The sequence below is a fragment of the Pipistrellus kuhlii genome, unplaced genomic scaffold (genome assembly GCF_014108245.1).
Source record: "Pipistrellus kuhlii isolate mPipKuh1 unplaced genomic scaffold, mPipKuh1.p scaffold_m20_p_22, whole genome shotgun sequence".
In the NCBI taxonomy this organism is placed as follows: Eukaryota; Metazoa; Chordata; class Mammalia; order Chiroptera; family Vespertilionidae; genus Pipistrellus; species Pipistrellus kuhlii.
In genome coordinates, this window is record NW_023425521.1 from 4,699,147 (window position 1) to 4,769,408 (window position 70,262).

The 70,262-nt window shown below is 48.3% G+C and overlaps 2 protein-coding genes and 1 pseudogene across 19 annotated transcripts; 1 reads left to right on the forward strand and 2 right to left on the reverse strand.

The window, feature by feature from the left end:
• Window positions 1-9,478: 9,478 nt before the first annotated feature.
• Window positions 9,479-25,263, forward strand: ETV4 (ETS variant transcription factor 4). 16 transcript variants are annotated; one of them, XM_036451228.2, is made up of 13 exons: window positions 9,483-9,695; window positions 10,244-10,354; window positions 10,543-10,636; window positions 10,855-10,902; window positions 18,110-18,163; window positions 19,614-19,737; window positions 20,426-20,587; window positions 20,787-21,046; window positions 23,067-23,141; window positions 23,295-23,363; window positions 23,530-23,702; window positions 23,963-24,064; window positions 24,380-25,263. In XM_036451228.2, exons 2-13 carry the CDS (start codon window positions 10,295-10,297, stop codon window positions 24,602-24,604), a joined length of 1,446 nt encoding a protein of 481 aa, XP_036307121.1. In that variant the 5' UTR covers window positions 9,483-9,695; window positions 10,244-10,294; the 3' UTR covers window positions 24,605-25,263. The 16 variants fall into 16 exon arrangements, with proteins under 16 accessions (XP_045442186.1, XP_045442185.1, XP_045442179.1 ...); XM_036451225.2 differs by having other exon boundaries at window positions 9,484-9,695; window positions 19,611-19,737; XM_036451230.2 differs by having other exon boundaries at window positions 9,484-9,695; window positions 19,611-19,737; window positions 20,444-20,587.
• A 3,199-nt stretch (window positions 25,264-28,462) lies between these two features.
• On the reverse strand, window positions 28,463-55,073 carry DHX8 (DEAH-box helicase 8). Of its 3 annotated transcripts, XM_045586219.1 has the most exons (24): window positions 54,857-55,073; window positions 53,128-53,213; window positions 52,675-52,747; window positions 51,484-51,569; window positions 50,245-50,354; window positions 49,511-49,882; window positions 48,956-49,100; window positions 48,661-48,864; window positions 47,910-47,997; window positions 45,899-45,996; window positions 44,292-44,439; window positions 42,824-43,005; window positions 42,225-42,419; window positions 41,741-41,926; window positions 41,240-41,450; window positions 40,719-40,900; window positions 38,016-38,156; window positions 35,105-35,260; window positions 31,891-32,028; window positions 31,077-31,205; window positions 30,701-30,897; window positions 29,866-30,045; window positions 28,909-29,154; window positions 28,463-28,869 (listed from the first exon to the last, which is right to left on the reverse strand). In XM_045586219.1, the coding sequence occupies exons 1-23, from the start codon at window positions 55,002-55,004 to the stop codon at window positions 28,935-28,937; spliced, it is 3,675 nt and encodes a 1,224-aa protein (XP_045442175.1). In that variant the 5' UTR covers window positions 55,005-55,073; the 3' UTR covers window positions 28,463-28,869; window positions 28,909-28,934. The 3 variants fall into 3 exon arrangements, with proteins under 3 accessions (XP_045442175.1, XP_036307097.1, XP_036307098.1); XM_036451204.2 differs by having other exon boundaries at window positions 28,463-29,154; XM_036451205.2 differs by lacking the exon at window positions 53,128-53,213 and having other exon boundaries at window positions 28,463-29,154; window positions 54,857-54,995.
• Window positions 55,074-63,901: 8,828 nt separating this feature from the next.
• Window positions 63,902-64,035, reverse strand: LOC118726670 (annotated as a pseudogene).
• Between the last annotated feature and the right edge of the window lie 6,227 nt (window positions 64,036-70,262).

Sequence of the window (70,262 nt, forward strand, 5' to 3'; positions counted from 1 at the left end):
AACCCACAGGCGGGACCTGGAATCTCAGCGGAGAGCCAGCTCAGGTTCCATATGGGGGGGGGGGGGGGGAGTGAAGAGGGGATTCCCCGGCACCATGACCAGCCTGAGCCCTGGGAAATGCATTCAGAGCTCCAGGTGAGGGGGAGTGAAGAGGGGATTCCCCGGCACCATGACCAGCCTGAGCCCTGGGAAATGCATTCAGAGCTCCAGGTGAGCTCAGGCCTGGGTCCACCAGAGCCTCTTTCTCTCCCACTGGCCTGAAACTCCTCACTCAGCTGTGTGGACTTCAGGCCTGTGGCCGCAGAGCCATGCTTCCAAAGAGAACATTCCAAGGCAAATATCTCGGGGGTTTTGGCCTCCCCACAACCCCCTTTCATGACACCCCAGCGTCTTCCCCTAGCCTTTGGTCCTGATATTCCCTGAACCTGGAATCCCCTCCCCACAACCCCGCACCGAAACCCCACCCACCTCTGTGCCAGCCCCACTGCCACCTCCTCTGAGAAGTCTCCTCTGGTCCTCCCAGCGAGGTCTCTCTCCCCTTTGAACAACCCCCTCCCCCCTTTTTCATGATACCCTGGAGTCTTCGCCAGTCTACACAGCCCCATGACCAGATGGCGGGCTCCTCTGGGCCAGGGCAGGGACATGACCCATTGCTGAGGGACCTCAAGGACAAGCTTTGGCACAAAGTAGACTTTGGGAAACCCTCGCTGAGGCCGAATGGAAGCTGGGGAAACGGCGGACGCCGACAAAGAAGAGTTCTGACGGAAACCGGATCGAGTAGATTGGGTTGTTCCCTCTTTTTTATCCATCTTCCCAGGCCCCAGAAAGACATTTCCCACGGCATCCCAGCAGTCTTGGGCACAACCTTAGGGTCTCTTAGAAGGACTCCTCCTTCTATTATAAAAAAAATCACTGCAGCCTTCTGACTTCTTGGCAATGATCATTGTAACCTGTGTATATACGTATACACACACACACACAAGGACCCACAATCCTCCTTTCCTTGACAGTCACCTCCTGCCTTTTAACTGGAACCCCCACTTCTCTGGCAAACATGGGACCCTTTGCCCCTAGAAGCTTACACATACCAGCAGCCACCGCAGACTAAGCCTGGGGACCTCAATGCCATCTCCCATGGGATCCAAGCAAGCCCGGCCACCAACACCCAGTACGTGAGAGAGGCCACTGCCGCTGAGCTAGCACACCAGAACCATGGCCAGGCAGTCTCTGAGGCTTCCCTAAGAGGGCAGCATGCAGGTCTGGCTGAACAGAGCTTACCCCCACCTCCCCATCCACAGGGACCTGCTTTCTCCTCCCCCTGGCACCCATGCCTGACTCATCTCCCTGAGAGCAGTTCTCAGGTTACTGGGACTCAGCCCCTCCCCCCATGGGTGCCTTTGATCCTGCAGGGAGCCCAGCTCAGCCCAGGAGACCTGACCCCCCACCCAAACGTCAGCCTCACACATCGAGAGCAGGAGAGGCAGTGAAGCGAGGATGTGCAAGGAGAAGGGGATGGCCACAGAGACCGGCCCCGGTGTGCTCATACATACACAGAGAGAGATTTAAAGGAGGCGCATTCCACCCGGCTGGTGTGGCTCAGTGGTTGAGCACTGACCCATGCACCAAGAGGCCACCAGTTCTATTCCTGGTCAGGGCGCATGCCAAGGTTTCAGGCTTAATCCCCAGTAGAGGACGTGCAAGAGACAGGTGATCAATGTTTCTCTCTCATCGATGTTTCTACTTCTTCCTCTCCCTGCCTCTCTATCAACAAAAACATATTTTAAAAATAATAAAATAAAGGAGGCTCATTCCTGTTAACTCAGCATTGACAATAGACTATCGCCAGTTGCCTCACTGGTACAAGGTAACTGAAATGAAGAACCAAGGTAGATCTTAGCCCTGGCTGGGTAGCTCACTTGGTTACAGCTAGAACTTATTGTCCCAATAAGCCAAGGTTTTGGGTTCGATCCCTGGTCAGGGCACATACAAGAATCAACTAATAGCCGGAACCGGTTTGGCTCAGTGGTAGAGCGCCGATCTGCGGACTAAAAGGTCCCGGGTTCAATTCCAGTCAAGGGCATGTACATTGGTTGCGGGCACATCCCCAGAAGAGGGTTGCAAGAGGCAGCTGGTCGATGTTTCTCTCTCATCGACGTTTCTAGCTCTCTATCTCTTTCTCCTCCGCTCTATAAAAAAATCAATAAAATATATTTTAAAAAAAGAATCAACTAATAAATGCACAAATAAGTGGAACAAGTCAAAGACTCTCTCTCTCTCTCTCTCTCTCTCTCTCTCTCTCTCTCTCTCTCTCCCTCTCAAATCAATTTTAGAAAAAAGAACCAAGCTAGATCTTATTGGCCCCATTGCACAGATGAGTAAACTGAGGCTCAGGGCAATTAACTGACTCGTCCAGATCACAAAGTTATTCAGAGACACAAGCAGGATTTGAACCTGGGCCTGTCTATCTCGTGCCAGGTAACCCCAGTCAGACCAAGATTGTGCTCAGACCTCCACCAAAGTAGAGGCACCATTTAAAAACAAAGAAACAAAACTTTGGTATTGATCATCAGGAGGGAAATTTGTCTGGACTCCCTCTAATTTATTCTATGGTTTATATTGTCTTTATCTTTAAGATGAGGGAAGGGACACAACCATCCTAACAGTATGCAGAACAACTTCTAGAAGCTCCAGTCCAGCTGCATAAATTGCTTCTTGGCCCATACAGTGTGTTCTCTGGTTGTGCCAGGCTCTGTCAGGATGGAGTGTGTTGTGTGTGTGTGTGTGTGTGTGTGTGTGTGTGTGTGTGTGTGTTTGTGTGGTTTTTTTGCTTTTGTTATGTTCATGCCACAGTGCTCACAACTCCACATCATTTGTGTAAACAAAGGAGAAGGGACTGTGTGTGTGAGGTCTCTAATTGTTGTATATGTGTATATGGTCTATGTCACCAAGAATGCACAAGACCTCGAATAGCTTGGCTGCCTCTAGAAAGTTAAAATGAAATTATGTGAGAGATCATTATATGATGTCTGCATTTCATACCATGTGGTGGTCAGTCCTGCTCAAGATGTTCACCTTTCTCAAATTAAAAAACAAACAAACATTCCACAACATTCACAACCTTGTTTGAAGCAAAAGCAGCATGAAATGTGGATTCAATAGCTTCTGTTTTCAACACTGCAGGCATAGCTGGGAAGAGAGAAACAGCCGTCTGATTACTACCTTGTAGTAAAGGCAGAGAGAGAAACAGAGAACCAAGTACCATTTAAAATCTCACAAATGAGCTGGGACCGGTTTGGTTCAGTGGATAGAGCGTCAGCCTGCGGACTGAAAGGTCCCGGGTTCGATTCCAGTCAAGGGCATGTACCTTGGTTGCGGGCACATCCCCAGTGGGGGGTGTGCAGGAGGCAGCTGGTCGATGTTTCTAGCTCTCTATCCCTCTTCCTTCCTCTCTGTAAAAAATCAATAAAATATATTTAAAAAAAAAATCCAGCCTGGGAAGCCACAGTGGGTCAGAGGGAGGGAGGTGGATTTAAAAGTCATTGGGTACCAACCAGGGAGGTGGCCGAAGGGACTCCAGAGGCCAAACAGGAGTTTGCAGTGGGGGCTGGGAGCAAAGGGGGGATATTTAAAGAGAGGAGCAGACAGACCCTCTCCTGAGAGACACCAGTAAGTGTAAGCAGGGAAGACCCTGCCCTTCACACCACACTGGGACTTCCGGGGCCTTCCCCGGCCTGAGACTCAGTTTCTTTGTCTGTGAAAGGAAGGGTTTGGCCCAGAAAGATCTCCAGGTGTCTCCCAGCTCTAATATTCTCGGATTTGATGGCTGCAGCCTCTGCGAGCGTGCATAAAATAGATTGGTTTTAACAGTAGTAAAAACAAAACTGAAAATCAGATTTATCATTTTAATTAAATATACTTTACATTCTCAATTTCTAGGAGCAAAACGCTCCACCCCCGCCCCCATCAGTTTTCCCTTTGTGGGAGACGCTCATGTCTGATGTGCAATTTAAGAAAATGCCGACCCACCCCCCTAAGAAGGCACACGATGAACAAGCCCCGAACAGGCATCTCTGAACCGGAGCGTGGGGCTGGCAGACGGAAAAGAAGAACATGAAAAGGAAATGTCAGGGCGGGGAGGGTCAGGCGGGGTCAGGATGTCCGAGGGCTGGGGATCATGTGCTTTCATCTCTTCTCGGCTCTCAGAAGCCGCTGCCCCCGGAGCTGAGGGGAGCCCCGGAAAAGGAATTTGGAGGTGGTTTGGTCCCATCTTCTCTCCCTGCCCCCCCCCCCCCCCGCCCCTGGGTGACATAAGGCAAATTGCTCTCTGAACTTTAGAGTGCTCCTCTATAAAAAATTGGAACTAAAAATACCCACTTGGAGGAATGCTGGGAAAATATAATAAGACAACATTCTCTGCAGAGGCTCGGGAAGACAATCAAATGTAAAGCATTGCGTGCAAACACCATATTCTGGAAATTACAGTGGGGATCCAGCACGCCTGGTCCCCGCCTCTGGTTAGGTATGGAGTCTTCTCGGCATGGGTTCCCCCAAAGTCCTTCCCTTCCTGCCACTCTCCTCTCCCCCTCGGAGTCCCCACGGAGTGAAAAGAAAGCGTGTTCACCCCGGAGAAGAAGCGTCATTTCCTGGGCTCGGGGCTTCGTGGCCCCAGGTCGTAAATTAACACCTGTGGCTGTAAATTACCAGATAAATCTGGGCTGGGGTCGGCAGCAAGATAGATGAGACATAAATCCGCAGCAGCGGCTCCCCAGGGGAAGCCCTGGGCCTCGGGAGCAGTCAGGGCTGGGTGGGGGGAGGGAACAGACAGAGACAAAGGAGGAGAAAGAGTTTCTGTTTGAGGGGCTCAGAAATAAAACCAGGGATCCCTGGCCCCCACGCCCCCATCATCATTCCCTGAAGAAGGAAAAATGAGTCCAGGATGAGCCACGTTGCCAGGCGTCTGCCAGCTATGGGGTTCCCTGCCGCTGCCCAGCGAGCTGGGGCAGCCACCGGAGTGCCCATTATTCGTGATGACAAGAGCAAATATAGACACTGAGAGAGCCGAGGAGAGACTGAGTGGAATAAAGGGCGTTTAAATCTTTGAAGGGGGAAGCGGCCCTCCCCGGGCAGAGCCCCGCCCAGTGGGCGCTGGGGCCCTCATCACTCAAATCCGCACTTAATTAAAGAGGGGAGCATCCTGGACTCTGCCCAGCTGGCACCGATTCCATCCCAATCCTTCAGCCGGCTGACATTTGTCCGTTTGTCACTCTGACAGAAAGGGATGAAATTCAAAAAGAATAAACTCTGCTCTGGCCGGCGGGGCTGGGTTGGTTAGATTGCCAGTCAGGGGCACATGCCCAGGGTTGTGGGCTCCATCCCCCGTGGGCATTAGGTGGATGTTTTGTCCTCACATCCATGTTTCTCCCCCCCCCCTTCCTTTTTCTCTAAAAGTCAATTTTTTAAAAAATATATTTTATTCATTTTTACAGAGTGGAAGGGAGAGGGACAGAGAGTTAGAAACATTGATGAAAGAGAAACATCGACCAGCTGCCTCCTGCACACCCTCTACTGGGGATGTGCCCGCAACCAAGGTACATGCCCTTGACCAAATCGAACTCGGGACCCTTCAGTCCGCAGGTCGACTCTTTATCCACTGAGCCAAACCAGTTAGGGCTAAAAAATCATTTTAAAAGTCTTTTTAAAAGAAAGAACATCTTATTCCTGCAGCTTTCGGAGAGAGCCTGTCCTTGAGCCGGGCTGCTCTGTCCGGAAGCAGAGGGCTGACATCGGAACCACTGAGGGAGGAGACAGGACAGAAAGAATCCGCTTTGCACGTGGGGGAGTCCTGAGCTGCTTGTAGGCAGCAACTCTGAACAACTAAAGTCACCAGCACCCCCCAAAAAATAAAAGTCCCTTTCCTGGGGGCACCCTTGATCTCCTTGGCCTCACAGACTCTTTATTTATTTATTTTTTTAATATATTTTCGTGGATTTCAGAGAGGAAGGGAGAGATAGAAACATCAATGATGAGAGAGAATCATTGGTCGGCTGCCTCCTGCATGTCCCACACCAGGTGTCCAGCCAGCACCCCAAGCATATGCCCTGACCAGGGATTGAACTGCGACCTTCTGGTTCATAGATCAACGTTCAACCATTGAGCCACACTGGCCAGGCTCCAACCATTTGTAAGGTAATAATATTGACAAGATCTATGATCTTGCAAAGACATGGAGCAGTGGTTCTTCACAGCCCTGCTCTGTGGTGACCCCTGATGGACCCTCTCCTCAGCAAATGCACACACGCCCACGTGCACACACACATGCACAAGCAGTTGGTTTCAGGGACAACATATCCATTGGCCCTGGGTTCAGAACCCTGGCAGTTTGGAGGAAGCCACATGAAAGTGGGACTGTGAAACTCAGGACAAAAGGAAGTTCTGATTCACCAGCCCATGGGAAGACCCCATGTTCCTCCATCCCCACCGCCTGACCCTGCTCTCTGGTTCACTCCCCCTGGTGACCCGACCAGTCCGTCCGGGAGACACTCAAGGATCAGAGGACACCACTTAGCCATTTACCTCACCCATTGGCCTTACCACGCCGTCCCTGGGTGAGCCTCTGAGCCCCACCCTCTAAGCCTTGGGACTCTTGGCCCTTCCAGACATTCTGTCTTCCCTTCACAGTCAGGTTGTCCAGGTCACCCCGTCCCCAGCCGCTGCCCTATCTGGGGGCCTCAGGGGGGAACCTGCTTCTCTAAGGCACCCTGAGCCTCTCAGTCTGATCCTGGGGCCTCACCCAGCTTCTCCTCCCTTCACAGCCCCAGCTAGGCCTCAGGCTACCTTGGTCTGAACATCTGCATATCTAAGACCCACATTTACATTTTGTAACTTAGACTCCTGGGAAACTGGTCAGATAACAGTTCCAACATACCAGAGGGGAGGAAACCCCACCAAAGCTGGGATGGGAGGTGTCAGGTAGGCTGCTGTGTGCGTCCAGGAGGATACTGTGAGCATCCTTCATCCGGGTGTGTCTATGGGTGTGCTCTGGCCCAGGCTTGTCCTCCATCTGGTTTGTTGTGTCTTCTCTCTAAGAGCAGTCTTTGTGCCTGTGGGTCTGGTTGGGGTGTCCTCAGTCTACTGAGTGGACCCTTGGGGGACCTTTGAGGCCTCAGTTTCCTCATTTGTAAAATGGGGGCAACGCCTCACAGGACTGCTGTGAGGCCTGCGTGAGTTCACGCAGGTCCAGCCCTGGCAGCAGAGCACGGCTGAGTGGGAGTTGGTCATTGTAATGTGACGCCAACAGAAACCTCCAGCCCCTCTCTTCCTTCCTCTCCCCAGCTACCTCGAACCCTGGGAGAGGCGCAGATGGTCCCCCGGGAGAGCTCACGGTGATGAGCCTGGGTGTTGGTGAATTGGAGGCCAGCTGACAGCAGCGGCAGCAACAGTGGCACCTTTTCTTACTCTGAGCCTGAGCCAGAGCCAGAGGAGGAGGTCCCTGCATGGGGAGTGGGCATGAGCCAGGGGCCCCCCTCAGAAACAGCTGGGAACCCCTAAAAAAAAACCAACCTGAGTGCCCACTTTGGGACCCACCAGAATTTTCTTCATTGTCTTGGAGCCGTGTCAGAGCTGCCTTCGGGAAGAATCCTCTGTCCTCCTCCCCCACGTCTCCTGGCCCGGAGACGTTACAAACTCCTCCCCGAACTGGTTCCATCCAGCCCAGAGCTGGGATTTGCTTGAGCTTGTCTCTCCTCCTTTGGGCAGGGTGCCTGCTAAGTTACATTCGTCTTGCCTTTCTTGTCCCTATTTACCAAACACGTATCTCATGAGACCCCCTAAGCATGAAGCAGGCTGGGAGGAGAATTTCAGAGGCAAACGGACCTCCTTCGGGCCCCGGAGAAGTCTTCATCCTTAGGGACGACTAGACCATGAGGCAGAATAACAGGCAGCCCTGTCGGAGACCCAGGCAGGAATGTGGTGCGTCCTTAAGGGATTGATTTAGACTGCCTGGCAGGCTTCCTGGAGGAGGGGCAGCAGACACGAGCCTTAAAGAACATCTCAGCAGAGAAGAGAGGGACATTCATTTTCATTGGCCCAAGATGATCTCATGGAATGAGCCCTAAACCGGTGCTGGAGTTTCGGTGTTTCAGTCCCCGCTCTGACCCTGACCAGAGGAAAGAGCTCAACGTATCATTTCCTTCTCAGGACCTCCCGGTGCCTCCTCTGTAAAGTGGGCCGTTGGATTAGATGGATTTGAAAGCAGCCACTAGTGACCTGGGGATTGGCCAGTCTCTTGTGTGTATCACAAACAGGCAGCAAGCAAAACCCGGCTCTCCTCAAAGACGTGCATCCACGTTAGACCCAGAGAATTGTCTCTGGAAAAATAAAAAGGCCGGGCGGGGGGGGGGGGGGGTCATGTCCCGTGTGTCCCCCTGGCTGCAGCCTCAGCAGCCCAGCTCCCACGTGCTTGATTTGGGCACAGCTGTTTGCCTGGCACCCAGCATTGTGTCTGGCACCATAAATGTTTACTGAATAAAGAGAATAAATGAGGTGACAGAGATAATTGCCAGATTTTTTTGGCTGGAACAGGAATCAGTCCTACCCCCCCAGAACATCAGATTCCTTTGGGCTTTGGCTCCTTAATCCGCGTGTGTGTAAGAGGAAAGATGGCTGAGGGGAGCTGACCTTTCTGAGGTCCACGCTGGGGCCTCTGCCGCAATTACTAGAAAGTGGGTCACGCAACTGCTCTGCAGAGCACAGACCCTTGAGGAAGAGCCTGGATTACACGCCGGCTCACATTTACGGAGTGCCCACTGTGTATTAGTTGTTGTCACGGAGCTTTAGTTTATTTCATTGTGGCCTCAAAGGGCTGGCTGTACAGGAGGACGTGGGCGATGGGGAACCGTAAACCCCAGCAGCCGAGTGACCTCAGCCAAGTCACCGCCCCTCTCGGGGTGTCCATTTTCCATCTCCGCAAAATGGAGACAATAGAGCCACCTCGCCAGGTTATGGGGATGAAATGAGCACGTGGAAGAGGAGCGTTTCATAAGCGCTAATTATTACTGCTCCTCCGGGCACACAAGTCCGCTCACCTCCCCCCCAGGGCGCCTACGCAGACATGATCACACTCCCACGTCCATGCAGAGGCACAGGGACGCGGGCAGACGCCAGCGGAGGGGCTCGCCGAGCCTCAGACCCAGGGCCGCCGCCGAGCCCCTCGGAGGAGCCATCGAGTCCTCGGCGTCCCTCTTTCCCTCTCGGCTCTTTCTGAATGAACTCCGGCCGCGAGTTTATTTTTTTATGAATGAGAGCCCGGGCAGTGAATGAAGCCAGGAAGCAGCCCCTGCTTTCTGATTGGCCGCCGCGACTGGGAAACTCCGCCCCTCGACTTGGCCCTGCGAGTCTCCGGATTGGCGGACGCTCCCGGCCCTGGGGTTTCATTCACAAAAGTCAATGAAACAAAGGGAACGGGTTTGGGGGGGGAGGGGGCCAGGGGGAGAGAGCCTGGGCCGAGAGGCAAGGGAAATGCACCAATCGGCGGCTCCCCCGGGCACACAACTGTCCGCCGCGCCCGGAAAACTAGCTCGTGCGCTGGGGACCCGAGGCCCGGGCCGCCGCGCTCCGGCCTAGCCCCGCGGCCTCGCCGCCGCCCCGGAGCATGCCCAGGACCCCCCGCGTCTCCAGCACAGGAGCCCCGGCCTCAGGTGAGGCTGCGGGAGGAAGAGGGAGGGACTCTCTGCCCGCGATCCCCTGCCTCGCCTTCAACACACACACCCCCACGCTCTCACTGCCACCCCCACAGATTCCAGGGCGGCGGTGGGAGGGAGGCGCTGGGAATTCAGGGCTGGAGGGGGCGCGGGAGTTGTGGGCGTGCGGATGGTGCGCGCCCTGCCCGCTCCTCCGTGCGCGCGCGCGCGCACACACACACACACACACACACACACACACACACGCACACACGCACGTCTTATGTAACCGAGCCCGGGTAGAGCAGGGCTGCAGAAAGCAGCCGAAACCGCGAGCCCGGCCGGCTCCCGGGAGCAGGTGGGACCTCCTCTGGCGGGAGGGGAGTGGCGACGGCGCTCCGAGCTCGGCAAGCGAAACCCCACCAATCGCCCGAGTGAGTCGGAGAAGTTTTGCCCGTCGGACTCAGAGCCTGGGGACGGTCCCCTCTCCCCGTTGCCCTTACCTACCCACCCCGCCCCGCTGCTTTCCCTGGACGGTGTGCGAACGCAGCCCGCCCCCCTCCCAGGTCTCTGCCCCCGCGCGGGGCCCGGGCCTCGCAGCCGGAGGGAGCGGCCGGATGGAGCGGAGGATGAAAGGCGGATACTTGGACCAGCAAGTGCCCTACACCTTCTGCAGCGTGAGCGCCGCGCCCGCCTCCACGCCCGGGGGCCCCCGCCCTGCACCTCGCCCCGCAGCCCCTGCCCCAAGGCCCCAGGGGGTCGGTCCGGGGTTGCCCGGCCCCTGAATTACCCCGAGAACCCCGTCCCGCCGCCTAGACCAGCCGACCTCAGGGTGATGAAGGGGCATTCTTCTCCTTCCCCGTAGAAATCTCCCGGAAATGGGAGCTTGCGCGAAGCGCTGATGGTCCCGCAGGGGAAACTCATGGACCCCGGCTCCCTGCCGCCCCCCGACTCCGAAGGTAAAGAGCCGGAGAGAGCACCGCTCCCCTCCCGCCACACAGCCCTCCCCAAAGGGCCGATCCTGGAGCCCCCACCCTTTGTGCCAAAAAGACTCGCCCTCCTCCAAGGGACTCGGGTCACTCTTGGCCCCAAGGGGGGTCGCCGGGCTCGCTGGGGCTCCCCCTCTCTCACCATCACCTCCACCTCACCTTCTCCAATTCCATTATTCACCCCTCAGATCTCTTCCAGGATCTAAGTCACTTCCAGGAGACGTGGCTCGCTGAAGGTGAGTAGTCCTATGACCTTTCCCATTACTGAGGTGTGTGTGTGTATGGGGGGCGGGGGTGCTCTCAACCCCGCTATTCCAACCCAGCCCACTTCCTCTCTCGCTGGCCTCAGAAGCTCTCCAGTGCCCCCTCCCCAAGGCCCCTGCCTTTCTGGTCCCCAGCGCCCAGCATGGACACTTATATTGATATTTATTTTCTCTGCCCTGAGCAGGGCTTGTGTAACTAGGCCTGGGGATGAATCAGACCATTGTGTGGGGTATTTGCTTATTTGAATGGAACTTGGCTCCAGGCCCGTTTTCCTGGTTGAAATTTTCATTTGCAAAGTTTATTTGGCAGCGGCCGCCGGGCTGAGGTGTGTGTTGGGGCGTTGGGGGGAGGGGTGTGAGGGACAGGAAGATGAGGAGAAAGAGCAATTAATTTGTTACGTATCTTCAGGAGTTGCCAAAACATTGGTTTTTACCTAAATTCTTGCTTCCTCTGCTTCCCAATTCCCAGTTGCCAAACAACGTTCTGTCTGAGCCAAAAGAATAACAAACGTTTAAATTAATTATTTTTGCAGCGCTTTGTCAAAGAGGACTCTGAGGCCCCCCTTCCCCCTAATAGCCTTGATTGTAATTCTGATGGCAACGGCTCCTCCTTTCCCCTGAATCCCTCCTCCCCAGGCAGATTCCCCCACTTGTGTGTGGTGGGTAGCTGTAGCTGCAAGCTGGCAGAGGTGGGGTCAGGAGCTGGGCCTTGGCTCAGTGGGGAGCGTTCCGGGATCTCCTGGTTGGAGCCATTGGTGTGTTTTGGTGGGGCCTGAGGGTGTCACTGGTGGGGCTGCAGGCAGGAGGCCAATGGCGTTTAGTCTCTGAGGGGGAAGGGCCCATCTCAGGGTCCCTTATTTTAACTCTCTGGAAACCGAGAGACCTTTTCGAAGGCCTTTCTCTTCTTTAGAATCTCCCCAGCCCTCCGTCTGGGCATCCTTGGTGATTGTTTTAAAGCTCAAACCCTGCTCCTCCGGAACCCTCTATAAAGGCTTGGGGTAGGAAGGGAAGATTCCTGATTAGATCCTTGGAGTGAGACTACATCTGTCCTGACCAGTGTGGTATCCCCAAAAACACAGGTGTTACAGAATGACTACTTCGCATAGAGCAAGTGCTGGAAACACTTTGTGGAATTCGTGGCTCTCTGGGGGCTCTGGGGTACCGTGCACACCTTCCAGACTCAGCAAGCCCCGGGTGCCCAGCTGCGAGCTACAGGCAGAGCTATGCCCAGCCCGCCCAGCCTCCTCCCGAGGTCCCAGGGTTCCGGAGCTGTGCTGGCGCTGGGGAACGCAGAGGTGTCAGTTTCCACGTCTCTCAAAGACTTCCTTTCCCAGCGCCTGATCTCCGTCTGGCTCACCAGGCTCCTTGTCTGTCTGTCTGTCAGCTGAGGGGCCCAGCGCTCCCCGCAGTGGAGCTGAGATCTAGGAGTGGGCTCAGAGGCTGGCATGTGGGCAGCCGCTGGCCCACTGGTGCCCGGGGTGGAATGGGAAGGAGAGGAAAATGTTCTCATCATCGTCTCTCCACCTCGGAAGCCCCACCCCTTGGCGGAGGGGGTCCGGGGACTGTACGTGTGTCTCTCTGCGTGTGTCAGTGTGACGGTGAGCGTTGGCGCTTCATGCTGCTGTCCTGCAAGTGTCTGTGCATTTAAATCCAGTGGGTGGGGAGGTGGGGGTGGGGATCGTAGGACGGAGAGGTGGGGGGACGCGAGCGCTGGGATCTCCTTGGTTCCCTCTCCTTCCTTCTGAGGGAGCAGCTCAGGTTCCCAGCTGGCGATGGATGGCCAGGCCTGAGGGGGGGATGCTGAGGCCGCTTGCTCCTTCGCATTCTCTCTGTGGAGACAGATGCAGCTGCCGGGGCCCTGTCCCCCTGCTCCACCCCAGCACCACCCCAGCCTCCTCTCCTGCCTCTTCCCACCAGGTCAGTGGCCCCTGCCGCCCAGGGGGAGCTTTGGGGTGGCAGGGAGGGGCCAGCCCCTTTGGAAACCTGCCAGAAATGGGGCTGGAGTCCAACCGGCCTCCCTCAGCCTGAATTTTTCCTACAACCCCAATTTGGAAAGCAGCAGCAGGTCCTTGTAGTGTGTGGGGGGGGTGGGGGGGAGGGATTGGGGTTGCGAGGATTGTGAAACAGTCCATGGATGCCCAGGTTGGATCCAGGTCGATGTGATTGTGGGTTCAGAGTCTGTCCGGTCATCATTGGGGGTGAGTGTGAGTGGGGTTCTGTAGGGGCAGGCAGTTCAGCTGTCTTTGGGGCTGGGGTTTTTCTAGACAGAGCAAAGGGGGGTACAGTGAGTCCAAGAGGGCATTCTGGTTTCGGGGTGCCGGGATCTGTTGAGTTGCCGGAGAAAGGATCCGGCTGCTGTCCGGAAACGCAGGCTCAGAGGCTGAGCCCACGCCTCGCTGGTTATGGCAAAAGGTGTGTTGCTTTGGGTCCAGGGTTGCTTTCCCGGCTTGTGGGGGGCCTGGGTCGGTGTAAGGCACGCTGACTCCGGGCCATCGATGGCCTTTGTGTGGGTCCGCGGAGCCGAGGAGCTCTGCAGAGGAATTGCAGGGGGCCTAGAGCTCTCTGACACGGTCAAATGTTGGGGTGTGCCATACACAAAGGAATGTGGGTTTTTCTAGAAAGAGAATGATCCTTGCCTTTATGAGATTCTCAGAGGTGGGTCTCTGCTCCCTTTTTCCTAAGAATCACTGCTCTCAGCCCCCCCGCCGCCGAGGTCTCCAGTCCCCTTGCCCTTTGGTTTCCATTGTCTTTGTAAACCCAAAGGAGACCCTTTGTGGGGAGGGTGTGCATGGGGGTGGGGGCTTTTACTCTTGTGTTGCCGTGAAATAAAGGAATTGGGGGGGGGGGGGAGGGTGAATCCCTGGATATGCCCGTCAGAGCCTTAGCATGTCTGTGGGGAGAGATGGGGTTAATCCCATCCCCCAGTCTTTTAGCGACAATACCTCCTACATGTTTCTGGCTCCATCTCTTCTAGAAGGTTCCTGGGGACAGAGGTCTCCTCCACAGGCACAGAACTGGTTCCTTCCCGAACACAGGATGGGGGCAGGATAAGGGTGGGAGCTGAGGCCAGTGTTGACACAAAGGAGCAGAAGCTTTGGGGAGTGGCCCCCCGCCTCTCCACTAGGATTCCTTAAAAGGCCCCTTCCTCCTGTGATTGGACCCCGGGAGGGGAGATGGTGCTGGGGCTTACGTGATGCTGGTGAGAGGCTCATCTGAGGTGGAATTAGCTGCTTGGGAAGTCCCCAAGCCCCTCCTCTCCTACTAGCCCCAGCCTCCTGGTGGGAAGGATGTGCCCTAAAAATTCTCTCTTTGGGCATTTTGCTGGCTTGGCACATTTCCCATCCTTCAGCACCTGCCATGCCCTCAGGCAGATAACCGCGACCTTAGTGCCAGGGTGGGGTTGGGGGAAGACTGGCACACTGGCTTGGCAGCCAAAACTCAGCCAAGTTAACAAATAAATAAAGAATGGCATACACTCAGGACCAAACATGGTCACTAGAAATCTGCTCTCCAGGAAGGTGAGGTGCAGTGTTAAAAGTTACTGTTTCTATTTCTTTTTGTTGTTGTCAGTCCTCACCCCGGCATATTTTCCCACTGATTTTTTTAGAGAGAGTAGAAGGAAGGGGGAGAGACAGAGAGAGAAACATGGATGTATCAATTGATTGCCTCCCGGGTCGAGCCTGCAACCGAGGTACCTGCCCTTGACCGGAATCAAACCCGGGATCCTTCAGTCCACAGGCTGATGCTCTACCCACTGAGCCAGACCGGGCAGGGCCTCCTGTCCCTATTTCTATCTTTGTTAACAGTTTCTGAGCAACTGCGGCCCTGCCCCGCCCCTTTGGGAGAAGCCAGTGAAATAGGGAAGGGCCAGTCGGGGACTGGGCTTCATGCCACAGCCCGGTTGCCTCCACTGACTTCTCCTGGCCCCGGGAAGAGGATGGCACGGCCTCCTCTGGAGGGTGGTCTGTGTGCGGGGGTGGCCATCAGCCCCCGGGACTGCTGTGGAGCGGAGGTCTGGCCACGTCTTCAGGCCTGGGCAGAAGGGAGGGCAGGGCGAACCCTAGGGCTCTCGTGTGAGCTGGCACGTGACGTCAGTGGGAGATGCCCCAGCCGTCACCTCAGAGGAAAGCAGCAGCTAACGAAGCCCCAGAGGGGACTCAGGTGCGTCAGCCTCCCCTGGGGGGTCTGCACCCCCCGCCTCTGCCCGCAGGCCCCGCCTCGCGTACGCAGCAGGGAGGGAAATGCTGCTCATCCTGCTCCCGTTACCCCCGTCCAGTCCCCTGGGGCTGGGCCAGAGGACACGGCATGGATGAACGTGGGTCTGCACCAATCTTGCCCATGCTTAAGGCACTTGTTAAAAATAAAGCTGCCTATGCCGAATCCAGTTTGGCTCAGTGGGTAGAGCATCAGCCTGCGGACTGAAGGGTCCCAGGTTCGATTCCGGTCAAGGGCATGTACCTTGGTTGCGGGCGCATCCTTAGTGGGGGGTGTGCAGGAGGCAGCTGGTCGATGATTCTCTCTCATCGATGTTTCTAACTCTCTATCCCTCTCTCTTCTTCTCTGTGAAAAATCAATAAAATATATTTAAATTAAAAAATAAATAAAACTGCCTATGGAATGAGACTTGGGGGTGGCTTGGAATCCCTGTTTTAACAATGTGCCCAGACTCTTGATCCGGGCCAGTCAGGAAACGGTTGCTTTTGTGCCGGAGTGGGGCTTCCGGAAAGACATGTGCTCCCTGTGTGTGTGTGTGTTTGTTTTTGTCAAGGGATGTCGTGTCCTACTGACTTACTTGATCGCTTTAGAATTGTTTTACGTTGAGGTTTCATCAACTCTTTAGCTGCTGGTGGCTCCTGATTCTTAAACCCCCCTCTGCCCAATCTCTCTGTCAAGAAGTCATCTGCCTATAAACATCCATTTTAGGATCTAAACATCTATTTTAATAAAACTCTTGAGCTTTAAAGAGTGGTGTACACTCAAGACCAAACATGATATTTAAAGCAAGTTGGTGAAGAATTTCCCTGCCACCGCCTAACGTGTGCCACGTGAGAAGGGTTTTCCTGGAGGACCTGCCTCTAATGGTACCTGGTGGTGGAGAGAGGGGAGCCCTCAGGGTGAGGAAAGGCTGGTTGGCTGGTTGGTTGGCTGGTTGGTTAGGATCTCTTCCTTCTTGCTCCCAGGCCTACCATCCCGGCTCCCACCAGCCTGAGGACAGAAGTCATTCTATCTTTATTCACAGAGTTGACAAATAACGCATGGAGAGCCTATTGTGAGCCAGACCCCATTCCTGTGGCACTGGGGGATCAGATGAACAAGACAGATAAGCTGAAACCGGTTTGGCTCAGTGGGTAGAGCGTCAGCCTGTGGACTGAAAGGTTCCGGGTTTGATTCTGGCCAAGGGCATGTACCTTGGTTGCGGGGCACATCCCCAGTAGGGGAAGTGTGCAAGAGGCAGCTGATCGATGATTCTCTCTCATCGATGTTTCTAACTCTCTATCCCTCTCCCTTCCTCTCTGTAAAAAATCAATAAAATATATATATATATATATATATATATATATATATATATATATATATTTTTTTATTATTATTATTATTATTTTTTTAAGACAGATAAGCCCCATCCCCTCAGCAAGCTTGCCTTCCTGGTAGAAGAGACGGACAATAAATACGTGAACATAGTTAATAAGTTAAGGTTCCCATGCCTTGCTGGGGAAGAAATAAAATGGATGCGAGAAAGGAGTGGGAGGGAGACCTCTGGGCTGGGTGGTCAGAGAAGACCTCTGAGGAGGTGACAACGTGAACTAAAACTTTGGTGGCCAGAAAAAAAATAGGCAGACAAAGATCTGGGGAAGAGGGATCAAGCTGACGAGCTTTGAAAAGAGACCTGCACAGGCAGGTCAAAGAGGTAACGCATCAGACCATGAGGGGCCTTGGAGGCCGAGGGGAAGAGTTTGGGGTTCACACTTTAAGCGGGAGAGCGAAGGGATTTGACTTCTGTGGCCCTGACAGCTATGTGGAGAACACCTGACTAGCAGGTGAGAGTGGAATTTTGATTAGAGGCTGTGGCTGAAATCACCAAGGAAGATACTATGGAGCCTTCGCAAACGGGGTGTCTAGTTGTACAGGCGAGAACGAGTGAGGGTGTTCTCCAGCCGTCTCCTTGGACCCCCACCCTTACCAGCCATTCCTGATTCTGATCATCTTATCCATCAGCCTCTCCACGGTCTAACCTGAGAGCAGTCTCCTTGGGTACCAGCCCCTCACCTTTGAGCCCCTCTCTTCTTGGCCTATCAGGAAGTTGTTCTTGGTGTCTTCCTTTTCCCTTCCTGTTATAACCTAGTCTTGAGAGAGGGGCAAACCTGGGCAAAGACTCTGGAGTCAGGGGAGGTACTCAGCGGTAGACCCACCTGAAGGAGTTGGTGAGACCAGGATAAGGACTATGAATCAACCCAGATGTCCAGGTTGGAGGCCATGGGTGAGCTACTGTTCTAGTTTAGTTTTGCTGCCGAAATCCCAAACCCAGCGCCACCCACGCTGGCACACTGGGAATGCTCCTTGAGAACTTCCAAGCTTGGGAGCCCCTCTCTCTCCTAGCTGCACATCAAAGGGATGAGGCCCTGACCTCCCAGGGTCCCCAGCCTCTTCCCCTCCATTCTCATCCCTTTTTTTTAACCTGCCTCCAACCACCCTCTTTTCTCCGTTCCATCTCTTCCTGGGATCTAGAGTTCTAGATTTCACTTTGTAGGTTGTATACAATGCAGATTCCTGCCCAGAGTCAGAATCTCCCCTGTGATTCAAAGTCCACTCCTTGTCATGCCTGCCCATCCCAGAGGTGACTGCTGTTGCTTTGAGAGGGCTTTGTAAACTCTGAGGGGCAGGGCTGTCTTCACTGCGGAAACATGGAGGGAACAAAGACAAAGCATCTAGGAAAAGACTGGAATCTGCTCAGACAGGTTCTGAGAATCTGCAGCCTCTCCCCTCCAGGGTCTTAATGGAGCCAGAGATGGAGGGCGCTAGGACCTGGTGCAGAGTTGCCTTTATTTCTAGGAAGGCAGTTTTGGGGTGGGTGCTGATCTGCTGGGCTGCTTTAATGGTATCTCCCAGGGGCTGCCATCCAAGGCCCAACCCCCACCCCCTCAACCCCCAATCTAAACTTACCTTTGACCTCTCTTCGCAGCTCAGGTACCAGATAGTGATGAACAGTTTGTTCCTGATTTCCATTCAGAAAACTGTGAGTAGAGGGCCCTGGGTAGAGGGGATGGAGAGTGGGGAAGGACAGGAAATGAGTCACAGGAACAGAGAATCACAAAAGAGCAACTTGTTCTCTCCTAAAGAGAGGGGTGGAGGGCAGGGCTCCCCATTCTCGGGTTTGGACTCCAAGACCAAGGCAGTTGCTGGGACGCGAAGACCTTGGCTCCAATGGGGCTTTCTCCCTCTTAGCTGTGTGGCCTCGGAGCAGACACTTCATCTCTCTGGTCCTCCATCCCCTGGTTTCCGAAGTGGGCAGGCCTGGGCCAGTTCAGCAGGGTCCAGCTCAATCATTCCACGTTACTTTCATGCAACTTGGGAGCTATTTTGTGCCCCCCAACCCATTAGCAATGTTTGTAGACATTTTTGGTTGCCACACTGGAACTAGGTGCTACCGGCCCCTAGTGGGGAGAGTATGGTGGGATGCTACTAAATACCCTATACCTGTGGTCTGCAAACTGCGGCTCGCCAGCCACATGCAGCTCTTTGGCCCCTTGAGTGTGGCTCTTCCTCAAAATACCACGGCCTGGGCGAGTCTGTTTCGAAGAAGTGGCGTTAGAAGAAATTTAAGAAATTTGGCTCTCAAAAGAAATTTCTATCATTGTACTGTTGATATTTGGCTCTGTTGACTAATGAGTTTGCCGACCACTGCCCTATACAATGCTCAGGAGATACCCCCACCCCCACCCCCCAACAAAACAATATCTGGCCCAAATGTCAATAGTTCCTGCTATAATGTCAGATACTTAGCTCTCAATTGTTTCCCTCAATGAAATGAAACAGGGCACACATACCCGAAAACAGCAGATAACAGATGGGGCTGATAGTAGGCATTTGACCCGGCTGCAGTAGGACAGAGCCTCACACTCTGCCAGCTTGGACCCAACTTGTTGCTCCTCCGCCTGGTGGCTGGAGTTTGTGGACCCAGCAGGGGCCACAGGCCAGGCCCATGTTCACAGATAATTAGGAGTCTGTGTCTAGTGCTCGTCAGCTGACATGTGAGTGGCTCACATCCAGCCTCCACCAGAAAGAGAAAGATTCTTTACAGCCCCAAATAAGAAAGCATCCCTCTCCCTCGGAATTTTCCAGGGCGCTCAGGAAAACCACAGGCCCGAGATTCAAAGTGCTCGCCCCTACAAAGGTGTCTTTTTGGGGTGGGTTTTGGATTGCATGAAATGTTGAACTCGGGACCATTTCTTCGGTTAATATTAGACATTTTCCCGATGGGTAAAACTAGACATAACGTACAAGTAGCCAAACCGCTTAATGCTTAAACGTGTGTGACTATAGCTCTCTGGACACGGAGACCCAGAGCAGGGACCAGGCTGTGCCGGTCCCCCAGCCGGTCCTCGGAGAGCAGCTAGTGGAGGAAGCTCTCACTGCCTCTTCTGAGACACTCTGCCCGCTCTGCCCCCCTTCCGCCCCCACAGTAGCTTTCCACAGCCCCACCACCAGGATCAAGAAGGAGCCCCAGAGTCCCCGCACAGACCCGGCCCTGTCCTGCAGCAGGAAGCCGCCTCTCCCCTACCACCATGGCGAGCAGTGCCTTTACTCCAGGTGAGGGCCGCCCCGGCGACGGAGGAGGGAGGGGCACTCGAGAGCAGAGGCAGCGGTTGCAATGAAATGCACGTGAGCTGAAACCGGTTTGGTTCAGTGGTAGAGCGTCAGTCTGCGGACTGGAGGGTCCCGGGTTCGATTCCAGTCAGGGGCATGTGCATTGGTTGCGGGCACATCCCCGGTTGGGGGTGTGTGCAGGAGGCAGCTGGTCGATGTTTCTCTCTCATCGACGTTTCTAGCTCTCTGTCCCTCTCCCTTCCTCTCTGTAAAAATCAATAATAAATAAATAAATAAATAAATAAATAAATAAATGCACGTGAGAGGACAGAAAGGATTTCCGAGCTCCCAAAAGGGAGCGGTGCAGGGAGGGTATCGTCCGAGCAGTTAGGAGTGGGTCCCAGGGTTATGTGCGAAGGCTGGCCACGTTTGTTCCCACTGAAGAAGCCCAGTCAGTGGCTCTGGGCTGGGGGGCAGTGTGCTCAAGACCACACCCCGCGTCAGCATGTACAAAGGGTGGAAAAGTTCATTCGGGGCCTTGTCTGGCTCCTGCCATTCCTTTCCCGGCACCCTGTCCTCTTCCTTCTCCTATAACCCCGTGCCCTGACTTCTCTGGGGGTGGGTGAAGGGTTCGAAGATGCTCGCCTGGCTTTTCTGCCCCCCCTCACCCCTGTCTCCCCCTCAACTCCAGTGCCTATGACCCCCCTAGACAAATCGCCATCAAGTCCCCCGCCCCCGGTGCCCCCGGACAGCCGCCCCTGCCGCCCTATCCCCGGGCAGAACAACGGAGTTTCGTGAGATCCTCTGGCACCTCCCAGCCCCCCCCTGGCCATGGGTACCTCGGGGAGCATAGGTAAGGAGACCCCCCAGAATGGGAGCTGAGGGTCCTCCATCTGCCCTTTAGTGACCTGGTGTGGGGGAAGGGAGGGGGGGGGGATATTGACACCCACACCCACCCTGGAGCCCACTCTGCAAGCTTTGGGGGTGGCAGGCATGAGGAGGACTTCATCTAATGCTCTCCTCCTTCTCCATCCCCCCCTCCCCCGGTCCAGCTCCGCCTTCCAGCAGCCCTTGGATTTGTGCCACTCCTTCACCTCCTCTCAGGGAGGGGGCAGGGCCCCCCTCCCAACCCCCTACCAGCACCAGCTGTCGGAGCCCTGCCCACCCTACCCCCAGCAGAGCTTCAAGCAGGAATACCTTGACCCCCTGTACGAACAGCTGGCCATGGGCCAGGGTGGGGTCAATGGGCACAGGTACCCAGGGGCGGGGGTGGTGATCAAACAAGAGCAGACGGACTTCGCCTATGACTCGGGTAAGAGACATCTCAGGCGGGAGGGGGCGGGGTGAGCTTGCTGGGCGGGGTGGCATGTGATAACCCCCAGAACGTCTTTCCCCGAGTTCTTTACCTTCCTCTCTTTTTACTAGTTCGCAAAGCCAACCCATTCACTTCTTCATGGGATCGAAAGAATTGTCATTTTTTTCAGGCGGCAAGCTTATATTCAGATAAAAAAATACATGGGATGTAGGTCCTTACCCCTCAGGTAGCATGTGATGCAATAGGCAAGTTAAGCCATTTCTTTCTGTGTCTATTTAACAGGTGCCTGAGAGTTTAATTACCTGTAGAGTCCATAGTACTGGTGGAGGAGTATGAATTTGTGGATTTAGGGGATACAACGATTCATAGGTTGTTCTCAGTCCCAGGGATGCTTGACAATACGAAGGGAGCCCAGGGTGATTCATCAGTTGAGGGTTGACCCGTGAACCAGGAGGTCAGAGTTAAATTCTCAATTCGGGCTCGATCCCCAGTCTGAGATGTGCAGGAGGCAGCTGATCAATGGTTCTCTCTCATCATTGATGTTTCTCTCCCTCTCCTTTCCTCTCTTTAAAATCAATAAAAGCATATATATATATATATATATATATATATATATATTTTTTTTTTATTTTTTTTTTAATACGAAAGGATTTGAATGAAGAGAAACATGAACTTGAAACTAGCCAGGTTCCTAGTTCCCAGTTGGGACTCAGGGTTAATACAACCTGCTCAAGCCCGCCATCTTGGCCAGAGCTGGGTACCGGAAGTAGGGGCTGCTGTAAACTCTAGTTCCACCCTGTTTACCTGAGTGAGATGCACTCAGCCATATATTCATCAACAGCAGTAGTTTAAGGCCCCGAGTGCACAGGGATGGCCCTTCTCAGTGAGGAAGGGCCCAGAAAACCTTGGCTTGTTACACCGTTACTATCCCCAACTGAATTTCTATGCACACTTGCGTGAGGAAAATATCCAGCCATTAGAATAGGCTCAGAGCTGGCCAGAGCTTTCACATTTCCCCTTTTTCTGATGCACAACACAGTCTTTTAGGGGCAGGGGAACGAACCACAAAGCCCCAGGCTGCCTGAGTGAGGACCAGAAGGGCGCTCCTCTCCTCCACCGGGGCCTAAGCCTGAGCCACGCCTGGCAGGGAGATGCAGGAAAGCGGAGGGAGACGCTCTTGCCGCTGACCTTCAAAGGATGTAGACCGGAGGAGATCATGTTACTTGCCCTTGAACTCCCGCCCCTCCCCCTCCAGCTTCCTCTGAAAGGAGTCAGGAATTCCATTCACAAAATGGATGCATGAATGAGCCCACTCTCCCGCCTCCTCCCGGAGGTGTCAGGTTTCACCATCTCATTCATAGGTGGGAGTGGAGGGCCAAGGGGCTGGAACTTGAATGGGTGGCTTCACACCACCAACTCCTCCAGGTGGAGCGGGGATGTTTCCATCCTGTGGAATGGAATCCAACGGAGTGGAATGGGCTCTGCTGTCAGAGCTGTGGGGAGAAAACCCGGCCCAGTGCCCACTGCCTCTTCCTTAATTACAGATCCGTGCAGTCTCTCTCCCTCCCACCCACTCTCCTTTCCTCCATGGATTCCTCCCTCCCTCCCTCATATAGCACACTGGGCAGGGAATCTGACCTGCTGACCGGAGGTTAGCCATTCCAGGGGAGTCTTAGACATGGACACTGTACCCTTTCCCCGGAGGTTCATCGCTATCCCTCCCTCCTCCCCCCAAACTCACAGGAAACAGCTGCTCCCCGGAATCCTGGGCCTTGTGGAACAGCTTTACCCACCCCAGCTGCTGCCACCCCTGCCCTCTGGCTCAGCCCTCGAGCTGACGGGTTCCAGCCTCACACCCCCTCTGGGTGAACTTCCCCTGGGACCGGGGTAGGCAGGCAGGCAGCTGGGAACAGAGCCGGAAAGCAGGCTGGCAGGAAGTTCTTAAGTGCGTGTAGGCCTGCTGCCCCCACCTCCGCCCCAGCCACCGATAACATCACCCTTCTTCCTCTACCCCCAGATGTCCCTGGGTGTGCGTCAATGTACCTCCATGCAGAGGGTTTCCCCGGACCCTCTCCAGGGGACGGGACCATGGGTAAGGCAGCCCCCGCTCCCTGCCAAGTCCTCCAGGTTAAAAGGGGGTCCTGCCACGGGGGGAGGGTCTACAGACCAGGAATCCCTCTGGACACTCTGGGGTCTCGTCGGTGAACCCCCCCAGATCTGAGTGACCCCCACCTTCCTCCTCAAGGCTATGGCTATGAGAAACCTGTGCGACCATTCCCAGAGGATGTCTGTGTCGTCCCTGAGAAATTTGAAGGTCAGAGATGAGAGGGTCAGGTTTTTCTCGGTGCCCTCGGACTGTGTCACCTGGGAATCACTTGACATTTTCATGAGAAAGGGCCCGGAAAGGCCTCCGGGGAGAGAAGGTTGCCAGGGGGACCCAAAGGCGCAAGCCCTACACGCCCGTGCCCTGTGCTCCCCAGGAGACATCAAGCAGGAAGGGATGGGAGCATTCCGAGAGGGACCGCCCTACCAGCGCCGGGGTGCCTTGCAGCTGTGGCAGTTCCTGGTGGCCCTGCTGGATGACCCAACGAACGCTCACTTCATCGCCTGGACGGGCCGGGGGATGGAGTTCAAGCTGATCGAGCCTGAGGAGGTGGGCCTCTCCGATGTTCCCTCCCCTCCTTCCGACGGGTCTTGGGCCTGGCGATGAGAGAGCCTGGGAGCGGGTGGCATGGGTCTTCACCATCATCGTTGCCGAGTTCTTACCAAACCGGGGTCTCTGAGCCAGTGCTTATTTGCCTGACCCGCTCAGCATTGTGCACTGAAAACCTCCAGTGCTGTCTCTGACCTGCCGCTGACGTTTCCTCTGCTGAGCCAGCGTCGCCATCCCAAAATCCTCCTGTTTCCCCGCAGGTCGCCAGGCTCTGGGGCATCCAGAAGAACCGGCCCGCCATGAATTACGACAAACTGAGCCGCTCCCTCCGATACTATTACGAGAAAGGCATCATGCAGAAGGTCAAGGGCTAAGGGTCCGGGGACAAGAGGGTGGGGGCAGGGGGACAGAGGCGCCTTCTCGGGAGTTTGCAGGAGCAGATAGTGAGCCAGTCGGAAGGGACAAGAAATTGTGGACAATCCCCCCAAAAAAGTGCTAACCGTTAAGAAGTCCACATCATGGAGAGGTTGAGATCAGAGTTGAACCCCAGAAGGGAGCTGGCTGCTTAGAGGAAGGAGTATGGAGAGAAGTGAACTTCACACATCTGCCTAGGCCCCTTCCCCACCCCTGCACGGACCCGGAGACCGTTAGACGGACCCAGCCCTCTCTCCCCACAGGTGGCCGGAGAGCGCTACGTATACAAGTTTGTGTGCGAGCCTGAGGCCCTCTTCTCCCTGGCCTTCCCGGACAACCAGCGTCCAGCTCTCAAGGCCGAGTTTGACAGGCCGGTCAGTGAGGAAGACACAGTCCCTTTGTCCCACTTGGACGAGAGCCCCGCCTACCTCCCAGAGCTGGCTGGTCCCGCCCAGCCCTTTGGCCCTAAGGGTGGCTATTCCTACTAGCCCCGGGCGGCTGCTCCCTGGCCACCGGGGTGCTGTCCTGTGTACATAGAGATGAATCTGGTGTCGGGGAAACCCTCACTCTGAAACCCACAGATGTCTTGGAGCAGGTTCCCACTGGCCTATCCGCCGCCCTGGCCCAGACTCTGAGCTGTGCACCAGAGCCCATGGGAAGGACACGTGGAGACGCTGCAAGTGCAAGGTGGAGTCTCAGAAACTCCCGGGGGTCTCACCTCTGGCCTCTTCCTAGGTGCATCCTAAAGGCCCAAGCCCCGCCCCCGCCCCCATCGCAGAGAACAAGCGTTTGTTCTCTTCCGCGGGACCGAGAAGCGTCCCTACTGTATCCTGGTGGGGAGGACGCTCTGGGCTCCCCAGATCGCCCGCTGCAGGGAGGCAGAAGCCTGGATCTTGCACTCCACTCCAAGCTGTGGCCCTGGAGGGTCTTGCTTGTCAGTTCTTGGTGCTCTGTTGCCCAGAGGTGGGGGCGGGGGCGGGGGCGGGGGCGCTGGAGGAAGGAACCTGGGATGAGAGCAGGGATTGGGGCAGGGAGGCCTGGGTTCCTGCTCCGAGGGCCCTTTGCCTGTTCCTAGGCCCAGGCCTGGGCTATCACCTCCACCCCCACATCTGCCAGACCCTAATAAAGGCCCCCCTGCTTCTCCTGTCCTGTGTCCTCTTTGCTGCCAGGGGAGAAGGGCCCGGTTTAAAAGAGCTTGACCTTGAGGCAGAGGACCAGTTTGGGGTGTTTCCCTGACACAGTTACCAAATGATTCTTGGGAAAGGACAGTTCACCTTTTCCTCTGGAAAATGGGTTCATGGGCTCAGTGATCCTTTCCCCCTCCCAGGATTATTATGGGACGATCCCCAACTAATGTGCATAGCGCACTTTGTGATCTAGGCCAGTGCTTGGCCATCTCCCTGGGGGGGTAGGGCTCCTGGAGCGTGTTCAGGCAGGATTTGGCCTGTGGTTTGTGACCACAGTTGATCTGTGAACAGTGTGTTCCTCCTCCTGCCGTGGCTCCAGATTGCTGTTTCTGCTGAGGTTGGGGACAGAGTTTGGAGAGGGTCTGGAGAACGGGAAAAGACACCCAGACGAGGGTGAAGGGGCGCTGGAACAAGCCCTGGGTTCTGGCCAGTGTAGGAAAAGGACCCTAGAGCTTTGGGGGGAAGGTAAGTGGGAAACAGCAGGTTCTCCTTGCCCTGGAGCTGAGTTTTCGGAGGGGAGGAGGGGGGAGTGGGAAGGGAAAGGCTGAGAAAGCGGTGACACCTGGAGAAAGGAGTGTGACTATGAGTATGACCAAGGGGTTCTGGGGAGTAAGAGGGAGGCCGCTGTCCACCCAGGCCCTGTGCAAACAGCTTCCCAGGAGCCAGGCGCTCTCCAGTTAAATCCGAGCCATAGCCACGCTGAGGCTGGACTGCCCTGTCCTCCAGCGCCTGCCACACCTCACCTCAGTTCCTGCTCAGCACTAATGCTGACACCCAACAGTCCCCACAGGAAGGGATGCCTCTCAACCACCGCCTACAAATAAAAAGCAACATCTTATTCCTAGAAACAAAATATCAATGTACTGGTGTTTAAAATTTAGAGCAAGGAAAATAAAAATTTTAAGTAATATGTATATATATATATAATTTCATTCCATATTAAAGCCAGGATATCACAGCAAGGTGTAAAATTTGAATGGAAACAGGTCCTGAGCACCTGCACATGACACTGGGATTTAGATGAGAATCTGCATCACAGAAAACATCTCGCAGGCTGAGGCCTGTGACCTCTGGCCTCTAAAATGTTCATTAACAAGTCGCTCCCCACAACTCTGTTCACAGCTTTAAACTTGGAGGGGCACTGCTCCAGGGAGTCAGCTACAACACTCCCCACCCCCCTTCCCCCACCCCAACCCCAAGGAAATTCCTCAGGCCAAAGGAAAGAGCCAAAAAAATCGGGCTCCAGACTGGATGAAGGTGAACCGGGCCGAGAAGCCTGACCCAGCAGCAGAGCTTATACATGCCCCCTGGGGACAGTCCCCCCCACATACAAACACAGACTCAGCACATGTGCAGGCGCAGGAAACGCCTGAGCTGGGCTCCCGCAGGGGTGCAGTGAACAGTAGACTTTAATGGCCAAGAAGATTCCAGCTCCCTGCATGAGACCCACATCCTCTGCTGGGTTGTCACTCAACCTGGGGTAATATTGGTTCAAGAAGAGAAACAAGGGCCCCATTGTGAGGAAGCAGCAGGCGAGAGTCCTTCCGAACCGCTGGAAGCCCCCTTCTGAGCGGGCTGGGCAATGCGGCCGGCATGCCGTTTCCTGATGGGCAGTCAGGTCGGACCGCACCATGCTGTGACAGCAGAGACGTTACCCCAGCACCTAGGGGGGACGTTCAAGGACACCCACAGAGCTAGCTAGGGTCCTTCATTTTTCGTACCAAAACCCAGAAAGATGACCAGCCCTGTCTCTCACCGTGACCTGTTCAACATCCCCTCCTCAACCTGAGCTTAACCCAAAAGTCCATCTTCAGGGAATACGATCTCAGAGGTGCCAATGCCATCAGTGCTGGTCACTCACCCGGGACAGGTGGGCTGGCTCCTGAACTGGACCCGGGCTGGAATTAAGACTGGGGAGCCGGGTGCCCAGCCAATGCGGCTTTTCCATTTCCTGTCGGCCCCTGCATTCTTCTGCCCATAAGGCCTTCAGTGTTGGCACACAAACATCCCCTGCCCTTAATGACAGGCCTGAGCTTCCTGGGGAGTGCACTCGGACAGAATCAGAGGCTTGCGCTCAGCTCAAGAGGGGCCGGGACCTGTGGGCAGACTCCCTGGCCTGTACTCCTCTGCACTGGATTCTCTGAATTGTGTCTTCAGATTTGTCTGCGGCCCAATGACAGCCTACATTCCGTCATTTCCCACAAGGTTGCATAGTCTTGTAATGTCTGGCTACAATTTGATGGCAGTTCTAGTATTTACATAATTTCAGAACTTACTAGAATGAGGGAGGTGGTGCAGGCCACATACAAGGTGCCCAACTGCCTAGGAGCTTCTGAACAAGCTCCACATCCAGAACAGCTTGCCAGACATCCCACACCCACCTGGCAGCAAGGAAAAAAATCTGTTTTTCCTTCTCAGAAACGGTGAGAAGCCCTGGCCGGGTAGCTCAGTTATGATATGCCAAGATTGTGGATTCAGTCTCTGGTCAGGGCACATACAAGCAACCAACAAATGCATAAACAAGTGGAACAACAAATCAATGTTTCTGTCTCTCTCTACAAAAGAAATCAATAAATAAAAATTTAAAAATAACTGGCACTGGGAAGCGGTTATTCCACAACGAATGCTAAGAGCACACCACTCAGTGAGAGACTCGGAGCACAGACGCTGGGCAGCTCGAGCCGGCTCTGAGAGGTGTCACGCTGGTTCTCTGTTTGGGACAGGGGAGGGGAAGCTCTGACCATAAAAACCCTTTGGTAAAACCCATGGAGGACCTCGAGGAAAACTAAACAAAAGCTTTGTGATTACTCGCACGTTTCAAAAGGAGACGGGGCACGCTGCGCATGGTGAGGGTGGTGGGCGGCAGAGCCGGGGACAGCCTCTGCATTCAGTGTGCGGTGTCTGTGAGCACTCAGGCGCCAGGCCCGACAGCCTGTGCCGGGGAAGAGGGTGCTCGTGGGGCGGTCTGCAGCAGGGCTGGGACCGCGCGGTGCTAAGACAGGAGATGTGCGCTGTGCATCACTCTCAGCCTAAAGAGGCCCTGGGCTCTGGTTTCAGGGGACTCCCCACTGGTACACCAAAGCCCCAGAGACTACCCCCCACCCCGAGTCCAGGCCAATATCCTAACCTTTCAACTCAAAGAAATCTTCACAGAAACCATTTTTGTTTCCTTAAGAAAATAAATATTATCAGGTCAAGGGAAGGTACAGGGGCTGGAAAGGAGCAGGAAGTGGGGCCAACACTTTCAATGAGCTTCATGGCTCCCTCCTCCACACAGCACCCGCTGGGGCGTCAGGGTCCCCATCGTGTCCATCTGTCTGAGTCCAGGTGTCCGATGCCACAGCGCATTTCCCATCCCAGGGCTGCACGAGTCACGCCTTTCTAGGAGACGGTTCAGTGTGCCCCTGTGTTGGCTGTGAGCCCCAGGTGGCCCCAGTGAGTTGGGGTAGTGTGGGCGGGACATTCTGGTCAAACCAGGCGAAAATCCCTGGTTCTGTTTTACCACAAGGGAAGAAATGCAAACCACGTTTGGGAAATCCCCGTTAAGAGCGTATCCTCATGGTCAGCTTTTCACCAGGAAGAGTGAGGCCGAGGCCTGGGCCAGCGCTGCGAGAGGCGAACCAGTCCTCCGTCAGCGCCGCCGGAAAGCCCGGGATATTCTCCAGGCGTTGGGCTCCTCGTAGCGGTTGTACAGGGGTTCCAGGCGCTGCTGCTTCTTCTGCTTGCTTAGCTTCGTCGGGTCGGAGACCTTGAAGAAGGCGGGAGCGAACTCCACAAGCCACCGGGGGTCGATGGTGGTGACCTCACGCATGTACTCCTTCGTGGTCAGCACCAGCTCGTGGTACACCACCCTGAGAGGGGGCAAGACAGGATCAAGTCTCCGGTCACCCTGGTCCCTGATGGGCCGCCGCTGAGCTTGCATTTTACCCTCTCAGCTCTCCTGCCTGACCCCCGGGAGACTGCAGTCTCTCTATTACAACCACACTCCAATCCTGAGGAGGCCGCACACCTCTAAGCACAGAAAGCTGTCAGAACCATGTGTTCTAGCCCTGGCTCTGGCTCCAACTAGTCACTGGCAGAGTGGATCGCACCACTTCTCCGGACCCGTCTCCTGCTCTGTGAAACGGGCGGTGGTTTTCCAGGCTGTCTCCGCAGAACTCCACGGCCCTGAAGAGGAGCCTCAGGAGCTGCCACAAGGCGATGGGGAAAGCCAAGCAGGCAAGACTCCATATCTGCAACCCTTCTACCATGGCGGCACGATGGTTTTAAATCCGCTTTATATTAGGGCAAGATTACAATTTTTTTAAATGCTACTTGAAAAAAAAATTTTAAACCACCTCACTAAATGATCTCAAAGATCCTTCCTTTATCTCATTCCCATGATTTTATTTCTCTCAAAAGGGTCTGACTGTGCCTAATTCACACTTCCGCTGCCCTAGAAATACAAGCAGTGTTAGAATAGAAGTGCTGGGGGGAGGGGCAAAGGCACAAACACAAAGTGCCAACAGATCGACAGGTTCTCTCTGCCCAGAACGCTCGCAGACTGGGGCCTGCCCACCTACCATTCCGGCTGTCTGTTGAAGAGAGCGCTGGAAGGGTGGATGTACACCACCTGCTGGTCGATCAGGGTCCGGTAACCCTCCTGCGGGTCTTTCTTGGCAGCATTTCGGAAGAAGCCACTGCAGATGGCCTTTTGCACTCGGACTGTGGACTTACCGCAGGAAACCACATCCAGCTTGTGCCTATCAGGAAAATAAATCGAGAGAGGACAGAGATGTGGGACAACTCTGTTTTCAGAGATTCTATCTTCCAAGATGACGGTGCCCAACACCCCCATCTCGGGGCCCCAGGACCCTTTTCCAGCCCTAAGAGTAGAAGGGGCAGCTCTGCCAAGTGGGCAAGATGGACACAGTAAGAGCGAAGGACTTAATTTAAAGTGACTAGTAATGTTTCAGATGCTTGTAAATAGATTTTTTTTTTTCAACAAAAAATCATCTTCCTCTCAGAAATTTTTTATTGATTGATATAGAGAGTGAGAGAGAAAGAGGAGAAATATCAATGTGAGAGAGAGACATGGATCGGATGCCTCCTACATATGCCCCAACTGGAGATCAAGCCCACAACCTGGGTATGTGCTTATTGAAAATCAAACCCACAACCCTTCGGGGCACAGGATGATGCTCCAGCCAACTGAGCCACACTGGCCAGGGCCCCCAGGAACATTCTGAAGTGATTCTCGGCTGCACTCTTTTGTGGAGAGAATTATAACAAAAATGGAAAAGCTGAAGGAAAAGCGTTATGTGAGGAATCAATAGCTCCACAGTACATCTAGAGATGAACAGATGTGACATTCAAGGAAGTTCAACTCAAATATGAGGAAAAGACACCAGATGTTACCTGTCCATTATGCCTAACATCTGCTTGCGAATGTCCTGGGCCCGGCGCAGAGAACGAGCTTGGATAAAGTTCTCATAGCACCAAGGGTTGGAAAACTTGTTGTTCTTCCAAGAATTGTACACGGCCAACAGGGTGAGGTGGTCTCCTTCGGTTTGGTGGAATTTGGCCTTCTTCTGATCGGCGAGGGCTTGTTTATCCTGCCAAACAGAGGGGAAGAAGCTTATTTTCCGCCCAGCAGCTACTAAATGAACACCCAGCAGTTCCAGGAAGCCCTACGTGGCCCTGTAAGCGTCCACATTAAGCACTGGAGTGGCAATGGCTGATTTCACTCAGCTTCGCCACCATCTCCACATGAACGTGGGATCGAACTCCCTACCTTGGGCCTGTAAAAAACGTTCTGCACGGACAGCATGGACACAATGGTCAGCATTTCCTCACTGCAGCCCAGATGCACAGACATGATCAGCATTTTGCACAGCATTGGTTCCAGAGGGAATTCTGCCATCTAGAGGGAGAAGGAGAAAGTACAATTGCTACCCTGAGGAAGCTCATCTGGACTTGCCAACGTGAGACACTGGTGAGCAGACCAGAGGAGGTTTGCCAAGCATGAGGACATGGGATGCCTGTCTCTATCAGAAGACTGCTGTTTTCATTTCCCAAAGAAATCCCAATGAAATACATGTGATCAAGAACATAACTACTGTTACAGGAGGTGGGAATTTTGTAGATATCTTTTAAAATTAAGGCTAGACTCAATAATATATCCCAAGGTAAAACTGACCGTGGGTGAAATTTATTTTTCTATAAAAAACAGTCTTAAGGCCTGGCTAGTGCGGCTCAGTGAGCTGGAGCACTGTCCCAGGCACCAAAGGGCTGCGGGCTCGATTCCCGGTTAGGGCACATAACCAGGATGCAGTTTCAATCCCAGTCGGGGCGTATGCAGGAGGCAGCTGATCAATATTTCTCTCTCGCAGCGATGACTCCCCCTTTTGCCCCTTTCCTCCCTCTAAAAATCAATAAAAAAATAAAATAGTGGGAAATGCAGTTAAAAAAAAAAAAAAAAAACAGGCATCTAGAATTGTGCTCAAAACTTATCCAGAGCCTCAGAGCTTGATTTTGCACAAAACAAAGAGTGGAGAAGACTGGCCAGGGGATCCTCCGAAAGCACCAGAAATTACGTGTGTCCCTACCCTGCGGCCCAGGCGAGTGAGCAGGCCCTCGTCATCCAGGGCCCCCAGGGTGTACAGCTGCTCCATGGCTGTGATCAAGGTCTCCATTGGTGGGGCATCCATGAAGTCAAAGGACAGAAGGTCATTGATGCCCATGGCCTAGAAGAGAAGGGAAGAAAGTATGTGATGAGAGGGTCAGCCTCGCCAGTGAAAAAAGACTACTTATTGGCTTTCTTTCCTGTTTCTTCAACTGCAATTAGGAAGCCATCAGCAAGGTTAGCAGCAACCTCCAGGGCTGGGCCACACAAACCTCAAGACTAGTAGAAAGCATGTACTTTCTTAGAAACTTTAAAAACACTCCTCAAGCCAGAACTGGTTTGGCTCAGTGGTACAGTGTCGGTCTGCGTACTGAAAGGTCCCGGGTTCGATTCCAGTCAAGGGCACATACGTTGGTTGCGGGCACATCCCTGGTGGGGGGTGTGCAGGAGGCGGCTGGTCAATGTTTCTCTCTCATCAACGTTTCTGGCTATCTCTCTCCCTTCCTCTCTGTAAAAAAATCAATAAAATATATTAAAAAAAAAAAAAAAAAAACACTCCTCAAAATGATAGTACATACGACTCAACAACAGAAAGACAACAATTAAAAAACGGGCAAAGGACCTGAATAGACATTTCTCCAAAGAAAATTAAAAATGGCCAAGAAGCACGTGAAAACATATTCAACAACCCGGCCAGCATGGCTCATTGTTTGAGCATCGACCTATGAACCAGGAGGTCACGGATTGATTCCCAGTCGGGGCACATGCCCAGGTTGTGGAATGAATCCCGTGTGGGGCATGCAGGGGCAGCCGACCAATGGTTCTCTCTCATCACTGATGTTTTTTCTTTTGTTTTGTTTTTTTAATACTACATTTTATTGATTTTTTACAGAGACGAAGGGAGAGAGAGAGAGAGAGCTAGAAACGTCGATGAGAGAGAAACATCGACCAGCTGCCTCTTGCACACCCCCTACCGGGGATGTGCCCGCAACCAACGTACATGCCCTTGACTGGAATCGAACCCGGGACCTTTCAGTCCACAAACTGACGCTCTAACACTGAGCCAAACTGGTTTCGGCATCATTGATGTTTTTATCTCTTTCCCTCTCCCTTCCTCTCTGAAATCAATAAAAATACATTTAAAAAAGACAAGATACTCAACATAACTTGTGATTAGGGAAATGCAAATGAAAACCACAATGAAACTCCACTTCATACCACTAGGAGAATGGCTATTAAATAACACATACACACACACAAAACACACACACACACACACACACACACACACACACACAGAAAAAAGTATTGGCAAGGATATGGAGAAATAGGAATCCCCATATATTCCTGGTGGGAATGAAAAACAATTTGGTGGTTCCTCCATAAGAAAAACATAGAATCTCCATATCAACCAGCACTTCCAATTCCAGATATAGAAAAGAATTGTAAGCAGGGCCTCAAACAGATACTTGTACACTAATGTTCAGTGCATCACTCACAATAGCCAAAAGGTAAAACCCCCCCAAATACCCATCAACAGATGAATGGATCAACAACACATGATATACACACACAATGGAATATTATTCACCCTTAAAAAGGAATGAAATTTTAAAACATGCTTCAACATGATGAATTCTGAAAACATTATGTTAAGTAAAATAAGCCAAATACAAAAGAACAAATATTGTTTGATTCTACTTACATGAACTAAATTCATAAAGAACAGAAAGTAGAATAATGACTAGCAGGGGCTGGAGGGAAGGGAAAAGGGATAGTTGTTTAATAGGTACAGAGTTTCTGTTTGGGATGATAGAAAAGTTCTGGAAATGGGTAGAGGCGATGGCTGCACAGACTGTGCATGTAATTAATGCCACTGAGCTGTACATTTTTAAAAGGTAACAATGGCAATGTGTTATGTATTTCACCGTAATTTTAAAAAAATAAGACGATATGCCAGACTGCCCTGTCTCTTGCACACGTGATTTCCACTGTGCCTCTGGGAAGTGTCCTGTATCATATTCAGTGGCAAAGATATGAAGATGACTAACATACTACCCCTACTCTAAAGAGTTCATAATGGTGAGATACACTGACACAAGGCTCCAGGCCTGGCACAGAGCGGGCCATCAATGCATTTGTTACCCTAATTTGATGAATAAAAGAAACAAATGAATGCTGTATTAACCAAGTCTGTACACAGGGTGATGTGGTAAGACCTAAGCTTTCTGTGTCTTTCCTATAAACTGATTGTGACCATAAACACAGCAGGTGTTCCAATAAATGTTTATTGCATGAACAATGACGGTAAGAAATTATGTTAGCAATCAGTAAGCAATGTGCGAACTGCCTTTACCTGGCATAACCTCATTTATCTCCACAACAGATACTATTAATAGCGCTCCCTTTCGAGAGGAGAATACCGACTGGAGGGCCTCGCAGGTAAATCTGTTAAGCACGCACAGCCTGGAGCAGAAGTCTGAGCCACACAGGCCTCTCTGTTCTCACTCCGGAGGCTGGAGCGTTTTCCTGTGAAGCTCCGTTGTAGCCTCTCCCCCAGGGAATGAATAATAGATTACAACAGAGCCGCCTGCACCAGCGAAGTGCCAGGCCTCCAGGGTAGCATCTGTGTTGGGGGCTGGGGGGGTGCCATCATCTGGAAAATTACTCCTGTGGCTCCCCCTGCCAAAGGAGGATGAAGGTCCTCTCTGGGGCCTGAGGGAGGAAGAGCAATGATTCAGAATGAAAACCAAGCCCCGAGAGAGCCAGTCTGAAACCTCCACTGAGAGCTCCCTCTGCAGTTTTTGGACTGGGAGTTTTGCTTCCGTTCTAGAAGAACAGAATTGAATCCGAAAGCTAAAGGGATGAAGGAAGTTATGTTTGTCCATAGATTGGCACTGATTAGATTTTTCTAATATCCTTTTAGAAAACGCTCCTAACTAAAATCTTTTACAAGCAAACGTTCTGCTGGTTAGTATGGAAAGAAAGAAAAAAATGTGTTCACAGCAAACATGCCAGCTTAGCCCTAGACACACCGTGCAAAGGCCGTTATCACGGCCATTTGCATTTCACTCGAAGGGAATGGTTGCATGAGGGCACTAAAGTGTTTGACAAGGTTCCTAAGACTGAGATCATTTACCAAGGCCACAGCACTGGACTGTGCCACCAACCCATTCCGGCAAGACAGTGCTTCCTACCTTGAGCGAGAGCACTGTGCTGGCTAAGTTGGTTCTCTGGATTTCCGGCACGTTGGTGGTCAGCATTTCATCCCGGTAGGCTCGTTCTGTGTACAGCCTGTAACACTTCCCCGGGCCTGTTCTTCCAGCTCTGCCAGCTCGTTGCTTCGCCTGGGCCTAGAGGAGTGAGCACATAAAAGTAACAAATCTGTTAAACATCACCTAACAGCCTTACCCAGGAAATCCGTTAAAAGAGGGGTACTTAACTACTGGCAAAAATCCAAAATGGGGTTTATTTCACTTCCTTTAGGACCATTTCCAAGACTACCAATGTTATTATCACCCCCTCTCCAACACTCAACATTTCAGGAAAGCTTGTTCAAGTGAGGCAAATACAGATAGGCAAGGAGAATGGAAGAAATATTATAAAGATCACAGAAATATACCTTCAAAATAGTGTGGCACAACATAAAACAAGATGACAGTCAATGCCAAAAATGTAAGTGAACTAAAACAGTTAATATACCAATGATGACTATGGCCATTTTAAAAATCAGGTTTAATATCCTCAATGCCAGAAGCAAATGTTCACTCACATAAGTGAAAAAGCAAGTTACAAAACAATATAATACTGATTTTGTAAAAAAAACAACAACTTTATGATCTTATATAAAGTACCAGAAGGAAAAAGCTAGGGAAAAATACCCTGAAGTGTAAACTGCGACTAACTGACAGTAAGCTTGCAGATGGGTCCTATTTTCTTTACTTTATCAATATCTAATATTGAACACCTATTACCTTAATAACCAGGAAAATTAAATACTTAAACAAAAATATACAAAACATACTTACTAGACTATTGGAATTACAATCATGAAATAAACAAATGAAAAAAGGTGTGTACAAGAAAAACATCAAAATTATGACAGTAGTGATAGTAGGATTATGGGTAATTTAAAATATTTTATATTTCTCAGAAATAATATAACATTACTTCTGTATTTAGAGGAGAGTAGTATTAATTTTTGAATTTAAAAAATATAGATATGGCCTGGTCGGTGTGGCTCAATTGATTTAATTACCGGTCAGGGCACATGGTTGTGGGCTTAATCCCCGGTGGGGGGCATGCAAAAGGTAGATAGATGATCAATTTTTCTTTCTCATCAATGTTTCTATCTCTATATCCATCTCCCTTTCTTGCTCTCTAACATCAATAAAAACATTTAAAAATATGTATATGTATGTGTGTGTGTGTGTGTGTATACATATATATACACACACACACACATATATGTGTGTGTGTGTGTGTGTGTGTGTGTGTGTGTGTGTGTATATGTAGTTAGACACAGGTTGCTAGGAAACCCTGAACAGCAAACTGAAGGGGCCCATTTTTTGACAAAACCACCTGTCTTACAAATGGTAATAGGATTTACAAATTCCTATGTCAGCTCCAAACGGAGGATGTAGTATAAAAGGTCACTAACCACTCAAAGGCAGTCGGCAACCACACAAGGTGGCTGACGCCACAGCCTTCCAAGATGTCTCTCCAAATGAGAGAGGGCAAGTGTAACTAACTTCTCCATCTCTGTGCGTTGCCTGCACCACCCCGAGAAGTGGTACAGAGCACACAGACTGCCCAGCCTCAAATCCTGGCTCCACCAGCTGTGTGACCTTAACCCCTCTGTCTCAGTCTCATCTGAGAAATGAGGATAATAATATTTACCTCAAAGTATTGACACAGAATGTAATCCATTCATGTAAGTGAAAGCACCCAGGACAGTGCCTGGTAAGGCACTTAGTAAGTACCCTGCAAGTGTTCGCTACTATTACTTGAGTTGCAAAATGAAAATAGCCTGATGGCCCCAGCAGGATAGAGCACCGGCCTATGGACTGAAGGGTCCCAGGTTTGACTCCTGGTTGCAGGCTCGATCCCCAGTAGATGGCATGCAAGAGGCAGCCAATGATTCTCATCATTGATGTTTCTATCTCTACCTCTCCCTTCCTCTCTGAAATCAATAAAAACGTGTGGGGTTTTTTTTAAAGGTGTAAAGAAAAAAAAGTACTTCACCCATTAGCACAGTAATCAGCAGCACCACTGAAAAATAACCTCAACTAACATTTCAACCACATGCTTTCAAGTCTAAGGCAGGTTCACACACACTGTGCACAAGTGCTCATCATCTATTTTTAAACAAAAATTGGATTATATTACTCCTGCTAATTTGTAGCTCACTTCTTTCAAATAATATATCACAGTTATATGTTTCTGTCATTAAATATAGATACACACCACCATGTTAATGCCATATCACATTCTATGGCATGGATATACCATATTTTATTAAACTACTTCCCTCTGGAAGGAATTTTTCCAGTTTTTATTTTTTATATAAACAGTCATTCAGTGAACATCCTTTTGCATTATCTTTAGATATGTATTCAACCATTCTTAACTTTCAGATATATTGGAACTCTTAGGTTAAAGAAATTATTTTTTTAAATGCTGGCTACACTGTAGCCAAACTGCCTTCAAAAAGAATAATCAGATTATTTATTTTTAAATACAATTTAGGCAGAAAATTATTTCATAATGACCAAAAAATATATTATCATCTCATGAATTGCTACTATCTCAGACATCTCTAAGTACAGTACTTTAAAAATAGGTTCTTACATTATCCATATTAGATAATCTATAATGCTAGGATTTAAACTTATTTTAAGTTCTAATTTATGGGGCTTTTTAATGTTGAAACACTATTCTAAAGATTAAAACAAGCAACACAAAATCTTTCTTATCTCACGAAAGTACCCAGGACCTTAAAAGTTCATCTTTGAAAACAATAAAGTTCAAAATATAAAACCATAAAAAAAATGTCAGAAATGGATTGCCAGGGATTTTCAGGAAAGCTGTTGGAAGAAGCTGCCATACCTGAGAAATAGGAGTCACCACGAGCTGGTCGATCCCTGTCTTGGAATTGTAAACTTTCTGCTTCACAAATCCAGGGTCCACCACATAGTAGATGCCGTCGATAGTCAGCGAAGTCTCTGCGATGTTGGTGGCAATCACGACCTGCAGATGAAGGGGACACAGCTGGACTGAGCTAACCAGGCTCACGCTGAGCTGTATACTTTAAAGAGGTAGGAAATAGGACTTCTGAACTCAAACATCTTCCCAAACCAGTGTGCGGTAATCTCCCGCTCTACAGGATTAGAGAGCACTTAATCTCAGTTTGGCTTCAAAAGGGGGGGTGCCTTCCTTTTAAGGGTTAGCTGGGGACTGGAAAGGGGGGGGGGGGGGCGCGTACCTGAGAGGAAAAGTGGAATAGGAAAAAGCAAAGGCCACTCAAAGCCAATTTCATTTGATACAAATGGCTACATATCTCATTTTCTAGATCCAGTGTCGATTACTACAATTTTAATTTTCTAGCACCCTGGGAAAGCACAGACTTCCTGGCATCACATGTGCCAGGGCAAAATGAGGTTTTTCCTCCCCCACGGGGACATCCGGACTACAAAATGGGCTGTTTGTGTATGTGGAACAAGAGGGAGTTTTTTCTTCTTCCTAATCATAAAATGAGCCATGAGGCAGCAGAGGAATTTCACAGTTTGTGTGCATGCAGCGGTATACGTGGTCTAGAAAATTATTGGTCTCAGCTTGGCACTGCCACTGCTCTTCCACCCAGAGGTTCGGCTAATAAAACACAATTGCTTGGAAAAATCACTGCTAGGGGCACCAGAACATCTCAAATCATGCCAGCACCTTACTGGCTCTGAGAGGCTTCTACCTGCCACAGAGCTACAAAAGGCCTCTCAAAAAAAAAAAAAAAAAAAAAAAAAAGTCTAGTCATCAGGAACAGAACAGAGAAGAAAACAAACCTGCTCCTCTCCCATGTTTCCCTCCTCAGCACCATCTTCCATCCAGCTGCCCAAGCCAGAGAGACCTGGGAGTCATTCCTGATTTCTCCCTGACATTCTCCCCTACACTTCAGGCACCCACTATGTCTTGTCCAGTCTAACTCTTTAATATTTTTCAAATCCATCTGTTTTCCATTCCTAATGAAATGAAAACATTTGTCCACACAAAAACTTGTAAACAAATGTTCATAGCAGCATTATTTATAATAGCTAAAATGTGGCAACAACCTAAATCCATCAACTAACGAATGGATAAACAAAATGTGGTACATCCATATTTTGGATATAGAATAATATTCTACAACTAGAGGCCCAGTGCACAAATTCGTGCACAGTGGGGTCCCTCAGCCCGGCCTGCGGGATGGGGCTGACACCAGCTCTCCAACATCCCCCGAGGGTCCCAGCTGCGAAAGGGCATAGGCCAGGCCGAGGGACCCGCCGCTGCACGATTGGGGCCGGGGAGGGACGTGGGAGGTTGGCCAGCCGGGGAGGGACTGCGGGAGGGCTCCAGGGCGTGTCCAGCTCATCTAGCTCAGCACTCAGTCCCACCTGGAGGGACCCCAGCAGCAAGCTAACCTACCAGTTGGAGCATCTGCCCCTTGGTGGTCAGTGCACATCATAGTGAGCAGTTGAGCAGCCTTAGCATATCATTAGCATATTATACTTTGATTGTTTGAACGGACGGCCAGATGACTGGACACTTAGCATATTAGGCTTTTATTATATAGAATATTTGGCAATAAAAATAAATGAAGTACTTATACATACTAGAACATGAATGAACTTTGAAAACATGCTACATCAAAGAAACTAGTTATCAAAGACCACAAAATTATATGATCCCACTTATATGAAACACTCAGAATAGATAAATTCAGAGAGACAAAAAACTGATTAGTGGTTTACAGAGGCTGAGCAGAGAGGTGAATAGAGGGCGATCGCTAAAGGATACAAGTGTGTGTTGTTGTTGTTGTTTTTGGGGGGAGGTGATAAAATTGTTCTAAAATTGTTCTAAAATTGTTCTAAAATTGTAGTGATTAATGATTAATTGCCATTAGCAATGATAATTAATGATTGCACAATTCTGTGAATATACTAAAAATCATTGAATTGTATACTTTAAAGAAGTAACTTGCATGTTATGAAGATTATATCTGAATAAAACTGTTATTTTAAAAAATCCATCTCTCTCCTTTCCCAGTACCTCACACACACACGCACATGCAGTCAGTTCCAAATACTGGAACCTCACAGCTCCCTGAAATGGCCACTCTCTCTTGCCTCTAGGCTGTCACAGGCTATGCTGTCTACTCAGAACACCTGTCCGCCCACTCTTCCTGCTTAGATGAACCACCACGTGTTCTTCAAGACTAGCTTGGACCCTTACTTCCCATAAGAATACAGGGTTGAGTATTCCCGCTCTGGGTATCCAGTAGCTCTTTCACACTATAGGTTAAAGGCACATCTGCTGGTGGATGCCTCACAGCAGAGAGAGGCCTGTCTTCAAACTGCCCACCCTGGTTCTACCCCAAAGCCTGAAAGATGCTCAAAAATATTTGTCCAATGAAAAAGAGAAGATAAACAGGTTTCACATACAAAACTCACATTCTTTAACAAACTGGAGCAGTCTCTAAAACATAATAAACAAGACTTACATATATCTGAGCAATCCCCATTAGGGCCAGCACAAGGGAGCTTCATTTCTGCCCAGGGTTACCTTTCTGCTGCCAGGTGGCGCTGGGTCAAAGATTCGGGTCTGCATCTCACTGGGAAGAGCAGAGTACACTGGGAGGATAATCAACTCTGGAACATCAGGCCCCAGGGATTTCATTCTTTCGTACAGGATCTCACAGGCAGTGTCGATCTCCTCCTGACCCGTGAGAAAGACTAAGATGTCACCTAAGAAGAGAACAGGGCATTAATTTACTTTTTGTGTGTGTCTTCTATCCAAAATCCATGACACTAATAGAGCTCCAAATAACAGAGAACACACTGAAATCCCAACCTCTAATAAAGAGGTTTTTAACCTGTTTATTCTATTTACTTATTTATAATTCGTATCTATGTTTAAATAGGTGCATTAAATTCTGCACACCAATCTTATTTCTATTTTTATCATCACCATTTCAAAGATGTAAGCCTGAAAAACATTTTTAAAAAGGCATTTTTAGAAAGCTGAATGAAAAAAATAACTACATTGACTTTTGGCCTAAGAGAAAAAAAATCCTTTTCCCCTACCTGGTGGTTCTGTTAAATGGATCTGCATGACGGTGATCAAGCTGGCATCCAGATAATCTGTCTCGGGTTCCTTTGTGTACAGTATTTCTACTGGATATGTTCGACCAGGGATGGTGAAGATGGGGGCTTCATAGAAGTACTGAGAAAACTTCACTGCATCCAACGTAGCTGAGGTGACAATCAGCTTCATGTCCTGCCGCTTCTGAACTGTCTAAAGGGAAATGTGATATGGCTTATTAAAAAGGACTACCCTGCCCAACCGGCAGGTCAGTGGTTGAGTATCAACCGATGAACCAAGAGGTCCTGGTTCAATTCCCAGTCAGGGCACAAGCTCGGGTTATGAGCTCAATTCCCAGTAGGAGGCAGCTGATCAATGATTCTTTCATCATTTAAGTTTGTATCTCTCTCCCCCTCTCCCTTACTTTCTCTGAAATCAGGTACTCAAATCCCCAGAATTCAGTTCCCAACAGCGAGGAGAGTCACCAAAGTGCGCCCAGTTACCTTCTTCAACAATCCAAAGAGCACGTCAGTGTGAATTGTTCTCTCGTGCGCCTCATCCAACATGATAATCGCATACTGCGTGAGGTCAGGGTCAATCAGGCACTCTCGGAGCAACATCCCGTCTGTCATGTACTTGATGACTGTTTCAGGGCTGGTACAGTCCTCAAATCGAATGGTATAGCCCACCTGAAGCAGAAGTTCAAAATTTTAGACACAAATCTCTCCTTCGTGTAATCACCAGGCAAGATTTCAGCCCAGTCAAACCTTTACCATAATCTTGATAGACTAGAATTTAACGGTGATTTCCTTATAGTAAAATCGACCTTGGATTTGATGCTGAACATATCAATGATGACAATGAGAACCTCCCTCAGGAGAAACCTGAAAAAAGGCTGTATTTGTTCCCACTTCATAGACAGAGATCTGAGACCTGGCCTTACCCTTTCTCCAGGGATTTTACAGAACAGCTTCACTACCCACGTACCTCTTGGCCTAAGCAACAACCAAACTCCTCTGACACTCTTTTGGCCACTGACATGGCTGCCACTCTCCTGGGCTGGGTACATCCAATCTTGCCCCTGGAAGTGTAGCCCGCCTCTGCCAGATACTGGGTGATCTGTGTTGTCTTCCCAGATCCCGTCTCTCCGATAACAATCAGGATCTGATTGTCATGGACAGCCTGAAAGCCAACAGAATACAAATGTGGTCATTAAAATTTGCCACACATTACTCTGGAGTGAAATAACGAATGCATATGTCCCAACACTAAGGAGAAAAAGCATACACAATAGTTAGTATACATATGGTAAGTTTACACCAGGATGTAAGAGTACATGCCTGGGTTGCGAGCTCAATCCCCAGTAGGGGACATGCAAGAGGTAACAAATCAATGAGATTCATCATTGATGTTTCTGTCTCTCCCTCCCCCTTCCTCTCTAAAATCAATAAAAAGTAAAAATAAAAAAAACACTTGGAAATGTTCTGATTTTTTCCTATCCCCTTTGGAAAAGTCATTTCCAGCTAATTTCAATTAAAACATGTCATCTTATTCCCAGACCAGTATATCATAAAGAGGCTTCTCACCTGGACCAGCTGCTCCTTCAGTTTGTAGATGGGCAGGCTCTCTCTCTGCTCAAGGATTGACATCTGGGTCTTTTTTCCATAAGAAGCTTTGTTGCCCCCAAAGGCATGCTTCTTCCACTCGGGGATGTCATTGGGCATCATCCCAATACCCCTCATGTTGGCAGCAATCTGCCTGCCTTCCGCTGTAAAGGAAACAAGTGACTTAATATTGTCTTCAAGCTACCCCACAGCCCCCTCCTCCGCATTCAACAAATCAGATTTCTCCAGAACATCCGTCCTCTCTGTTAGCTCTGTGTTCAAGCCACCATCCTCTCCCCTCTGAACTAGTATTATAAAAGCCTCCTAATTTATCAGTGTATTCCTGCCATTCTTCAGGGCACCCTCAAAATCCTTTAGAAATGCAACTCTGATCATGCCACACTCCTGCTTAGAACTATGCACAGACCTAGCCACTTTGGCTCAGTGGATAGAGTGTCAGCCTATGGACTGAAAGGGTCCTAGGTTCAATTCCAGTCAAGGGCACATGCCCAGATTGTAGGCTCCATCTCCAGTAGGGGGCATGCAGGAGGCAATTGATCAATGATTCTCTCTCATCATTGATGTTTCTATTTCCCCCCTACTCTTTCTTCCTTTCTGAAATCAATTTTAAAAATATATTATTTAAAAAAAAAAAGAATTATGCAACATTTCCCAGGGAACTTCAGAATTGAGCCCTAATTCCTAATACTTATCTACTGAGCCCTGGCCTTCCTCTTCATCCCCCACCACTCACCCATTACTCTCTGTATTCCAGCCACACAGGCCTTCTTTCCCACCTCACAGCCTCAGCACAGGCTGGCCCTCAACCTAGAACACCCTCCCTAGCCCCCTTTAACAGACTTTCCCAGGAAAGTGACCCACTGCAGCCAACTACACTATCTATTTCTTCATACAGCACTGGTCATGATTTCGTTAGTTATTTGGTAATTATTTGATAAACATAAAATTCCCCACTAAATTGTAAGTCTCATCAAAGCAGCTGTATCCCCAGTTGCCTAACACAAATTAAAAAAATACCTGTCATGACTATATCCAGCAGTTAGTTAATATTTACTGTACAAAAAAATTATACGAAAAGGGAAGTTTCAAAGCTGTATTATTTTTAAGTTATTCAGTAGAAAAACTCAGTCAGTTTAATAATTTTATCAGGGTTACTAAAATATTTTGTATTTTAAACATTTGTTTAAAAAAAACAAGCTTTAACTAAAAAAAAAAGCATGTATGGGGGGGGGCAACGGTATATGTACAAAGATAATAATTTAATTAAAAAAAGAAAGAAAGAAAAGGAAAGGAAAGGAAAGAAAAAGCAAATCACCAAACCCAAGGCTAACTCTTTGGTATGTGCTGGCAGTGCCCCTCCCAGCATACTTAAAGGGTGAGATTTTTTTTTTTTTTTTTAAGTTCACACCCCTCCCTCTTAGGGTCCTACCATCAGGCAAAGGATCAACCCAATGTTTGTTGAGTCCCATGGGAATAGAATCCATCTCGGCTTCCCGTTGGGCTTGCTTGAGTTCCCGTCTTTCTTTGGCCAAGGCACTCTGCATCATAGCTGCTTGAGAGAGCGAGCCATCTGGGTTCTAATGCAACAGACAACGACAAAGAACATTAGAGTGGGATCTCAGCATGCATTAAATGTGCAGGAAATAAAATGTGGATGTTAAACCACTTAAATCTAAAGAATAAGACCCACCTAGGAAAAAAAGTTCATATCAACATTCCAGACAACATGAAAGAAAGTGTAGCTAATTCAGAGAAAATGAACAAGGTCAATAAATCCTGAAGGAAATGCGGTTAACTTAAAATTGAGAACCCCAAGAGAGAAAGAACATATAAAAAAGGAATAAAGCCCTAGCAAGTTTAGCTCAGTGGATAGAGCATTGGACTGCGGATTGGAAGGTCCCGGGTTCGATTCCAGTCAAGGGCACATGCTCAGGTTGTAGGCTTGATCCCCAGTAGGGGGCATGCAGGAGGCAGCCAATCAATTATACTCCCTCATCATTGACGTTTCTATCTCTCTCTCTTCCTTCCTCTCTGAAATCAATAAAAAATATTTTTTTTAAAATAAAGGAATAAAAATTTTTCTGTATGGACCCAAGAACTAAAATGAAGACCAATGTTGCCCTGGCTGGCTTGGCTCAATGGATACAGCATCAGCCTGCGGACTGAAGGGTCCCAGGATGGATTCCAGCGAAGGGCACATGTCTGGGTTGTAGGCTCGATCCCCAGTGGGGAGTGTGCAGGAGCAACTGATCAATGATTTTCTCTCATCATTGATGTTTCTATCTCTCTCTCTTTCTCCCTTCTTCTCTGAAATCAATAAAGAAATATATTTTAAAAAATAAATAAATTATAAAATAAAATGAAGACCAATATGGACACTTCTGGAAGACAGATTTCAGTTCCACCTAAAGAACTAATGATCAGATCCACCTGCAGGTGGAATGAGCCTCCTTAGGGCTGTGAATTCCCTGTCTCCAACAATATCAAGCAGATGTGAGAAGACCATATGGAGGAACACAGCAGAAGGATACATAGGTAAATATTAATATAAGCACTGAGCATGTGCCCTTGATCGGGTGGCTGGGCTTAAGAGACCTTTAAGAAAACCCGTTTCCAAATCTAAAATTTTATCTTAACTGTTCCATGAATTCTTCTCCTGACAGATAGGCCACGACACCCAGTGCTAATAGCTTCATGTTAGGGGCCAACAGCAAGCGAACCCTTCCAAATTGCCTTTGACTATGCAAGGCTATGATTCAAGCCCCAAGGCCTGGGAATAATTGTGATGGTAGATCAAGCACACATATTTATCTCTGCTTCCTCAACAAAAAGAAAGTAAAAGAATTACAAGGCAAAAGCAGGGTCAATATCCTTTTAAAACTAAAAATATGCTAGACCCTAATCAACAGTCAATATTACTGCCTGTGACCTGAGTTCTGCTTACACAGATTAATAAACTGCTGTGAAAAACTGAATTGTTACATTAAGAAAGAAGTTCACTTGGCCAGTCCAGATTAGAGGCCCAGCGCTCCTCACCTTAACAATTTTAATAGGGCTCATGTCCATGCTTTGCTTGGTGTGCCCTCTCAGGAAGGGAGGCTCTTCCTCAACCAGTTCGATCTCAAGGTCCTCATCTAAAAGTCCCCCCAAAAAGGAGAATTAGTCAAAAACAAAAGAGAAAAGTGACCAACCATTTTCTTCAAAAGGATTAATTTCCGTAGGCACCAGCAATCATTACCAAATTTGACTCCCAAAGTCAAAAGGACAGAAATGCAAGTAAAACCATACCCACGTGTCTTGTTACCCCAGGTCTCCAGCCATTTCTAGGGCATTTGTGCGCCCACCCAAGAACTAACCAGAGCTACTTTCAAAAGACATTAAGCCTGTGGAAATGCTGCTCTGATATTCTTAGATGGTACTAAGGTACTTGCCATCCAACTTAACTATGGAATTTATTCTTAACCCACAATGAGTTGCACACGCAAAAGAAGAAAGAATTAAGTTGAACAAAGGGACAATATCAAATGTTGGCAAGAATGTGGAGCCATAGGACTCTGTTGATTGGGCTCAGTGGATAGAGCATCAGCCTATGAACTGAAGGGTCCCAGGTTCGATTCCGGCCAAGGGCACATGCCCATTTGTGGGCTTGATTCCCAGTGAGGGGCATGCAAAAGGCAGATGATCAGTGATTCTCCCTCATCATTGATATTTCCATCTCTCTCTCCCCTTCTCCGTTCCTCTGTGAAATCTATAAAAATAAAATGAAAATTATATATATATATAGATATATAGATATATAGATCTATATATCTATATATCTATATATATATAAATAAATAAAAATGTGGAGCAAAAGGAACTCAGTCACACTTACATTAGAAATGTAAATTGATACAAAAACTTTAGAAAACAATTTGGTCTACTGGTAAAGTTGAACATGCACATTTCCATCCACCCAGTAATTCTTCTCAATATTTAGGAAAAAAGAGAAGGTCTTGCATATGTGCAGTAAGAGACAATATAGGCATTTTATAATAACATTATTCATAAAGGTAAAATAAAAGACCAGAAACAGCCCATATGCCCATGAAAAATAAAATAGATAAATTATGGTAAATTTATATAGAGCAATACTTTAGAGCAATGAAAATGAGATACAACTATAAAAATCAACATAATTACCAAAAGAATGACAATGAATCGAAAAAATTAGTTAAAAAAACAAACTAATGTTTAGGGACAAATATGTAGATAGTAAAATGTTAATAAGAGTGAGGAAATGAGTAACACAAAATCTAAGAGGGTGGCTGCACAGAGAAAGGAGAAAGATCTAATCAGGGACATGTAGGGGGTCAAAGGTGCTAGTAAAGCTCTACTGGTAGGTACGTGTGTAGATGTTCATTTAGTAGATGCTCATTTACTATTGTTATACAAATTATAGGTATTATGTTACAGGATTATGTCACTTTTTTTTTCTTTTCTTTTTTTCTTTACAGAGAGGAAGGGAGAGAGAGAGAGAGCTAGAAATGTCGATGAGAGAGAAACATCGACCAGCTGTCTCCTGCACACCCTCTACCGGGGATGTGCCCGCAACCAACGTACATGCCCTTGACCGGAATCAAACCTGGGACCTTTCAGTCCACAGACCGACGCTCTACCACTGAGCCAAACCGGTTTCGGCTATGTCACATTTTTTAAAAATTGTTAATAGGCCGAGTTAAAAATTGTATCTAGGGCAACTCTGAGTTCATGTAAGTGGACCCAGTGTTTTCAGAACAATTACTATGAATATGAGATCAAATTTAATTCTTAAAATATAATTTAACATTTTCTATCTTGAAAACTTATTATAAGCAACAAGCATAATAATATACAAATGTTTGCCAGAAACATGAATATTTTTGCTTCCTTAGATGAGTGGTGAGACCCAAGGAACAATGATTCAGAACCACTGGATTAAACTACAAATAAACCACCTTGTCCAATAGCTCAACTTTCCAACTTTCCTCCCAATCCATTGTCCTGCTCAATCCCAGTGGCTAGTTACCTTCTTCATCATCCACTTTAGGAAGAATGCCAGTCTCTTCATCAAAGTCTGGAAACTCTTCTTTGGAAAGAACATTAGCAGCAATCATCTAGCCAAAGGACAGAAAGCAGCATTTGTAACTTGCTAAGATCAAAACTCTTCTTTTGTAGGAGAATTCATACAGAGGTTTCATGTAGAAAACTAAGATTTTTCTTCTCTTCTAACCAAGGATTGCAGAGCCTCAAACATCCCCCATTCCTGGGGGACAAGACAACATGGTGCCCAAAAGCCTGGCTCAAGTGTTTCTTCCCCAGAAGAGTTATTGCTAATTCTGCTCCTTTCCTTGGTTCCATAGCATTCTACACATTCCTTATGTAATATGTAAACCTTCACAATTTTTTGTTTCAATTTGTCTCCTCCACTGGACTTGGGAGTTCCTCAAAGGCAGGGACCATGTCTTTGTAGCCCTAGCATCTACATAATACCTGGGACACCCAAGGTTCCGATATTTACTGATGAATGCTAAAACAAGAACAAAAATTTACATAGCACACCATATATGCAGGCACTAACCTAAGAGGTTTACTTCTATTAACTCAGTCCCCACAAGTCCACCACCAGCAGTTTTACAGAAAAGCATACGGAGGCACGAGGGAGAATAACTTAGAGTCACACAGCTAGTAAGTGGCCAGAAGTCCCCCAGGGCCCACACTCTTAACCACCATGCTACCTACTGAATGGCTCTGTGGCTGTGAAAGCAAACGGCCCCAACCTGTTTGATCTCCCACTTCTCTGGGTCAGAGATGCGGGTGAGGCGCTTGCGCTCCAGCGAGTCATCCTCTACTTCAGGGGCACTGACGAGGGAGAGGTGGGTGGGTCTGTCCGGATTCCTCATAGAAGTCTCCTCACTGGTCTCCCCTACAAGATTTCGTCGTCGATTTGGGTTCAGATCTTCCCCAGTCTCTTGATCCACATCCTAAGGCACACAAGAAATGAAGCCAGCTCACTTGCTGTCCTGTTGTGTCCTGGGCCATCAGATGTGATTACAGGCTGGACATCTCACCTACCTTCATGCTCAAACTGGTCTTGGTCCCAGTGAAGGACAAGACTTTGACCTTGACTCTCTGGCCTTTGCTCACCACATCAGCCACATTAGCGACACGGCCTTCCCGCCGGAGCTCAGAGATATGCACCAGGCCTTCCCACCGCTTCCTGAGGGAGTCAGACACATCGAAAGCTTATCTAAAGTATCTTTCCCAACAGGCTTCTACGCTTGTTGGAACTGAACAAAAGGAAATGGTCTTAAGCTCAAGAGGAAAGTAACAAGAAGGTGGTCAAACAATAGAATAACATTATAGTATTGCCACCCTCCCTCCCAAAAACATGAGGAAGCAACAGGGATAAGAATTGAGCAAATTCTTATCTGTCTCAGTCAGCCAAAGGGAAGATCTCCGCAGGCAGAGGGAAGAAGAAATGGCTCTGCAACGTGAAGTCAATTTCTAATCAACTGACATGGCTAATTTAAGTGTCATTAATCATAATAACTTCCTATAATGTGAAAACCCTCAGTGATAAAAAAGAAATTCTGCCCATTACTGGTGTGAAAGGGCACTAGCCATTACCTTAGTCCCTCTAGCTGCACAAAGCATCCGAACTGCATGATGCTGGTGACTTTGCCATTGTAAATGTCCCCGAGAGCAGGCTCTTCCGGGGGAGGGCGGTCCACGTGCTTGTCCCGCCATCTGTCCAGATTCCTCTCCCCATACTTGTCTCGGTCCTTCCGCTCTTTGGGGGGGCTCTGACTTCTGCTCCTGGACCGATATCTAGACTTCCCTTTATTCCTCTCCCGAGAGCGGGACCGGTGTCTCCGCTTGTGGTCTCGATCGCGGTCTCGTTCTCTATCACGGTCACGGTCACGGTCACGGTCACGCTCTCGGTCTCGGTCTCTGTCTCGCTCTCGGCTCCGGCTCCGCTTCTTCTTCTTTGTCTTGTCCCTAACAAATCAATGGACACCTGTGTAAAAAAGAAACCAGCCCAATTCCACCTCCGTATCCCCAAGCGCCCAGCCCAGTGCCTTCTAAGAGTTAAACTGCATTATAGTTTCAATAACTATGACATCCCTGCAGGTTAATAAAGAATGAGGCCATAAACATATTCAGCCTCTACGCCCATACTTCCGTCATCTTAGCATTGCTGCACACATACTCTTGACAGGGAACAATACAAACAGATCTAATCATATGGTAATGACCAGTCTAGATTCTGTAAACTAGCCCAAAATTTTACTGGGCTGGTCCAAAAAATTCAACTACCACAGTACACTAAACTTCCAAAAGAGAGGGCATCAAGGACAAACCGGTGCTCGGCATTTCTTTGCTTCGCCTGGCCCGCTGCACTGGGCATTAAAGCTTCCAGTTCTTTCAGGACATCCACGGCGACTTTCACATCATCCTCATCCAGCATGGTCTGCAGAGGCAGCGGCAGCACAGTTAGGAGAAGAGGTGGGGGAAGAAAATCACTCAAAAATCTGTACTTCAGGAGCATTTGAGATCTTGTTTTCGGACAATTTCCTCAGTTTGACTCAAACACACACACACACATACACGCACACATGCACGCACGCACATATGAATCTGTACTTCAGGTACTACAAATCTGATAGTCTCTACATTGCTGGCAGCTTATGTAAAGGAAGTGGGGGGGGGTGCAGGGGAGACAGGGGGAAGGTGGAGATTTCCAACACAATGTGAGATAGAGGCAGAGGATTGAGCAAAGGCTCTTGGAAGTCATTTCTACATTTGGCAAATCCCCTTTGTCCTTAATGCAAGGCTACGGAAGGAAATTAGATATCGCCCCTTCTGTGAAAGCCATGCAAATGACGATTATAAATAGAAAATAGATGCTAAAATTTTTAAAAAGCAACTCTCCCTCTGTATTTCCTTCTCCCCTTTCACCTGCTTGATTTTTTCTAAAGTTCTTATCCCTGTCAGCTACATATATATACATATGTACTTATTTGTTGACTGCCTATCTCCTCTCTGCTAGAGGAGTTTACATATTTATTTCCTGCCCCCATCCCAATACTAACATGTAACCATCTCTAAGAGGGCAGAAACTCTAATCTATTTTGCTCACTGCTGTATCCCTGGCACTTAGAACAGTGCTTGGCACATAATAGATACTCAATAAATACTTGCTAAAATAAAATTTCAAAACCAAAACATTTCAAAAATTAGACATTCTAACAGATAATGGAACAAAAAAAATCTAATTTTACACATCAGGCATCTGTTCCAGAACCTTAAGTTATTTCAAATCTATTTCATATCCCTAATCACAGCTTTCCACAATTCCTCATCTCATTTCCTTCAAATATCATTCTTGAACCCTTTAACACTATTCTATACATAATATGTGCTCAGGGAGTGATCAAACATTTTCACTTTGAAAAATATATTACAATAAAGGAAAACTTCAAATAATAAGTAATGGGGGAAAAAGAGAAAGAACAATTAATAACTAATGAGACAAAGAAAAGAGACTGGGTGGGGATAACATGCACCTATAGTAGACATTCTCAAAATGGCATCCGTACCCGAACAGAAGGGTTGTCTGGTTGGCAAAGGACTGGAAAGAGTTCTTTCAGCTTTTCTTTCTCAGTTTTGGGTTTAACAACTGGATCTTGTTTCATTCAAGAACACGAAAGGATTTAAAAGAAAAGACATATTTAATATTCTTAATGGCTAACAAAATAACTTCATGAGATTTGCATCAAACTAACAGAACATGGAACTTTTCTACATATTACTCTTATAAATCACTAGAGACATAATTTAATTTTCTAAAAAAAAAAAAAAAATCTATATTTAAAACCCTAATATGCAAATACACCAAATGGTAGAACAACCAAACAATAGGTCACTATGACATGCACTGACACCAGGAGGTGCATGGGGAATCTGGCAAGCATCAGCGGTGGTGGAATGGTGGAAGAGATGAGCAGGGCGCCAGACCAAGGCAGGGCACTGGTCAGTCATTGGGGCAAGCCTCTGATGGTTACTGAAAATTCTTTGCTGCTGCATGCCACGGTCCCACTGGGCACTCGCACCTGCTGCCAGTGCCCGGTGCCGGTCCCAATCACTCAGCACCTTCAGCAGGTGCAAGCAGCAGCTACCAGCCCCAATTACCCCTGAGGACTTCTCCACCTCCCCCTGCTCCTGAGGGGCAATCAGGGCAGCAATAACTGCTCACACCTACTGATGACATCAGCCCTGTTCGCACCTGCTGCTGATGCTGACCCCAATGGCTCCCCACTGTCAGCAGGGTGAGCAGGGCCAATGCAGTCAGCACGTGGAAGCAGCAGCAAAGGGAGGGGGCTGCCAGCAGACAGGGACCAGGAGCTGCAGTGGGTGGGGCTGGGCAGGGGCATGGAGGATGGGTGAAGACCCTTTATTGTGCTCACCACAGACTCACAGCCCACAGTTCCTTTCAAGGTGCACCTAGTTTATTATAAAACCTCAACAAACTTGTGGGCATCGGGAAGTGCATCAGTATTCATTTGGTTGGTTATGTCTTATAATTCTCACAATTTTAATTTTATTTTAAGTCATTTGAAAAATTTTACTACAACATTTACTTGTTCAGCAGCTGCAACAAGTGAAACAAATACAATATTCTTAATGGTTAACAAATGAACTTCCACACTAGATTTGCATAAAACTGAAAACAGAATGCTTGACAATCTAAACCATTCTGGAGGCTAAGCTCAGCCAGCAGCTCTGCTCACCTTTGCTAGTAGAAGGCTTTGCTGGAGGCCGCATGGTTTGTATGAGACGCAGCAAGTTACTAATAAGAGAATCCTTTGAAAACAAACAGAACAAAAATTGTCAGCTCCTGCATCGACGTGTAAAAACACTAAGAAAAGTTTAGAGAAGAGTGGTTATCCCTGCCTGCCCATTTTTCTAGAAAAGTATCACAAGAAATCCAGTTACATCACCACTGCTTAGTGGCATGAAAACATTACACTTGATTGTCTAACCACTGTGCTGTACATCTGAAACTGGTATAGAATAATACTGAATATAAACTGTAATTGAAAAATAAGAAATTACACACTTAATGTATCAGAATGGTATGTACAAAGTATCTCCTTTCTCTATCAAAACCCTAATTAAATCCTATCAAAATGAAAATTCAATAGTGACAGTAAAATAAAGCAGGGGTCTCCAGACACACATACCGTGAATTCTGCACCATTTTTGACCAGAGAAGTCTTAAAAGTATCAAAGGTGGTATTTTTCTCAGCAAGACTGATCACAAATTCAGCTGCAAATGAAAAAAGAAATTAAAACAAGAATGGAGACTTGAGCAAAAAAATCATTTAAAAAAATGTTATAAACAAAACTAACTATGTTATCCAAAGTCATAAAAACCAAAGACCTCCATGCAGCAAGGATGAAGAAAGAGAACTTAAAACTACTGAGATTATCCATGTAGGTTCCAGTTAAATTTTTTTTAAAGACCTCAGCGGCTTTATTAAATGATTCATGAGTCAGGCAGCATCCCATCTAGTAAACAGAAAAGTCTTCTTATTCTAGTTCATTCTTTTAAATCCTCACCCCAGAATATGTTTATTAATTTTAGAAGAGAAGGGAGAGTGAGAAACATCCCATACGCGCCCCAACTGGGGATCAAACCTGAAAGCTAGGTATGTGCCCCAAACCTTTTCGGTGTACAGATGATACCCCAACCGAGCCACCCAGCCAAGGCTCCAGTTAATTTTCACAAATGAAAAGCTGTAACTACAAAATGGCTCACCAGGCCTCTAAGTGAACATAAGGGAGGAAGACCTCCTTGTCCCACATCATCATAATCTCTTCCATGAAACTACTAGGTAGAGGTTACAATGTCTGAAAGCATGAGCCCATACATACACCCACACATACACACACTCACAACGGATGCATGCACAGGATGCTTTCTACAGTTTTTGGAAAGGCAGACTCTACATATGAGGGTCGGGCAATTACTGGATGGCACAATCTCCAAGTTAATGAAAGACTCACTCCCCCCCACCCCACATTTTTCTCTGAACACCTGCCTAGTCTTTGAAACTTCTAATGTTAGAGCTACTTAACGATTAAGAGACTTCCAGGAAAGAAGTGAATTTTATGATAAGCTGAGATAATATGCTTCAAACTGTGAGTCCTGCTAGAAAATTTGAATGATTTCATTCGGATTTTAATCCTAACAAATAATAATAATACTATGGGAGATCTGAATAACGAACATAAATCAGTCCTAACATGCCATTTCCACGCTGGAACTTGCCTTTACCTGTTTGATGACAATAAGTGGAAACCAAATGCCATCAGGCTACCATGAACTTAATAACAACAGGTGCCAATGGTTAAGACTGTTTGACCATCTACTACATGTCAATCACTATGCTAAGTGCTTCCCATGATCCTCTCACAATAAGCCCTCACAGGTCATTATTGTGGGGTATCTTAGGCCAGGTCAGGCCGCCCCAAGATATCCCACAACGGCATTTTAAAGTTACTCATCAAGCAGCAAGTGCAAGAAGAATGATGTCTATCATCATCATCATCAACAACAACGCAGCTACTGCTGTTAACGCTGCTTAATTTATTTGGGGCTGGGGGGGGAAAAAGAAAAAAATAAGAAAAAGCAAGCAGCGATGGCCGCTCTGGGTTTCACTGACAGGCCTTGAAAATGGTTTCTAATAACTCCGCCGGGAAAGCTCTTAGGCGGAGGCCACAGCCGCAGGTTTCCTGAGCCCAAGTCTCTGACATAGAAAGAGAGAAAGAGAGAGAGAGAGAGAGAGAGAGAGAGAGAGAGAGAGAGAGAGAGAGAGAGAGAGAGAGAGATTCCTATGGACACACACTCAGCCCCTCAACCCACTTCTTCCGCTTCCCTGAACCCCAAACCCGGAGGCCCGAGCTCACCCAGGTCCTTGTCGTTGATCCCCAAGTGATTGTCCAACTCGGTGCACACCTTCGACACTAACGACAGATACTCGAGTTTGGCGAGTTCTTCCGCGGGGCCCAGCTCCGTCCCGTTGACGGCTCCCACCATGGCCACAGCCACCGCCATGGCTACGGCTTCCCCCGCCGCCTCACGGCTGGCCTTCGGAGCTACACCGGCCCGGTTCCTGTTTCCACTTCCGGGTCGGCGCGCGTCCCTTTTGTTTACGATACTAAATTGAAAACTCCGGGAACCTCCCGTGACGTAGCCGGGCGGACCATAGAGATGAGACAGGAAGTGCTTAAGGAAGGGACGGCCGAGTGTGTTCCTCTGCACGCCGGTTGGCGCCCTCTATAGGCCAGCGAGGGTTTTGGAGGACTCTCAGGCCCGGAGACAGTCACGCTCAGCGCGTTTCTTTCCTGCGTCGGCAGAGGGCGACCGTGGCCCGCGCAAAGGGCGCCGAGGAGGTCACGATCCACACGAGCCTTGAAAAAAGAAACCCAAATTCACTGGGAAGAGGCAAAACTTGCTTCACAACCGATCCCTATATTCCCAAGGCTTTGCCTCTTCGTGGCTCATGACCATCCCAGGCGACTCTGTATCAAACCAGAGGGCAATGGAGTCTACTTCTGTTATTAACTCATTTTACACGTGAGGAAACGGACAAGTGATCTTGGGCAAATTCATCTCAGGGGCCTCCGTTTTCTCTTCTGTTCATTGGGATGATGATGCTCTAACTGGGGTTAGGGGATGACTAAATGAGATAGTTATGCAAGGAGCCTGGCGCAGTAAACACACTCCAAATGGCAGTTACTAAGGAAGTCCTTAGGCCAAACAATGGTCACTATAAAGTTTGTCAACCACAGATTCCCTCAGCCTGAGTGCCCAGAATGCCACCTGACTCCTCTCTTGTGAAAACCACTTCTCAACCCCTGGATTTCTTCACGCTAATGGTGCTAATAGCCTCAGTCCTCTCAGAACTTGTACCAAAAAATATCTGCTTTGCTGTGAGCCCAATGTCATAAGCTCAGGTCTTCCAATTTCCGCTTCAGGTTCCCTTTTCCTTTTCGGTAACTCAATGCCGAGGTGAGGATTTTCCCACCCCACGCTGCTCTGTGCAATGAACAAGGAACCCGAGGCACCCCCAACGTGAGGAAATCAGATTCTTTTGCTTTTAGCTTCAGGCTACATCGCACTGCTGCACTTCTGGAGTCTGTTCATCCAACATCTCACCGTGCACTAAAGAATGGCAAGGACAACACTGGAGTGGTAGTCCTCGCTGCCTCCAAGAGTTCCATGTTTCCAGGTTCCTAAAAAGTCAGTACTGGCCCGACCCAGTTTGGATCAGTTAAAAGAGCGTTGGCCCGAAGACTCAAGTGTCAAGGTCACGTACCTCTGTTGCAGGCTCGGTTCCCTGCCAGGGATATGTGCAGGAGACAACCAATCGATGTATCTCTCTCACATTGATGTTTCTCTCTCTCTGATTCTCCTCCTCCCTTCCACTCTTTCTAAAAATCCATGGGAAAATATCCTTGGGTGAGGATTAAAAAAAAAAAAAAAAAAAAAGTCAGTACTGTACTATCTAACCTCTTCCTGCCCCTCTCCTTTCTCTTCCTCCTTTTTCCCATGTGTAGAATGGAAAATCCTGCACTGATTCCACATGCTCCATTTGCCAGTTTGGACTTAGGATAGCATGGGCTCATTCCATTTGACTTCCTTTCTTTGTGCTTCTTTGCCTTTAAGTTGGATTTATATTTTGCTTTCCTCAAATACTTAACTGGAAAGGGAGGAAACCTGGAGTTTATTTTGTTTTAAAAGCTTGGGGGGGGGGGGGGAGGCTACAGAACCATAACATGTAGCAAGAGTAACAATATAAGACTATAAAACCTTTCCTAATTATTTGAAAATTATTGAACATTTATCTCCACAGTAAATATTAACAGCAAAACTTATTGAATTTTATTTACATATGTCATAAAATGCATGTTTTCCAAAGTGAACGTTTTTATGCAACACACATATTACCTGCTACACCACGGAATTTTTTTCTTAAGCTGAAGGAAAACAAGTAAATACATAGGTACTGACAACGTGACAGCCCAAACACAGATGCACGTAGAATCCTACTGTGGAGGAATAGGGGGTGCTGTAATAAACTCTAAATTCCTAACTGGGCAAGTCATGGTGAGCAGTCATGCCCCAGGCCTATAACTTCTCTAAGGAAAAGTTTGTAAGCCAGCCCTCTCTGCTGTTCTTGTGCATCTAGGTTAATGTGCCTTTGAAATGCCAGAATGAATACCCCCTCAAAGACGTAACATCCTCAAGAAAGCACAGAATTCCTGCTTTGACTTCTCCCACCTACATGTTATCTCCCTGTGTTCCCTCAATTTCACATGCATTAAAGAAACTGTGAAACTGTCATTCTCCAGAGCATTTGAGATCTTGCTTCTCAGCACTGTCACTGTCAGTTTTAGCTCAAATAAATTCATAAACATTCTCTACAGGTTTGGACATTTTTTTTCTTTTTCTTCTTTTTTTCTTTTCTTTTTTTAAAATATATTTTATTGATTTTGTACAAAGAGTAAGGGAGAAAGATAGAGAGTTAGAAACACTGATGAGAGAGTCATCGATCAGCTGTCTCTTGCACACCCCCTACTGGGGATATGCCCACAACCAAGGTACATGCCCTTGACCGGAATCGAACCCGGGACCTTTCAGTCCCCAAGCCAACGCTCTATCCATTGAGCCAAACTGGTTTCGGCTGGACATTTTTTTTCATCAATACTGCTCTTGCTCCCCATTAAAGATGCTGAACCAAATGCAGGTCAAATGCATTCTAGTTGTCCTTTGGGTATTATATATTTTTTAATTATACCAACGATAATTAATTGCTCATTATTATCATATTGTCTTCCTTGGACGGCCTCTATGTGGCCCTTTTAACACAGCCATTGATAGTTCCCAGTAACTTCACACACAAAAATTAGTAAAACAAATAGTCTATGCTTAGTCACCACCCACACCACCACCTGTGACGGTTAAGAAATTATTTCCCACCACCCTCCTCATAACAAGGGCTGATGTCTGTGTTCAACCCTAACCACAATTCGTACATTATTTCTGCTCTGTCCCAAAGACTGCTTCCAGCTGTGAGCAGTTGGGTAAGACCTTGGGAAGTGGGAAAGAAAGTACTGAACCTCTTAGCAAGTCTAGATTGGACGGGGACGGGCAGAAATAATCTAAGTGTGTTGTAGCTGAAAGGCGGCATCCTCAAGGGAAGTTGGTGAGAAAAGTCACAGGACTTCCTGTCACCAATCAAAATGGTGTTGTGCAGAAACCGGTTTGGCTCAGTGGATAGAGTGTTGGCCTGCGGACTGAAGGGTCCCAGGTTTGATTCCGGTCAGGGGCATGTATCTTGGTTGCGGGCACATCCCCAGTAGGGGGTGCGCAGGAGGCAGCTGATTGATGATTCTCTCTCATTGATGTTTCTAACTCTCTATCCCTCTCTCTTCCTCTCTGTAAAAAACAAACAAACAACAACAAAAAATGGTGTTGCTGCTAACAAGGGTGAAATCCAGATCTGAGACACCTCTGTTCTGTAGACAAAATCAGAATGGTTTGCTTCTAAGTGTGTAACTGCCACTTAGCTGTGCTTGTTATTAATGAAGAGAGACTTCAGGGAGGGGGGGGGGGGGGGGGGGAATGGCTCCTTTTTCACTGCTCCACTGAGGCCCTGACCCAACTGGGGAGTCTAGAACCAACCTAAAGACATTGATGAGACGGCCTGAACCCTTTCCCCTGAGGCCCTCCCGGATAGGGACAGGACCCCAGAGAGAGTGAAGTCGTGAAACACCCCTTAAACTTTTCCCCAAATTCTTCTCCAAATTCAATTCATCAAACACGTAATGAACATCTGTATTGTGTGCAAGCACTGTGATAGGTTTTGGAGAAGATCATTGGGGGAAAACCATTAAGAAATATCTAGAATACTCTGCATGCCATCACTCCTGGCTGGTGGCAGAGCTGTGTTTATAACTCTGGCCCCTCTGCTGCCTTAATGTGAGCTCAGGTGATTGGAAGACAAAAAAAATCAGATCTGCTCCCTCCCAGCAGCTGGGAAGGGGGCAGGGGGCCAGGATTATCTCACAGGGCAGGTCCTCCTGTTGCAATCCGTTATTTGTCTGCCTTATCGTCTAACTCCCAGGCACAGCTTCAGATTTGTCCCTGACCTAAAATGCCCCTTCTTCTTAGGCCATCAACCTGCCATCACTAATAGGATGTCTTGTGTTCTAAGTTCTCTAAAGTTTTTCAGTGTCAGACAGAAAAATTGTTCTGCCTCACCTAGCATTTTCTTTCTTTATTTATTTATTTATTTTTTGGTCACAACCAAAAGTTTCTCCTTTCTCTCTCATTTTAAGGGCTATCTTTAAAATGCCAGGAAAAATCAGACTCCCTATGCTGTGAACTTCTTAAGAAACTGTATTCTGCCATCTCTACATCCTCACCTGTGGGGATTTTCACATATTTATTTATGAGCTAATCATCCTTTGGCATCTAGTTGGTATTTCTTAGACTTACTTTAGGTTAGTTTTCTTTTAAAGAAATTTTTTAAATCAATATTACAAGTATATGAGACAAAGTAACAAGTTATTTTAGGCTTCTTTTTTCTTTTTTTAATATATATATTTTATTGATTTTACACAGAGAGGAATTGAGAGGGACAGAGAGTTAGAAACGTCGATGAGACAGAAACATCAATCAGCTGCCTCCTGCACACCCCCCACTGGGGATGTGCCCGCAACCAAGGTACATGCCTTTGACCGGAATCGAACCCGGAACCTTTCAGTCCACAGGCGCTCTATCCACTGAGCCAAACCAGTCCTGGCTAGGCTTCTTTTTTCGCTGGTGATCTTTAGCCCCCACCTCTGGGAATAGGGTAGTTGTGTAGCTTCTGGTTTCTGTTTAAGGTCATTCTTTAGGAATTTTTTTTAAGAGTTTAAAGTGAAAGAGAGTTTATTAGTGAAACCGTGACATAGAGAGTGGCAAGATGCAAAAACCAAGCTGAACCAAGAAGCGTGTTGATGGGGCGAGACCAGAGAAAAGAGGGATTGACATTCTGTTTGCACGCCACACGTGTTACCAGCTGTCCAATTAGCCCAGGACCGAAGGTCTGTGTTTATCTGCACACTCTTGCCACTAACTCAAAAGAAACTGCTCCTCCATGCCCTGGCTGATGTAGTTTAGTTGGTTGAGCATTGTCCTGGGCAACTAAAGGTTGCTGGTCCAATCCCCAGTTACAGGTTCAGTCCCTGGTAGGGAGTGTGCAGGAGGCAGCCCGAGCAATGTTTCACTCTCACATCAATGTTTCTCCCTCTCCCTTCCTCTCTCTTTCTAAAACTCAATTTAAAAAAATTTTTTTTAAGAAAAACTACTCTTCCAGGAACTCCATTTCTTCCCCCACGCGAAGAAGGACCAGTTCCCAGCATGCCCTCTCTCCCAAATCTGAGCGTGCCGGGCAAAGCAGCTCTTGGAAATCCTTCCTGGCTCTACAGGCCCTGAGCCGCAGGTGGAGAGCTTTGGTGCTAACCGTAGCCTGGTGCTGGAATAGCTGCGTCTCTCTCTTGGGATTACAGTAATTATGGTAATGTATGCTTCCAGAGTGGAAATTGGCAATCTGGTGAGGTATCTGAAAATGAATACATTTCTTCCTAGAGTTCAGTCTACACAGCTGAGCCACCAAATAACATCAGCATATGGGGCGATTAGAGAGCCGAGCTCCTGCGCCCAGCGCCCAGCAGACAGTGACAGAGGTCAGGGGCCCCACCTCCCCTGCCAGGCTCAGTAACCATCAAAGGCCCCCGAAACCTCCTGTACCTGCCCTGGTGCCCTCGTCGGCGTCCTCCCACAAACACCGGCCTGCGGTTTTTGCCTTTCAAACCAAGTCACTTGTCCCACGCCATCACCATTTTACCCTCCTTCATTGCAGATGGGCTGAGGGGGGAGAAAGGGGGAAGTGAGAATAAACTTCTGTCACGTGGGTATGTGTGGAGCAAAGATGTTTTTTCTTCTTAGTCATAGATTTGCTTTTACGTGACCCAGAAGGACTCAGATCTTCCCTAACTCCCATGCCTACTCTCAAACATGGGTGTGGGTAGAATTTGTATGAAAGTCATTGAAAGAAGTATTTAAAACAAAACAAAACAAAAAAATCAGGTGCCTATCCTTGTATATAAGGATTTCTGGTACCAAGAATTAACCAATCAGGCACAACCTTATTATGTGGTGTGACCAACAAGATGCAACGTTATTACATATTTATTAGAGGCCCAGTGCACAATTCGTGCACGGGTGGCATCCGGCTGGCCAGCCCTGATCCTGTCACTTGGGCCTGGTGGGGGCAGGGGTGTAGAGAGGGGAGGGCAGGCCGTTGGCTGGCCAGCCCCACACTCTGGTCGAACTCCTGGTCAAGGGGACCATTTGCCTTTTATTATAGAGGATGGTTCAAGACAGATGGCTATGTTGTGCTGGCTGTTATTTTTTTATTTGATGAACGAAGGGAAAAGAGGTCAGTGCCCCTAACTAAATAGTCAGGTGTTGCATGTTTTAAAAAATCTTTCAGCACACCGGTTGAAAATCACTGTCCTAATGCAAAGTTTCTCAACTTTAGCATATTGACATTTTGGGGCAAGATCATTCTTTGCCGTTGGAGGGTTTGCACTGTAGGTTGTTTACCCCCATCCCTGGCCTCTGCCTACTAGAAGCCAATAGCATTCCTCCTCCCAGATGTCACAAATGTCAAAAACGTCCCCAGAAATTGCCAAATGTCTCCTGGGAAACAAAACCATCCTGGTTGAGGGCCACTGTTTTAAGATCTTTAGCTCTCACCCTCCTCCAGAAGGCCCCTCCCCTTATTTGGCTTTCACAATCCTACACTCCCTGACTCTGCATACAAGGACATATTGATATTCAAAACATGTTTAGAAGGTGGGCCTAGAAGTTGCTCACATGTCTTTTTCTCACCTCCCATTGGCCACTTATCTGCCAGGGAGACTAGAAATGTGACCTTTACATTTTAATGAAATCCATGTGTCTAGTTGCAGGCTAGGGTTCTGGTCCCATAATGCTTTCAGGCCATGTCTTTTTCTAGTTTTCCCCACCTCCCACCAGCTGGAGGTACACATGCGGAAACGTTGAGTAATCCTGGACCATATGAACAAGGTCATGACCCTGGGATTGGTAGAGCAAAAGGTAAAAGGAGCATAAATCTCTGACCTCCCAGAGCCACCATACCAGCCCTAGACCGCTTACTCCTGAATCATTATCTGACAAAGAAAGAAATACACTTCTGCTTGGCTTAAGCCACCATTATTTGGTGCCACTATTCTTATCAGCTTGTAACTCCTCCTAATCAATAGAGAGGCAATCAAGTTAAACTGTCACTTCCAACAACTCTCAGATCTATAGCTCCAGCTACTGTGGCTTTTCCAAGCTCTAGTCCTACCTATTGGAAACTCCAGCTGGATATCCAACTAGTAATTATTATATAGACTTAGAATATATTTTTTAAATATATTTTCATTTATTTTAGAGAGGAAAGGAGAGGGAAAGAGAGATAGAAAAATCAATGAGAGAGAATCATTGATCGGCTGCCTCTTGCACATCCACCATTGGGGATCAAGCCCACAATCTGGGCATGTGCCCTTGACCAGAATCGAATCCGGGACCCATCAGTCCACAGGCTGACATTCTATCCACTGAGCCAAACTAGCTAGGGCTTAATTTATTTAGTATATTTAGTATATTTAAAACCAAAATCACCATTCTTTTCCCCATACTAACTCTTCCTGCTATGTTTCCTAATGCTATTTAAAAGACATCTCCAATTCACCAAGATTCCAAATCTGGGACACCTGCCTCCCTTATGACCTCTGTATCCAATTAATAGCTCCCCAACAACCTTAGCTGCCCCCACCCTCCTACGTGCCTCATACACTTACACCAAACCACTTGCTAGTCCACCCTCCTAAATATGCCCTAAGATTCCAGAACTATTGCAGATTCTGTATTTAACTTTTATTGAAAGTCCCTACCCAACATGCCTTTTCCCCTAACGGCACATCTGAGTCATGCCACCGGAGTCCATCCCAAAGCCCTGCATGTGGTAGGTACAAAAATATTTTCTAACTAGCCACTTGCCCAAAGCCATGTGGCTAGTTAGAAATGATGAAGACCGCACATACAGACCATACACTATATTTCCTGATTTTTTTTTAATTGGGCTGACAATATCATGAGGACATTGACGTCTTAGGAAAAGGCAGTGATTTGAGAAATTCTAAACTACAATTTAAATCAGTGTTCTGCTATTCTGAGCCTTTCGCATATGCTGCACTATAATTATATCAATGTGACGGTGCAATGCAAGATAAAATATAATAATTTTATATATTCTCGTGGACTATATGTGACTCTTCACCCAACATGCTCTAGCCTGCCTGATTCCTCCTGGGTCAGGAAGCACTTAGAATACTGAGATATGTTTCAAATTGAGAATCACTGTGTGTGATCCTCTGGGCCGATTTTAAACAAATCGGTGGGTACCACAATCAATATTTGAGCCATATGGCCTGCTCTTACAATTGAATGTCTATCGCCAACTTTGTTTATGCGCCTATGATTTTCTTAACGTTATAACCACGTTTAATAAAACAGTAAACGGATTTTCATGGCATAAAAGGAAACTAAGAACAATAAAATATAACATTGTTGTCTTTTTTGACAAGGCACAAAGAAAAGGATTTCCTTAGATACTGTGGTTGTGCCCATGACTTTTTTTTTAAAAAAAGAAAGAGCATCAATATTTATTGAGTAGTATGGCTAGATACTTGGGCATATGGCTAGATACTTCAGTCATTACCATCACAACCCTAGCAAAGAGGCGAGGACTATGAGTTACAAGGAAGTGGGGGAGGCAGGCAGCAGGGCCATTTGGCCAGGCTGAGGCCTTTGATTTTTGCTGCTTTTCAGAAGCAAATTATGCAGTTAAGTTCCCCACCTTTGGGAAAATTGCAGGGGTCAGCACACCCAGGGTGCAACGAGTGAGCCTCACCTTGGGAAAACCACCTTTGTGATCCTGGTATCTCCCCTGCCAGGTAAGTAGCTTTTAAACCTGTTTTATATAAAACAGAAACATCGACGAGAGAAACATCAATAAGCTTCCTCCAGCACATAGCCCCGCTAGAGATGTACCCGCAACCAAGGTACATGCCCTTGACCGGAATCAAACCTGGGACCCTTCAGTCCTCAGGCCGACGCTCTATCCACTGAGCCAAACCGGCTAGGGCCCAAGCATCTTTTTACAAAGAGCAAAGAGGTCTGGATTGGAGGGTCTAACTCCGAAGCCCATGCTCTTCTGGCTGCGGGAGATCCAGGTCACCTGCTGGCTCGGACCTTGTCTCTGGCGATGCGGGAATGAGCAGCACAAAGACACGGAACCCTGCCCTTCGACTTCACATGATTCACACACATAACCAACCATAATCCAACTATGGCAGGTGGGAAACTGGTGTTCTTACTGATGTTTCACATTTTGAGATGACACGTGCACCTGAGGGCATGAGTTTGGAAGGAAATGCTACACTCCCAGCTATGAGTCTGCACAAGAGTTGGGTGACCTGGTGAATAATCAGCCCCATGGAGCCACACCCAGGCAAACTCATATCGTCTTGGGAGGATGGGAAATAAAAACAGAGGAAGTAGAAAAATCTGAATTAACAGCAAAGGTATCAGGCCTCCACAGGGTTATGTTACTGCAGCTTCCAAAATACTTTCCCACACATCATCTCGTTTGAGTCCCATGGAGTCCCTGGAGGCATAGAGAGCAGGTGCAGTATTACCCACATTTTACAGAGAAGGAAATTGTGAAGAGAAACCTACCACAGTCCCAGGAGCTTAGCAGGTTCTCAATGAACCCATCCATTCATTCATTCATTCGTTCATTCATTCATTCATTCCATATACCACCGATGCTCAATGACTATTTGATGAATAAGCATATGTGGCTAAGGGGCATGAAGTGACTCGTCCAATGTGACACTTAATAGTATAAGGAGCAGAGGAGACCCTTAAACTTGAGTTGTCTTGCTCTGCACTGCACTACACAGACTGCATCTGAAACTCCTTCATGAATTCATGCATCGCATGCCCAGGGACCTCATTCCCCCACTGCAAGCAAAAGAGATACTTCCAAATGTCTCCCAGTCCGGCAGCAAGTTCTTCAAATAAATGCTTCTGGTCCTAGAAACAATGAGATATTCTACCACTGAAAGGTCTTGCTACCTGCTCTGGCTGGTGTGGCTCAGCTGATGGTCAGCCTAAGCACTGAAGAGTCACCGTTTCGATTCCCAGTGAGGGCACATGCCCAGGTTGGGGGTTCCATACAAGAGGCAACCGATCTAGGTTTCATTTTGCATCAATGTTTATCTTTCTCTCTCTCCCTCTCCCTTCAAAAAAAAAAAAAAATCAATAAAGAAAGGTCTTGCTATTCAAGCAAGCTGTTTTCAGAAATCTGTGGCCTGAGCACAAAAATGCTCAAGAAAAACAGGGTGATTACCTTAGGATCTAGTGAATGATTTATGAGTAAGACATGCAGCCCCAATCTCTTTTTTGCTGCTCTCAGTGACATGAAGCTAATTCAAGGAAACAGGTGGACATTGTCTGTCCTGTGGTGGGGAAAACCCTGCTCTTCTATTACCAGGCAGTAAAATAAATAAATAAATATATATCTATTTATCTATATCTATCTATCTATATACCTATAAATAGATAGATAGATATAGATAGATAGATAGATAGATAGATAACTTCTCCCACTGAGCACATGAAGATGATTGATGTCTGTCATTGCTTTATTCCCTTGTCATCAGAAGAATATCAGTTCAGAAATCACACGCAGAAAATAGATCAGAATTTAAATGGGGGCGGAGGCATTGCCTTCACTTGGGGGCTCTCTCGCAGCTGAAGGTGCAGAAGCTCTTCCTACAGCCTCGTAGGGACACTGTCCGCGACTCCCCCTGCACCTGGCAGATGCTTCTGGTCCCTGGGCGGCAGAATCAGCTGGATCCGAGTCTCTTCCTCAAATCTGCCTTGGACAACCAGATTCCCGGCTGGATTCCAACCAGACCCAATCCTGAAGAGATGGCTGGTATAATCCCTGGGGGCAGACGTTTTCCTTAGGGCCAACTCTTCAAGGCCAGGCAGCATCTGCACGGGATGCCCTGGGCTTTGTAAAACACAAGAACTCAGATTTACCCCAGGGCCCAGGTTGGCTCTGAGCATTTGGTCATTTGAGCCAGCAGTCCAGCGAGCAGCTAAGGGTGCGGGGCTAACTGCTGGGGATGAGGGGGGATTTAGGCTGTGGCATTTACCCTTGGAAATATGCCCTCAGGGTGTTTATAATCCACAGGACAGTGAAATCACGTTGTGGTTATGACTATACACGTAAAAATGGTTAAGATAGTAAATTTTACATATGCACATTTTTTTAAAAATGCATGCAAATGAGTACCCTTCCATTCAACTTCATTTACTAAATCACTCTGCAAATCCATGAAATCAGGCTTAGTTTTTTTAAACAAATGGTAAGGAGAAAATAAAACAAAAACAAAGGCCTACCCCTTTTAAAAATTATTTTAGAAAGAGGAAGAGAGAGAGAGAGAGAGAGAGAGAAAGAGAGAGAGAGAGAGAGAGAGAAACTGATTTGTTGTTCCATTTATTTATAGGTTCATTGGTTGATTCTTGTATGTGCCCTGACCAGGGATCAAACCTACAACCTTAATCAAACCCATAATCTTGGCATATCAGGACAGCATTCTAACCAACTGAGCTGCTATCTTGCCAGGGCCCTACTCCATTTTTGTTTTGTTTTTTTTCTTTCTTCCTTTCTTTTTTAATATGTTTGTATTGATTTTTTTTTATTTAAATTTTATTTTATTTTATTTTGAGATAGAAATAGAAACATCGATGAGGGAGAAACATTAATCAACTGCCTCCTGCATAAGCCCACAACCGGGCATGTGCCTTGACAGGGAATCAAGCAGGTGCCTCTTGGGGCATGGGTGGACACTCAACCACTGAGCTACAGCATCGGGGCCCTACTCCGCCTTTTTAATGCACTCTGTCTGACAGAATCAAGGACAGCCACTGGGATTTTGGCAGATTAGGCCCACCCTCTCTGCAGAACAAAATTTAAAGTTCCTCCTACATTACCCAGCTCTCGAGATCATTCTCCTTATTATACAGCACTATTTTAAAAGAAAATATATTTGGCCGAAACCAGTTTGGCTCAGTGGATAGAGCGTCAGCCTGTGGACTGAAAGGTCCCAGGTTCGATTCCTGTCAAGGGCATATACGTTGGTTGGGGGCACATCCTCAGTGGGGGATGTGCAGGAGGCAGCTGGTCGATGTATCTCTCTCATTGATGTTTCTAGCTCTCTATCTCTCTCCCTCCCTCTCTGTGAAAAATCAATAAAATATTAAAAAAGAAAATATATTTGTAGGACACCAGAAAGGGAGCCATTTGTAAAGGACCAGAACAAATAAAAATTAACTGTGAGCTTGAGAACTATAGAGTTCTACTAACACCCTAGATCACATGTGTCAAACACAAGGCCCGCAGGCCAAATCCGTCCCGCCAGGCCTTGCAATGTGGCCCGCACCGCGCTGTCATCACTGCACTCCGCTGCATTTCCATCACAATGACAGTTTATGACTGTTCAGTAAACCATTCGGCCCGCGATTTAGGCTGGATTTTAGATTTTGGCCCCTTCTCTGATTGAGTTCGACACCCCTACAGATGATTATATATGTGGATTAGGCTTGCAATTATCTATATCCTTCTATTTTGAGCTGTGATACACCTGAGTCAGGATTGTGCCTTCGTCTTCCTATATCTGGTGACCAAATGAGGCCAAGAACATGTTAATGTACGGTTTGTTGAAGGCAGGTATGAATGTATCGATCCTCTCTCTCCCCATTTCCCCTTTCAAACACACACACACACACACACACACACACACACACACACACACCAGCCACGTTCACTAAACCCAGGGTGATTGAATGTCAGGAAGAGAGGGAGAGGGGGGAAATTCACTGAGAGCCCTTGAATATAGTGAGCCAAGGCGAATGAAACGAAACAGACATCCTAATAGCTTCTGCACACTCCAATGGCTAACGGGTCGTTGTTTCCAGGTTAGCTCACCAGTCACTAATTAACATCCAATCGTCTGGCCAAGTCACAGAGCAGATGCCTAACTCCCGCCAACTCAGAAAAAACAGGGAATGAGGCAAGTTCTGCACATTGAAGAAGTTTACTGATGGCAGGAAAGTAATCTTTTTGGTGCGTGAAAGGGACACCAGGCTGGATCTCAGTCCCTTATCCTGGTTTCCAGTTTGAGTCTGAGTGGACTGCAGGTCTGGAAAAAATGATTCTGTCCTCAGAGAGTCTGGAAAAATTATAAGTAGGAAACTTTTTATTTTTTATTTTTTACCCAAGAACAGGCAGAGCTCCACATTCCCATTCCCATCCAGAGGCCAACTGCTTCCTTCGTTGCAAGGGTTCTCCTCACTTACCTTGCTTGAGCCTCAATTTTGTCATCTGTAAAGTGGGAGAATAGTGCCCGCATCACATGGTGGTGGTTAGGATTGTATGAGTTAACATGGGAAAAGTAATTAGCACAGAATCTGGCCAGTGTGAGAGAGAACACCACTGTCACCATCATCACCTTCATTACTGCAGGTATTTCCAATGTGTCCTTGCCTCAGTCACCGCCAGATCTTTGCCAACCCCATTCTCTCTCAGTCGATGCTTACTGTTGGCTTGGAAATATTTCCCTTGGCTCCTGTTTATGTCCTCTCTGCGGATTTTCTCCGAATGTTACCCAGTTAACTTGAATAGCAAGAGCCTTACAAGGTCCTTTACATGGTAAGACACTCCTGCAGGCACTGATGGCAGACACTGCAAAACAAGAGAGAGATGTCTCTGCCCTCGTGGAGGTCCTAACGTAGCCAGAGAGACAGACAAACAAGCCGACAGGTAATCAAACAGGGTGACGTTAGGTAGCAATAAGGGCTGTGGAAAGTATAAAGCAGGGCGGTGATTTTATTCAGTGTTTATTCAAATAAAATGGATGAGCCTAAGCCTAACCAATGGACACAGACAACAGAGGGGTGAAGGCATGAGTGGGGGGGGCTAATGGGGGGATAAGGACACATATGTAACACCTTAATCAATAAAGAAATTTGAAATAATTAATTAAAAAAGAACCATAAAAATAAAAAGATGTATGAGCCTGTGCTGGGTGCTGGAGAGATGTCACTGAGCAAAGCCCGGCAGAGGCCCTGCCCACTGGATCTAAGAATCGGCCCTCAGGGAAGCCTCTTTGAGGAAAAGACCTTTGTGCGGAAGGGGAAGACCCTCCGAGAACCTGGCAGGAGAATAGCGGGTGCCAAGGCGGGAAGGTGGCGTCCAGGAGCAGAGAGGAGGCCAGTGGACCTGAAGCCAAGCAGGAGGCGTCTGACCCTTTCTGGAAACATCTACCAAGTCCCCAAACTTCTAGCCTGTCGTTGGGCAGAGGAGTCCTGGGGCACTGGGCGTGGGACTGCAGATGGGAGCAGGGAAGGTTTTCACTTCCTTCTTCCGTGCGCCCTCTTTTCCTGTGCCTGGAGCAGAACTCTGAAAGGGACTTGTCCAGCTTCCTAATCCTAACCTCCAAGGAAAGTGAGAGTTTAGATGAGGAAGAACTCGTGTGCCAGCACCCAGGGGGTGAGGAGCCAGTCATCCTGCGAACGTGGAGGCTTCCCCTGCCAGATGCATCGCCTGTCCTTGCTGGAGGCTGCGTGCTCTCACGGTTCCATTAGGTTTCTCCAGCTGCCAAGCCCAGCCACCTCTCACTTCTTCTCCGCTGTGTTTCTCTCCTTCTCTCTTTCCATCATTTCTGCTTCATTGGAGCTCAGAATTTATTTCTGCCCCCAGGTGCAGACCCCTGTGAGATAAGGTGTGTTTCGATCTGCTTTGATGGCTTCTGTTTGTTTTCTCCTCGTAGAGGATTCCCTCACCCCCAAGCGGACTAGACGACCCCTTTCATTCTGTGCATTTCCCACCTCTGGGTGTGAGGCTGTCTGGCCCTAAGGGCGCCTCTCTGCAAAGGTGCAACAGGAAGCCGTTGGGAGTAATTTGCACTGGAAGTAGATATGGGAGGTGACTCCCTGATTTGCGGCTCCCTGGCATTTCACACGGGATGAAACTCACTGGTCCTCTTCATAAGGGGCCAGGCCAGTAATTCATTCTCTCTTTCTCTCTCTCTCTCTCTTTCACACACACATACA

Excerpts from the sequence above, each read along its gene's own strand:
- ETV4 (XM_045586223.1), top strand. The coding sequence starts at position 9,650 with ATGCCCAGGACCCCCCGCGTCTCCAGCACAGGAGCCCCGGCCTCAG. Across the intron at positions 20,588-20,786 it reads GGGTACCTCGGGGAGCATAG|CTCCGCCTTCCAGCAGCCCT; the intron begins GTAAGGAGACCC and ends CCCCCGGTCCAG. Across the intron at positions 21,047-23,066 it reads GGACTTCGCCTATGACTCGG|ATGTCCCTGGGTGTGCGTCA; the intron begins GTAAGAGACATC and ends CTCTACCCCCAG.
- DHX8 (XM_045586219.1), bottom strand. The coding sequence starts at position 55,004 with ATGGCGGTGGCTGTGGCCATGGTGGGAGCCGTCAACGGGACGGAGCTG. Across the intron at positions 41,927-42,224 it reads GTTGTTGCTTAGGCCAAGAG|GTGGGCTATACCATTCGATT; the intron begins GTACGTGGGTAG and ends CTTCTGCTTCAG. Across the intron at positions 38,157-40,718 it reads CGCCACCTGGCAGCAGAAAG|GTCGTGATTGCCACCAACAT; the intron begins GTAACCCTGGGC and ends CTTCATCTGCAG.